The sequence below is a fragment of the Dipodomys merriami genome, unplaced genomic scaffold, assembly GCF_024711535.1.
Source record: "Dipodomys merriami isolate MVZ:Mamm:240054 unplaced genomic scaffold, mDipMer1.0.p SCAF_24, whole genome shotgun sequence".
In the NCBI taxonomy this organism is placed as follows: domain Eukaryota; kingdom Metazoa; phylum Chordata; class Mammalia; order Rodentia; family Heteromyidae; genus Dipodomys; species Dipodomys merriami.
In genome coordinates, this window is record NW_027203826.1 from 15,697,922 (window position 1) to 15,759,302 (window position 61,381).

The following is a 61,381-nucleotide window of genomic DNA, read 5'->3' on the forward strand; positions in this document are numbered from 1 at the left end:
CTATAGTGTAGCAGGACTGGTGGAACATGGAAATCAGTGACTTCTCATTGAGCAGCACATAATGAGTTCTCCAGAAATTTGTCTCCTTTTTTACACTGTACCATAACAATCGAAACATCTCAAATGTAGAGAATTTCTGCATTCTAATTAGGAATACAATCTTTAATGATAGCGTGTTGTATAATTTATAAGTTCAGTTTTAAGTTTTTCAATTTGTTTCCAAATTGTATTTTCTATGTTAACATAATAAGATCCTTCATGACAGGAAAATTAAACCCCTCAAATATTTACCTTAGTTCAACCTACCCAATAACCAACTTAGGTCAACAATCTGATTTAAACTCACCTGACCCAACATTCTTGAGTTTACACTGTCAGTAAACAAGTAGCTTTATAAGCATGGCATTTTCTACTGCCATTTCACTGAATTCTTTAAAAGGCTTTAACACCCAGCTGCGCTCCCATCATCTGCCAGGGATGTCACTGAGGTATATAAACCTCCTCACATTCCTTTAATACAAGAATTCCTTCTTTACCTAGCAAAATCCCTAGAGAGAAATTGGTGTCATGCAATGCCCATTTTCTCCACCAAGTAAATTCAATCTTCATCTTCCTGAATTATTTGCACTTGGATTGTTTAGTTAAAATAGTCTTGGAATTCTTTTGTCCAGTTGAAAATGAAATCTCTCTCACACTGTATCCCCTTGGATTCTACTAGCCAAAGAGATAAATTTCTCTATTTTATATGAAAAACATTTTATCATAAAGTCTTTGGCATTCATACTTTCACATTAATTGACCCCACATGTCCAAATCAACAGACATAAGAACTTCAACTATTTCAGTTCAGTTTCCTGATCTGATGATTTATTCAGTTCTTTTATTTTTTATTTATTTATTTTTATTGTGAAAATACCATACAGAGGGGTTACAATTACATGAGCAAGATAATGAGTACATTTCTTATCAAGCATTGTTGCCTCCTCCTTTATTTCCCCTTCCCATCCCTTCCCATCTCCTCCCCCCTACTCCCTCCCCATCTCCCCCACCCCAAGGTTGTAAAGTTTATTTTTCAACATAGCATCTTGTACATCTCCTTGTTGCAATGGGTCCACCTGTATCCCTATTTAAACAATTTGTTTTTTCCCTCCCCTCCACAAATTATACCAACATCAAATACAGTGAAAGCAGGGGTTATACCATGGGGGAGGGACATACAAAGCAACAAAGAAATCATCTTATAAATATGTTAGAACAATTGCAGGAAAGAAAAAACATTTGAATACTTATCTTGGGGTTCATTTCACCTAGCATTAACTTATCTGACCTTTTCTGCTTTTCTCAGACATATACTAGTTGCTGCAAATAAGGGAAACCATGGTGGGCCCAGAAAATTTTTCTGAGAAGACTTTTTCCTACAGGAAAATTCATTATGACAGTACATTTAATGGACTATAGTGATAATTTTCAGAAATCTAGTAAAAAAAAAAAGGAGAAAGAAACAAGTCAAATAGGATGCAGATATGTGTAAGATTTTATTTAGGAGAGATACTACATGGCTATTAATGAATTTGAAAACTTCAAGATTAATAACAGTGAATCTTTGCAAAGGGCTTTTATAAATGGACACATTTCAGAAATAAGGATACAGGTTGACCCATTGTAACAATGAGATGTAAAAGATAATATGTTGAAAACGAACTTTACAACTTTGAGGGGGGGAGGAGTTGGGAAGATGGGGAGGGAAGAGATGGGAAGGGAAAAACAAAGGAAGAGGTAACAATGCTCAATAGAAAATGTACTCATTACCTTACCCATGTAACTGTAATCTCTCTGTACAATATTTTTACTATATATATAAATATATATATATATATATATATATATATATAATATTATGCTATACAAAGCAGTTCTTGTTTTGCCTAATATGATGTGAGGAACACTAATACTGTATGAAGAACTTCTATTTGTTCTGAACAAATGTACTTCTGCTTTAAATAACAGACATCAGTCTTGCCTATAAATTATAATAAAAGACCTGGCATATGTGAAAAAGATTTCTGATGACTTTTAGTTTGGGAAAACTAGGCAAATATGCATCTTCAACTTCAATCTATCTTTCTAAGCTGTGTAGGCCATAGTATAGTGAAAATCTCAATATCATTATTGACTTCATCCTTGATGTCATAAACAGCCATTCCTGTTTTCCTTTGTGACGATGTCAATGACATGTTCCTGGTATTAGAAAGGAGAATTGGAAAGGACATGATAGGAAAGTGTTACCATTGATATCTTATGAATTTGCCCAGGTTGGACTTGTATCTTTGTTCACAGATCCAAGAAATTTGAGTAGCTTGATTGACAGGCATGATCTTTTTTATTCCCATTTTGGTTTTCTATTTTTCCTTTCAAATATCCAGTATGCTCCCTGGGCCATAGCATTATGGTAAAAACCAATTCATAAACAGGTAAAAAATACAGTTACTAAATATCTACTCTCTTTCCCATCCTCAATATTATTTTTCCTAATCTGTAATTTGAAAATATTCACATAGACGAATGTTTCAATAACATTTGTTATAAGTTTGTGATAATATTTGTGAAAGTTGTGATGTAAGAACATGGAATGGAAATTGTGCAAAATATGTTCATAAGTAAGAGAATAAGAGAAAGACACCAGAAGTTTCTAGAACTAGGAAATGGCTCCTGGTCTTTCAGATGATGAAAGAATGAAAAGTATAGAGGTTAAAAATCTCTAGAGATATCTTGACATTTAAGTATTGGCCTGAGTAGAATATTGAATGAATATTTTCATGCCAAGCTGTAGATGGTATTGTGAATCCAACAAGAATCATAGATTATGGAATAAGATGATCAAGCCTCTGTTATAGCAAATATTTTGTTAAGCACTTTAAATATAAGGCAATGGAACTTCATTACAGCTAAGGTCAAGTTTATGTTTAACCTTTGAGATGATACTTAAAAAACCCTTGAATATATTGTGTAATATTTTTAACATTACACACTTGTATAAATGAATGAGTTCTTCTTATAGTACCAAAATTTAATTTCACTCTTGGTATTCAAAGCAGAAAAGCCCTGTTAATCTTTCTTAACATAGTCTTACACAAGGCTGGATATCACTTGTCAATTGCAATGAAGATTCCAGTGCAGAAAAGAACAGTGTAGTGAATTTCTTAATACCATTCAGAATGTCCATTTTGCTCAGTGCTTCCCTTTCTACTATCCATATATTCTATATCACAAATGTATATATTTTATGTCATTTGTATGTACATTTTAATTAATATATAACAAATGTCCATGTGACATTTAAATCTGATATTTTAATATATGGATATGATATCATGATGAAATCAAATCTATCACATCAGAATTTTTAGAGTTCTTTTACTTAAGTATGTTCAAAATCCTATTTTTTTCTATTGAGAGAAACATAGTGTGTTAGTGTTAACTATGCTCATTCTACTGAGCCACACTACATCAGAATTAATTCCTTCTATCTCCATATAGCATGGTACATTGACTTCTCTCCTGTCATACATCAGCCTACTATAAACTGACTCTGGTTATCTCTATTCTATTATTAATTCTGTAAGATCAGCTCATTTTATATTTCACATACCAGCAATATCTTGCAATGCTTATGGGAAGGAGGTAGTTACTGTTAACAAAATTCTATGTTCATTCATGAAAACATGTAGTCAGGAATTTTGTTCTTTCTAGTGATATAATAGCATTCCATGGAGTATATGCCCTAATATTATTCATGATTCTTCTATTGATGGTTATTTAAGTTAGCATTATGTCCTGGCAACTGTATAGCAGCATGTTTCAATAAACATGGGAAGCATGTCTTGTAAACATTTGGATTTCACTACTTAACAGTGTACAAAAACCTTATAGGTTTGTCTTAAGGACAAATAAGGGGATTGCCAGATTCATAATTCTGAATTTTTGTGCGAACACATACTGTCTCCTATAAGGTATTCATTTATTTCTATACCAAGCAACAATGTGTAAATGTTTCCATTTTCTTCAAATCCATATCTGGGTTTTTTTTGAAATTAATATCTTCTTGTGGACACTCATTGTAACTCTGGGGAAAGTGTCATCTGTTAATGTGATGCAATGTGATGTGTGTGTGTGTGTGTGTGTGTGTGTGTGTGTGCTTCTTAAAAGGGGTTGGGGGGTGGGGTTGGGGATGTAGCTGAGGAGGTGGGAGGGAAGGGATGGTAGGGGAAAAACAAAGGAGGAGGCAACAATGTTGGATAAGAAATGTACTCATTACCTTGTTCATGTAACTGTAACCCCTTTGTACAGTATGTTCACAATAAAAAACTTAATTTAAAAAATCTTATAGTTTCCTATTCCTTAAATTCCAGAAAATGAAACCATATGGACACTGATTATACATGAATATAACAGAAAATTAATTGTGCTCTAAATATATTTAAAGATTTTAAACACAAAACAAAAACCAAGATTTTAAGCACAATACTGCTAATTTTATATCAATTATATAGAAATTATATGTTAGTATTAAAAAATATTACGCTGCAAAAATAAATATTACATTGCAATTAACAAGCACACAAATACATATTAGTTTGCACAAAATACTAAGTATAACATTATATGATAGGTTAATTATATACTATGAATTGTACTGTTGTGTATATTATTAGTTTTTATGATTTGCATTAATAATTGTAATTTTATTAATACTTAGTAATTCAATCTATTACTTAATTGTACTTTTAAATATGTCGTTAGAAAATTTTTAGTTACTTGTGTGTTTTAGTACCTTTCAATTGGAGGCTGTGCTCTGTGGAGGCCAATGAATAAAAAAGAACAAAAAAAAGAGAGCAGTTGGGACAGAACCATCATTTATTTCATGCAAGGGAACATCCCAAGAACCTTGGCATGTCCCCCAGGACTTCCTTATTCCTCAGGCTGTAGATAAGGGGGTTGAACACGGGGGTGAGGATGGTGTAGAACACAGCCAGAATCTTATCTCCCGAAGAAGATCGGAGATTCTTGGGCCCAAGGTAAGTGTAGACAAAAGGCACATAGTAAAAGGTCACCACAGTTAAATGTGTTGAACATGTGGTGAAGGCTTTCTTCCTTCCCTCTTTTGAGCGCATACGAGAGACAGCGAAAAGGACCCGACCATAGGAAGCAGTGATCCCGAGGAAAGGAAAGAGGAGAAACAGGCTTATGCTCACAAACACCATGTATTCGTAGACCCAGGTGTCCACACAGGCCAGAGTCAACATGGCTGGAACATCACAGAAGAAATGCTTAATGGCCCTAGATCTGCAGTAAGGAATGTGAAGAGCATAGACTGTGTGTGCCAAGGAGTTGACGGAGCCCAGTAACCAAGATCCTATGATCATTTTGACACATTTCGTTTTACTCATGCGGATGGGGTAATGGAGCGGGTGGCAGACGGCCACACAATGGTCATAGGACCTGGAGGATAGTAGTAAGCCTTCAGAACCTGCTAAGGTCACAAAGATTTACACTCCACATCCCGCAAAGGAGATGACTTCTGTCCAGAGAGGAAATTGAACGCCATCTTGGGGACAGTGGTACAGGTGTACATCAGGTCCATGAAAGAAAGCTGGTTGAGGAGAAAATACGTGGGGATGTGGAGCCAGTTATCAATATGGATGAGGCAAATCATCTTCGAGTTCCCCAAAACAGCGACAAAGAGCATGAAGAGGAAAAGGATCATGAGAAGGAGGTCGGTTTGATTTGGGGCAACAGCCCCATCAGGATGAAATCGCTGGATGTTTGATTCCGTTTCTCCATGAAAATATATGTCTGTAGTACCCTTAAACATTAAAGCATGAAATAAGAATAGAATAGAGAATGTCAAAGAGAATTAACTTTTTGATACTTAATATGAATGAATTTTATTGATACGTCCTGTAGTTTTGACGTTTTTTTAACGATGAAAATGAATGTTCATTTCCTCTTATCTCAAGTGCCATCTAAGCAAGTCAGAGAGATTAGTTTGGCTTTTTACTATAAAGTCATAATTAGCAAATGTAAATAAGACCGGCAAAGCAGTCCATGCTTTGTAAACTCTTGACCAATCTCATGATTCCAGATTATAGGATGAATTTATGTTGAAGAAAGCCAAGATCATTCTATTTTTATTGTCTCCAACTGAATCCTCAGATCTGCAATATAAAATTAGAAGTCTGATTTGATAATAAATATTCTGTGCTTCTAAGATCAAATTTTCCTCTATTTTTCACTCTTCTAGTTCTGAACTTTGGTGTTCTCTCATCTGAAACTACTTTATACAGATAAACTGGATCCTTGACCTGATGTTCTATCTCTTGTATTTTTAAAGTATTTTCTGTGTCTTTGCTTAAAATATATCCATCATCCTAAATCACTGTCCTGGAAATGAAAAGGCATTGTATGTTCTATAAACCATCTTTATAATAATTCTATTTGAATATATGATTTAACTGATTTTCACTCCCAAGTTCAAAATCTGATTCCTAGATTGTCATCACATTTTTCTGTCTTCAATTAGGCAAAGCACATATGATAATAGTCACAGATGACTTTACATATCTGCAAACTACTATGTGAAATTTCATGGGGTTATGGTGTTTGTAAGGAACACAAATAAATGTATGCATATGCAATCTACTTATGTACAATCTGGAGTCTTTGAGACATTATAACTTACATGACCTCTTCTTCACATTACTTACTTTAATACTTCTGCAGGACATTTACACATTAATATTTTCCTTTTCCAAATAATATTTTGTTGATATGAAGAAATGTTTCTCAATTATTGTGTGAAGGCTAGGATCAGATTTTGAGTTCTTGAAAGCTTCTTTAATTTCTACTTATTCCATTATGCCACTTGGTGTAATGGTTTTGTTGTGCTTGCTTTATGGGAGGCCATTCTTGAGTTCAAACTGAGCCACTCTCCACAGGCTATGACTCTGTTTGCATTATGTACAACACAGTGTACATGCACACAGGAGGGGATGCTGTTTCTCTTGCTCTGCAGTTCAAGTTTCTTAATGCTCAGGCTGGAGTATGAATCATGTGCAAAGCTAATCAACCAGAACATGTATAATCAATAGTACATTCGTTGATTTCTAAATCCATTTTTTGCCTTCATATAGTATTCATAGTAAAACAGGTGCGTATAATAACAAAAACAAATGGCAACCGTTTTCAGTTTAAAAAAAGAAAAAGAAAAAGAATATATTTAAATTCCTGAAAATTTTTTCAGCTTTTTCTTGTCCAGCATTTTCTTTTCTAGCATTTTCTTGGCCTGGCAATTATATCTGAAACATGACACGTTATAGCTGTTTTGCTTCAGAATTCTCTGAATTGTGTACTATATTATTTTTCTCAGTGTTTTAATCCTGCATAACTATGGTTTTGTATATTTCTAATATATGTTTTCTATCTTCTATTGCCATAAGTGTGAAGGGTATGTTTTTATCTCTATTTATATATGTGTGTGTGCATATAAAACATATGATGTATAATACATTATATATAATATATAACATATAATAAAAATTGTGCATAATTTCCACTTTAGAAAAAGTACATATATTAAAACTGGCTGTAGTGATACCACTTTATTCACTTTTCTTCAATAAAAAATATTTATTATTTCATTATTATTATTCACATATAGTAACTTAAGTCTCCCAGCATTTTCTATTCCTGTTAAGTGCTAATACAATGAAAGTGAGTGCAATAGATAAGGTAAATATGAATGAATTATAACATATATGCATGTGAATGGCCATGGTGAACACAAAAAGTTAATAGGAAATTAGAATTGTCGATATGAGGATTGAGTATCAGATGGAAGGGAGTGAGTCAATAGTGAGGATAATGAGAGTACTAGGAGGTTATTATGAGACTAATAATGAGAGTATGGTTGAAGTATATTGTAGTATAGACTGTAGAACTGTTAAACTTGGTGAAATTAATTTAATAAATAAGAAAAATTGAAAGTAAGATGGTAAGGCATAATTTGATATGGGTACTATATATACTATATATAGAAACAAATGGCACTGGATATACTATAAAGCACATATAGTACAATATATAGAGTATGTCATATATATCATACTATATACAGTACACATAATATATACATTTTGTAGTACATATATTACATACTGTATATATACTATGTCCACTGTATGCTATGTATGTTTACTATGTATATGCTATATACATAGTATATATAGTAAATAGTATATATATATTTAATATGTACACTATACAGATGTATACTATATATAGTATAATATACTGCATATATTATATATACTGTATATACTATGAATATTATATAAGTATGAGTATACTATATATATTTTGTATACTATCTACAGCATATGTACTGTATGTATATGGTATACTATACACTGTAGATAGTATACATATGAATAGAGTATATACTATATAATATATATACATGTGCAATATATATATAAAGTATTGTGCCTATATATGCATATATGTATGTATAACATTTCACAAAACATCCCTCCTTGTATAACTAATATATGCTAATAAAATGTCTTAAAAATGAAAATCAGATGTTCACTTTTATAGCTTCTAATGAACACATACTAACAATAAGGCATTCACTGTGGTAAAGTGGCAGATGCCTTCCTAGAGTGAGATAACTGAAACTCTCAAAAGAACACAGATACACAGAAATATGAAAATGAAACTATGATCACCATCATTATGATTTTATTCATGCAAAATACATTGAATATGGTTTATAGATCTATTCCCATATACTGTAAATAATCAGTCATTAAAATATATAAGAAGTCTGTGGTAATTATTAAGGGGGTGATTCAGATATCAGAATTAAAACCTCAAACATGTAATATGATAATGTGTAGTGATCCACAGTATAAGGGAAAATGTAATGGTAATGGTCATAGTGATAACCCACTCACTGAATAGAGTTTCCATGCCATAAGTTCTATTAAGGTGTTTTCCAGTCACAGTGGTAAATCAGGTCAAATCCTTCCTTTATGTAAAGCCTCTTCATTTCATGAAGACATTACCATGAAATGTGATTGAAGGACAAGTTGTAGTGACATTTCTGTAAGATAGAACTTATATTGTGTTTTGCGGAGATATGTCAAGGACTTCAACTTGCTCTCAAGTGCAAGTGTAAAGCTCTTAGAGATGTTTAAGTAAGAAGAGAGTTGTGAGGAGGAGCACATGGCAGACCCTAGCTAGTAAGATTAAGAAGAGGTATGGACTACGTTAGTATTACAACTAGAAAACTCTTCCTTGAGGAACCACTAAGGCATAGGTAAAGCAGAAATGCAAAGAACTATTTAGCAATAGGTATTGCAATATGACTCATTCCTCCTATATTTCTGGGTGAAATAAACATTCAACATATCTACCTGTAGAAACAAATGTTAATCAAAGACTGAGTATTATTCATATATAAAAATGTGGATATCTTTTGAAAAATAAATCTTGGTCCTACATGTCATGTCTCTTTTGTGCTGGTACTGAGGGATGAAATCATGGCTTTGGACTGTTGCTTGTTAGTTTTCACTCAAGCTGGCACTCTGCCATTTAAGCACATCTTCACTTCAGGCTTTTTGCTACTTATTGGAGAAAAGAGTTTCTCAGATTTGTCTGCCTGGGATGGCTTAGATCTTAGCCCAGCTTCAAGTAATATTATTTTGTTAAGTTTAGATTTAAGTTGAGAGGAAGCAACATACCAATAGTCCTGACACCAGGTCCGTTTCCAATAGAAAACATTGGACATGCAGATTCTGCTCTAGGTTTACATATTTGGTGGCTTAGGTGTGCCACTGAACCATGGACTGGAACGTGTGTATATTTAGGTGATCTTCTGCTAAGATGGGAACCCAGAAAATAATCACTGCCATATTCATTTGAGTTGCTAAGTTGAAAATTTTCATGTTTATATGAAAATCCTCATGTCGGTATGAAATGGATAAAAATGGAAACTTTTAGGATACTTGATGATTTTAGGATCTGAAATTGCAATTAATCCTGAGATTCTATTTGCATGGCTGCCTAGAAGATTTCTTTACAGAGCATGGATCTTGTTCTTCCTACAATTATATATTTACTGTCTTTAACTGTACACGGGTGTTGCCATTCAACAAATCAGTTACCATTCAACAAAACATCTTGATGGCTGTCATTCATTTCATCCTTCTCCACCAAAGCTCCCAGTCCAACTCCTCCCTGTACTATATTATAGGATAAACATCAAATATCATGACTACATTCTACCTGCACCATCCTCTCGTTCTTCAACTCTCTCTCACTTTACCCTCCCCCTCAACTTTCAGACGCCACTTTTCTGATATTCATTTTGTTGGACTGTGAATTAATTTTGCTAAATTCTCTTTTACAAATGCCATACTTGACTTGATTGTGTACCTTTGTATATGGTGGCATATAAACTCGTGTGTTTATTTTTACAGTTATAAATTAGTTTGCACTCTCGCACACATGAGGAAACATGTCTTTTGTCTTTTCTGAACCTGATAATACAGCAGTTATAAATGCATCACTCTGTAGGGTACATCATTATTTGAGATTATACCAATAACTTAAATCTAGAATATAATAATCACTCTCATTTATTTCTAAGGGGTATATTGATGAAATAAATGGAAGTTAAACTTAAAAAAAGATTATTTGTCTGGAGTCTGTGTATATGTACAAATTGTAAGCTCCTGAATTTATTTTGAAAAAAAAAACAGCATATAAAGCACACTTAAAGAAAATCTAATAGTCAACAGGATAAATATGCAAGTTGTGCATCAGCTAATTCAGTACCAACCAAGTCATAGGTTTCCTGGGAACATGGAGCATTCTGAGGCTAGCACATAATACATCCTAAGAAGTATCAATCATCTTTGAAGACATGAGAAATCACAAATAGAGCTCAGAAAACATTTTCCCAGCAATTTTTTCATTATTATGAAATTTGGTTAACCAATCAGAGTTACATAAAACAAAACACACAATTCATATTATTTTGAGGTCAGTATTGCTCTAACATATATTGTTCATATGAGTAATCTCTCTCTGGATATTTCTAAAAGGCCTTTAGCTAAAATTCAAAAGGATTAAAACAAAGATCTCATTTGGTCTGACCAATATATGCTTGAGTGTAGGATTGATTTTATTATTCTGCAGAAGTAGCACATAAAACACAAGAATCAAAAGTACTATAGACCATCAGTAGAGGACCAACAATTAAAACAGTTATCAAAGTCCAAGCTTATATAATCGCAACAACATTGTACGAAAGCTGGCAACACAGAATCCAGTGACTTCTCTGTGGCAAGCAAAGAGTAAATCCTCAAAAAATTTCAATCACCATTTTCAAGTCCATGTTTGGTAATAGGCCTCAAGGGCATATTGGTCAACTGAAATGTAGGCAGTCAGCACTTCATTGCTCTGTTTGTTCTGGTTCAAATAACAGAAGTCAGTATTCTCACTGACACATGTTAAAATGATTTATAAGCTGGGTGCAGGTGGCTCAGCCTTATAATCTTAACTACTCAGGAAGGTGAGATCTAGTTTGAAGCTTGCCCTGGTAGGAAAGCTTGTGAAACTCTTATCTCCAAATAACTACCAAAAATACAACTGTGGTTTAAGTGGTAGAATATTAACCGTGAGCACAAATGCTCAGGGACTGTGGCCAGGCCCTGAGTTTTTTTTTCTAACACTGAAAAAAAAGGTTTCTGATGTCACTGTTTGCTTACTTCATCTGTGATGTCATAAGCGTCCATGGTTGTCTTCCTTTGTGATGATGTTACTGACATGGTCCTGCTATTACAAAGGAGACTTGGAGAGCGAGTGAAAAGAAAGTGTCACCATATATGACTCATTGATTTTTCTCCCAAGGCTGGCCTTTCATCCTTGTTCTCAGATCTCAGCCTCCTGAGTAATATCACAAGCATCATCTTCTTTTTTTCCCCTTTTTCTTCTTTTCAAATCCCCAAAATGCTCCCTCAAGGTGGAAGAAATGCCTGTATCCTACTATTATGCTAAGAATGATTACTAAACAGGTGAAATTTATTAAATTTAATAAAATTACTTATTAAATATTTATATTACCATCCTAATTATTTACTTTCATAATATTTTTTAAAAGGCACAAACATAAGCATAGCTGTTTAATACCATTTGTTATCATAAGCTGTTTATCAGAAAATGTGTGAGGGTTAGTGACAGTTGTGATGTGGGAAGATGGGAAGGGAATTTTGTAAAATGTCTTACTAAGCAGGTTCAGTGCTAACAAGAAATCATAAGAGATGGACATTTAAAGTTTTTCATGTAGGAAATGGTTTCTGCTGTTTAGATAGTGAATGAAGGGACTGGAGATTAGAAATCTAGAATAACCTCAATACTTAAGTATTGGACTAGGTACCATATTGATACACATTTAAAACAATTTTTGTATGATCATATATATATAGTAAATATTGTGGATTAAACAAGGAGTAATAAATGGTGAAATAAAATCATTAAGTCTTTTTTACAGCAAGATTACGTTAAGTAGCTTTGCAACAAAAGCATTGAACTGCGACACAGGTAAGGTCAAATTTGTGTTTTACTTCCAGCTGACATTTCATATAAAACTTCCCAAATAAAAATATCTTGCATAAGATTAAATAGCATTAAGTTTTTTGTTTTTTTTAAATTTTTTTCTGTTTTCTTTTGTTGGTCTTGGGGGCTGAACTCTAGGCCTGGGGGCTGTCCCTCAGCTCTTCAGCTCAAGGCTAGCACCCTACCACTTGAGCCACAACTCCACTTCTGGCTTTTTCTGCTTATGTGGTACTGAGGAATCGACCCCAAGGCCTCATGCATGTAAGGCAAGCACTCTACCATGGAGCCACCTTCCCAGCCCCTAGCATTAAGATTTTTAATGTATACACAAATATGAATAATTCATATGGTGGCAAGATTTAATTTCACATGATCAAAATCAGAAATAATATCTGTCAGTAATCATTCAATGAAAATACCACTGCTGAAAAAGAGCAATGAACACTTTCATACAGGTTCAGAATATCCAATTTGCTTGCTGCTTCATATTCTACCATCCATATCTTCTATATCACAAACATATATTATGTGCAATTTTCATGCTTAATTTAAGTAACATATAATCACTGTCTCTACAACATTACATTCAGGTTTTAATACATACAAACATAGAGGAATGATTGAATTAAATCTATCACATCTTTCATTTGCATATGTTCAAAATCCTATTCTTATTATTGGGACATATATTATTTCTCACATATTATGCATTACTTTGACTATGTTCATCCTACTGTGCCATACAATATTGGAACTAATCTTCCTATCTACATGTGATGTTGTACATTGACTTCCTCTTCTTTCCCACATAACCCTACTCTCATCTGACTTTGGTGACCTCTATTCTATTATCAATTGTATGAGATCAGCTTATTTTATATTTCACATACAAGCAATTTCTTGCACTGCTTGTGTATGTGTGTGTCTAATTTATTTTAACATAATTTTCTTCAAATGCAAATGCAAGATTTTCATCCTTTCTAATGACATAATAACATTCCAGGTAATATAATCCCCAATCTCCCTCATGCATTCTTCTTTTAATGCACCTTTAAGTTGGTTTTACCTACTGGCCACTGCAGCATGTGAGAACACATACTGTCTACTGTAAGGACGATGTTTACTTCTAAACCAAACAATATTGTAGATGTCTTTCACTTTCTTCAAATCCATATCAGATTTTAGAAATTACCATCCTTTTGCAAATACCCTTTCTAACTGTGGAGAAAGTGTAATCTCTTAATATCATTTATTGTGTGGGTGTGGGTGTGTGATTGTTAAATAATTTTATGGCTTCGCTATTCCTTGGTGTTCCAATACTTCAGATAATTAATATATATGGACATGGAACATACATATATAACTAGCTAAAAGTAATTGTGCTCTAAATATGCTATACGTAAATTGAACACAAAATGAAAGACAAATACATAAGCACAGCACTGCTAATTTTGTATCAATTATGTAGAAGAATTTCAGTATTAAAAATAAATATTAACATATATAATAATATTTATTATATGTAACTTTGTAATATTCTGTTTCCATATCATAAATCAAAATGCTGTAAGTAGTATTAGTGGTTTTAAAGTTCTGAATTAATAATTTCAATGTTATCACTTTTATTCAATTATTACTTAGTAAGTCATTATATTACTTATTTGTACCTTTAAATATGTCATTAGAAAAAAACTGGTTACACAGGTGGCCTTAGTAACTTTTCATTGGATAGTGTGCTCTGTTTAGGTCAGGTAAGTTCTAAGAGGATAAAAGAAGAATAGGCACAGAACCCTCAATTTTTCATGCAAGGGATCATCCCAAGAACCCTTTTCATGGCCCCCAGGACTTCCTTATTCCTCAGGCTGTAGATAATGGGGTTGAGCATAGGGGTGAGGATGGTGTAGAACACAGCCAAAATCTTATCTCCCAAAGGGGATCTGAGATTCTTGGGCCGAAGGTAAGTGTAGACAAAAGGGGCATAGTAAAAGGTCACCACAGTTAAATGCGTTGAACATGTGGTGAAGGCTTTCTTTCTTCCCTCTTTTGAGCGCATACGAGAGACAGCAAAAAGGACCCGACCATAGGAAGCAGTGATCCCGAGGAAAGGAAAGAGGAGAAACAGGCTTGTGCTCACAAACACCATGTATTCGTAGACCCAGGTGTCCACACAGGCCAGAGTCAACATGGCTGGAACATCACAGAAGAAATGCTTAATGGCCCTAGATCTGCAGTAAGGAATGTGAAGGGCATAGACTGTGTGTGCCAAGGAGTTGACGGAGCCCAGTAACCAAGATCCTATGATCATTTTGACACATATCGTTTTACTCATGCGGATGGGATAGTGGAGCGGGTGGCAGATGGCCACATAGCGGTCATAGGCCATGGAGGCCAACAGTAAGCCTTCAGAACCTGCTAAGGTCACAAAGAAGAAGATTTGCACTCCACATCCCACAAACGATATTCTTTTCTCACTACAGAGAAAGTTGAATGCCATCTTGGGAACAATGTTTGATATGTACATCAAGTCCATGAGGGAAAGCTGGCTGAGGAGAAAGTACATGGGGATGTGGAGCCGGTTATCTATACGGATGAGGCAAATCATTGTCAAGTTCCCCAAAACAGCGACAAAGAACACGAAGAGGAAAAGGATCATGAGAAGGAGGCCAGTTTGGTTTGGGGGCAACAGCCCTAAAAGGATGAAATCGCTGGATGTTTGATTCCATTTCTCCATGAAAACATTTGCCGTGTAGTGCCCTTAAACATTAAAACATGAAATCAGGATAGAATAGAGTGAGAAAGTCAAAGAGAAATTTTTCAATATTTAATGTGAATAACTTACGTTGCACCATGCTGTAGTTTTATTGGTTTTATTTTTTGGGGGGGTCCTGAACTCTGGGTCTGGGCACTGTCCCTCAGCTCTTCAGCTCAAGGCGAGCGCTCTACCACTTGAGCCACAGCGCCACTTCCGGCTTTTTTTTTGTTTATGTTATGCTGAGGAATCGAACCCAGGGCCTCATGCATGCAAGGCAAGTGCTCTACCACTGAGCTACTTTCCCAGCCCTTATTGGGTTATTTTTAATTTGTGAAAACTAATGTTCTTTACCTCTTATCTCAAGTACTATTTCTGTAAGTCAGAGAGATTAGCCATAATAAGCATGTATCAATAAATAGCCAAAGCATCCATTCTTTAGAATTTCTGACCAATCCCATGATTATAGGTTATTATGAATTTATAAATTAAAGAAAGCCAAGATTACTTTATTTTTATTGTCTCCAACTGAATCCTCAGATTTGCAATAAGAAATCAAAAGTCTGATTTGGTAACAAATATTTTGTTGTTCAGATAAAATATACTTAGAACTCAAAAAACTAAATCCCCCAACAAATCCTCAAAGAAACAATCACCCATCAACAAGTGGGCTAAAGTCTCAAAGAGAAACTTCTCTGAAGAGGAAATAAGAATGGCCAATAGACACATGAAGAAATGCTCAACTTCTCTGGCCATAAAAGAATTACAAATCAAAACAACATTGATATTCCATCTCACCCCAGTTAGAATGGCTATAATCAAGAACTAATAACAACAGACACTGGAGGGGATGTGGCCAAAAAGGAACCCTACTGCATTGTTGGTGGAATTGTAAACTTGTTCAACCACTTAAGAAAGCAGTATGGAGTCTCAAAAGACTCCACATAGAGCTCCACTGTGACCCAAAATCCCACTTTTGGGCATTTACCCAAATGATCACAAACAAGGCTATACTAAAGCTACCAGCGCAACTATGTTTATTGCAGCATTATTTACCATAGCTAAGACATGGAACTAACCCAGATGACCCTCAGTAGATGAATAGATCAAGACTATGTGATATATATATATATATATATGTATATGTATATGTATATATATATATATATATATATATATGAATTCTATGTCTCCATCAAAAAAGAATGACACTGCCCCAGTTAGGAAATGGAAAGACCTGGAAAAAATTATATTGAGGTTAGCTAGGACCAAAGAAACATAAGTCCCATGGTTTCCCTTATTTGTAATAACTAGTATAAGTCTAGGACAAGCAGAAAAGCTCAAAAGCTATGCACATATGACCATATAAGCTGATGTTAAGTGAAATGAACCCCAGGATAGGGACACAACTTTTTTTTCTTGCTATTTTTAATGTATTTAAAATGTACTATGTGATTTTTTTTTGCTTCTTTTGTATGTGCTTCCCCCACAGTATAACCCCGGTTTTCATTGTATTTGATGTTGGTACCATGCATCTTGTATTACATTTTTCTAATTTGAGGAGGGGAAGGGAAATCACAAAATTCTGAAATAAGGATACATGTTTACCCATTGTAACAATGAGATGTACAAGACACTATGTTGAAAATTAACTTTACAACTTGAGGGGGAGGGCAGAGGGAGGAGTTAGGGAGGTAGGAAGGGAAGGGATGGTAAGGGATAAACAAAGGGAGGAGTTAATAAAGCTCAATAGGAAATGTACTATTTACCTTACTCATGTAACTGTAACCCTTCTGTACACTATTTATACAATAGAAAACATTCAAAAAAGAAAACATAAATAAAATTTGCCTCTATTTTTCACTCTTCTAGTTCTTAATTTTGGTTCTACCTCATCTGCTACTGCTTTATACAGATAAACTTGATCCTTAACCTGATGGTCTATCTCTTGTATGCTTTTATGTAATTTGTATCTTTGCTGAAAATATATCTACCATCCCAAATCACTGTCCTGGAAATGAAAAGGCATCATTAGCTAGATAAAGTCATTCTCCTCATAATTATATATGCATTTAGGATTTCCCTGTGATTTTTACTTTCCTGAAATCCTTACACACACAAAATCTGATTCCTAAATTGTCAACCCATTTTTCTGCCATCAAGTAATGCACATATGATAATGGTTATGATAAAATGATGTTTTTCTTCTACTTTACACATCTTTGCATTACTCATGTAAATTTCACAGGGCTATGATGTTTATAAAGAACACTAATATGCATATGCAATCTACTTATGTACAATCTGTAGTCTTTGAGACATTGTAACTTGCATAAACTCTTCCTCATGTTAGTTTAATTCTTCCTCGGGACCAATTACATATATCTACATATTAATATTTTCCTTCTCCAAACAAGATTTTGTTGATATGAAGAAATAAGTTTCTCAATTATTGTGAAGATTAGGATGAGATTTGAGCCCTTGAGGGCTTCTGTAATTTTGACTTATTCCAATATGCCACTTGGTGTAATGTTTTGGTTTGTTTGTTTTATATGGGGCTCTTCTTAGGTTCAAAGTCAACCACTCTCACTCCTCTCCACAAGCTGTGACTGTTTCTACCCTACGTTCCAACACACTGCACATAGACACAGGAGGGGTACTACTTCTCTTGGTTAGCAGTTCGAGTTTCTTGATGTACAGACTGGAGCATGAAGCAGGTGCAAAGGTAATCAACCAGAAAGAGTACAATCAGTAGTGCATTCATTGATTTCTACCTCCGTTATGTATGTCTTGATATTATTCATAGTAAAACAGTTGAGTATAGTAACAGAACGAGACATGATCATTTTGAGTAAAAAATAAGAAAAAAATGACAAGAAAATGAACATATTTAAATCCCTGAACATTTTTTTCTTGATTTTTCTTGTTCAGATCAATGACGGGGAATTATAGTTGAAACATGACACATTGTGGCTCTTTTTGCCACATAATAACTACCCTTCATAAATGTGAAGGGTTTTTTATCTCTCTCTACATATGCATATATATATATTACTAGAAAATTATAATATACATTATATTATATTTATATTGTCATGTTATATATAATATATAATAACTATATATAATTATAGTAGTGCATATTATTTTATGGTTTAACTAAGTACAGATCTCAAAACTTACTATAGACACTGAATTGTGTAGTGATACTATATTATTCATTTTTTCTTGAATAAAGAAAAACACTTATGGGCTGGGAAGGTGGCTCAGTGGTAGAGTGCTTGCCTTGCATTCATGAGGCCCTGGGTTCGATTCTTCAGCACCACATAAGCAGAAAAAATAAGCCAGAAGTGGCACTGTGGCTCAAGTGGTAGAGCGCTAGCCTTGAGCTGAAGAGCTGAGGGACAGCACCAAGGCCCAGGCCCAGAGTTCAGGCACTACGACCAGACCCCCCCCCCAAAAAGAAAAGTACTTATTAGTTCATTCACATAGAGTGACTTAAGACCCAGCACTTTCTATGACAAGTAAGTGCTAATACAAGGAAAGTGAATGCAATGTGATGAAAGTAAGATTCAGGGCATAATTTGACTTAGGCATTATATATATATATATATTTATATACACATTGGGCACTATATATAATTATATACTGTATACAGTATATAATTATATATTATGTAGCATGAATAATATATGCTATTATTATCAGTATATATTATACTTTATATGTTATATACAGTATGTCACACAGTATATACTATATACAATATATACATATAGAGTATATTATATAATATATACAGTATACAATATATAGCATATATCATACATGTTATATAATATGTAATTTATAGAATAGTATATGATAGCATATATTATTAATTTATATATTACACTCTAGATAGTAAATTGTATATATACTCTATGCAGTATACATAGTATAATATATATTACACATGATATATACTATATAAAGCACATAAAGTATATACTGTATGTATACTATATATAATGCATGCAGTGTACACAGTATATACTATATAGTATATCGTATGTACAGTAAGTACTCTATATAGTATATATATACTATATAGAATGTATAGTATGCAATACATATATGAATATAAAGTATATATATTATATGTTCCTATATATGTATATACGTCACAATAAACCCCTCATTGTATACGTCACAATAAACCCCTCATTGTATAACTAATATATGCTAATAAAAGGTTTTAATAAATGAAAATCAGATGTATCCTTTTATAGCTGTCTGATTGATACATAGTAATAAGAAGACATGCAACTGTGGTAAAGTAGCAGATGACTTTCCAGTGTGATATAAGAGAGCATGTGGTCACAGACATTCCATCCTTCTGAAACTCAAAAAAAGACAGATTTGCAGAGATATAAAAATAAAACTATGATCACATCATTATTTTATTCTTGCAAAATACATTGAATATGTTTTATACAGATATTTCCATATAATGTAATGCATCAGTTGTTAAAATACATGAGTAAATATTAAGGTGATGTTTCAGAGATCAGAATTTAAGCTCAAACATGTAATATGATATTGTATAATGATCCACAATATAAAGGGAAAACATAGGGGCAATAGTCATAATGATAGCCCAATGTTCAGTGCATGGTGCTTCTATCTGAAAACGTCTCTTAAAATATTTTCCCGTCACAGTGAGGTGTCAGGTAAAATCTTTCCTTTATGTAAAGCCTTTTCATTATCATGAAGACATTACAATGAAATATGATTGAAGGACAGGTTGCAGTGACACATGTGTAAGACAGAACTTACATTGTGTTTTATTGGAGATAAGATATCAAGGACTTCAACATGTTCTCAAGTGCAGGTGCAAAATTACTACAAATGTTTAAGTAAGAAGAGAGTTACAAGGAGGAGCACATGGCAGAGCCTAGCTAGTAAGATTAAGAAGAGCGGAGGATAACATTAATATTAAAATTAAAAATGTCTTGTCTTGAGTCAGTAAGGCATAGGCAAAGCAGAAATATAAATATATACATATTTAGAAATACAGTAGTGAAATGATCTTGTTCTTCCTAAAATTATATATTTACTCTCTTTAAGTAGCTATACAAAGGTGTTACCATTCAAAAACTCAGTTTACAGTTTACATCTTGATTGATGTCACTCATTCAATCATTTTCCTCCATGGCTCCTAACCCAACTCCAAAATGTATTTCCTTAATTTTATAGGATATGCATGAATATCATAACCAGATTTCCCCTGCACAACCTCTCTTTCTCTTCAACTCACATTCCTCACTTTACCCTCCCCCTCAACTTTCAAGTGACACTTTCTGATATTCATTTTGTTAGACTGTGAGTTCATTTTTCTACATTCTCTCTATCAAATGCAATATCCCACTTAATTGTGCACATTTGTGTATACTTGCATATATCCTCATATGTATTTACTTTTACACTTATTAATTTGTTTCTACTTCCCCATATGAGAGAAAATATGTGTCCTTCGTCTCTTCTGAACCTGACTTTATGCAAGAGCTATAGATTTACCACTCTGTTGGTTACATCATTATTTTAGGAGATTATTCCTGTAACTTAAAGTTAGTCTATGGGTAATCACTCTTTTTTACTTCTAAGGGCTCTATTGATGAAATAACTGAAAGCTAGAACTTGTGTACACAAAAGAACTTCAAGCTTTGGAATTATTTTGCAAAATAGCACATCAAGCAACTGAGAGAAAGTACAGGGCAAATAAGCAAGTTGTTCCTCACCTGATTCAGCATCAACCAAATCACAAGTTTCCTGGGAGCATGGAGCACTCTGACAACATCATATCTAACTTGTGAATATTCTCAGGTACAGATAAATTTAGTGCCTTTAGGAATAGCATGTTATACAAGTCTAGGTTTAAATGATCATTTTTTATACTTTAACTTCACTTTTGCTTTCCAATTCAATTTGCAATGGCAGACTCAGAGAGAGATTCTTCCATAATAGGAAACCAACCACCATAATACATTTTCTAAATCAATGCTAACCAAACCAACTCACCTCAACATTTCATTTAGACTCACCTTGCCAAAAGTTCTGTAAGCTTGTGTTTAAATGAGGAGTTTTAAAATGAAAGAGTTCTTTCCTGTCAGTCTGTTGAATTCTTTAAGAGTATTAGACACCACACTGGGCTCACAGTCAGCCAAGGATGCAACAACATAATGTCACCAATCAGCACGAAGCATTTAAAATTAAACTCCCCTCTCACATGAGAAACATTACTTTCTATATCATAATCCCAAGAAAGAAATGATCATAAAGAAACAAAATTGTGCATTGCCCCCACAGCTAGTCATTCTTCTGAAGTTGAGACAAAAAGTAAAAAATGGGAAAATAACATCTTTACCTTCCCTCCTAAAATATCTGCATATTACTTGTTTAGTGAAAATACTTTTATTTATCACTCTGTTGGTGACTGAAAACAGAATATGACCTTTCTCACTTAATTCTCCTCATGGATGACAGAAAGACAAGTTTCTCTGTTTTATATTCTGAATATCCATGACAATGCCTTAGATCTTTCGCTTTTCTTCTAGCAGATCCCTCATGTACATGTCCACAGAGACCAAACCCTCTGTTATTTCAACTAACCTTGATACTCTGTAAATAAACATATTTCTGAACTGTTAATACACTCTTACGAACTAGCTTTGTACCCAGTTTGACCCAGTACCTGTATCTTGCCCCCTGAATCAAGATTTGAGATTTGTCAGAGACATTAAGCAACATTTATTAAATTCCTTCATAGGGAAGTAGGAGAAAATTGAGGGAAGGTATAATAAGGTTGAAAAGACATGCATTCATTTACTTATGCAACTGAAGTTTCTCTGTACATCACCTTGACAAAAAAAAGAGAAAAATAAAAGAAAGTTGACGACCTAAGTTTAAGGTTATGTACAAAATATGTCTCTGTGTTAAGACAAATCATGGCAGACTTGATATCAAGAACAAATTCCTCTGTACTCCCTAGTGAATTTCCAGAGGAAGTTCTTTGTGATTCATGTTCTGAGTCTTCTATGTATAAATTCTGTCTCCTTCAGTGCAGAGTTGTACATGTTACACTAACCTATACCACTTTATGCACATGGACATGACTAGGCTTCTACCTGATCTGGCTTCTTACCATTCTTACCATATCTCATCCATAATAGAACACAGGATTATGGCTGGAGAAACTCAAAACCATCATCATGGCCCTTGATCCAAATTTAGTAATATAGAATCTATATTACTTTTCTCTCATGACACAATCCTCTCTAAACCATGACACAATCTCCTCTCTAAACCAAGCGTTCCTACTTTCTCAACAAAGGGCTTTAGTTTTGTTGTTGTTGTTGTTGCTTTCTCAGAGTACTTTCTGCTTCCCTTTCTAAGCAGAGTGCTTGCTTAGGTTTTCAAAAATCAAAGTGCCTTTCCTTTCTTAGTAACTCAAAGACCTATCTTAAGTAAATGTTTTTCCTCTTAAATGAATCCCTTTCTCTTCCTGTCTTTCATAGAGTACTCCCCCTCAACCAAAAGTTGTCTTTCTTTTCAAAGAGCTTTTAAAGTTTTTTTTCCCTTTTTCTTGTTTTCTTCTTTCCTTCTTTCTTTCTTCTTTCTCAGTAGAGTGTTTTCTCAATTAATTGTTCTCTGTCTTTCTTGTTTCTTTCATAATGTACTTTGTTTTTGTTCCAAATAAATCAACCACTTTCCAAGCAAAGCACTTTCATTTTCTTTTCCAAAGTACTGCATTTTCTGAACATAAAGCTTTCTTTCCTCCTTCCTTTTGTTCTTTCTTTCTTCCTACTTAAAAAGTGTTTTTCTTTTTACTTATAAGTAAGCCGTCCTTCCAATAAAGAACACTTTCTTTCAAGAAAAATATTAACACCAAAAAAACACAAATCATTTAAATAGGGGTACAGGTGGACCCATCGCAACAATCAGATGTACAAGTCATTATGTTGAAAACGAAGTTTACAACTTTGGTGGGGGGGGGAGGAAGATGGGGGGGAGAAGGAGGATGGGAAGGGATGGGAAGGGGAAACAAAGGAGAAGGCTACACTGCTTGATAAGAAATGTACTCATTATCTTGCCTATATAATTGTAACCCCTCTGTACAGTATTTTCACAATAAAAAATATTAACACCATATTCTTTCTTTCCCTTCTGATAAAGTATTTTATAAACCAATACATTTCCTTCTTTTTGAAAAGTGCTTCTTTTTACTATGGGATAGAAAGTACTCCCAACAGTTTTTTAATCAAATAAACTAAAAAATATAGACAGCTCATACTGAATCTGAAGGCTGACTCTGAGGGTGTAAGCAGAGCAACCCAACCTCAGAAAGACACATGCTATATGTTTCCCTCATATGTAGAACCTAGAAGACAAACAAAAAACATGAATGTGCAGTTCGTGGTGGGGTCTAGAGAGGGTATATGGTGAATAAAATCAAAGTATGTTGTGAACATATATAAAAATAATAATTTAACATATTTTGTAAGAAGAAAAATTGTAAACAAAAATCAAACAATATACTTTTGAGAGCTACTTTAATTCTGGATCACACAAATATTCTAAAATATCCTACAAATTCATTTAATTTTTGCCTTCTCATCAGAACCATAAATTTTTTCTTCCTTTCAATTTTGTTTTAATTTTTTGTATTAATTGCATCAAGGCTCCTCCATAATTAACTTTGATAAGTTTCCAGATAGCACTTATATCAGATACATACAGTCCTGACCATGAGCTTGACTCACTAGGTAGTACAAGTCAATTTTTTCTGGCTCTGGGCCCTGAAATCTGGGATTTGGAGCTGTCCCTAAGCAGCTTTTGCTCAAGGCCTTCTATCACTTGAGCTACAGCACCACTTCTACAATGACACAGATATGACTTAAAAAGAAATCATGTAGTATGTAGCCATTAAAATTGCCATTTTCACGCAGTATTATGTATTTAAGCTTTCTCTCCAAAATGTAAATTTTTTTTGTTTACAATTCTCATAAATTTCAATCCTTTTACATACTTATTCATTAAAAAAATGTTGCTGAGCCGGGTGCCAGTGGATCACACCAATAATCCTAGCTCTTCAGGAGGCTCAGATCTGAGGATCAATGTTCAAAACCTGACTGGACAGGAAAGTCCATGAGAGACTGAATCCATTTAACCACAAGCAAACCAGAAGTGGTGCTGTGGCTCAAGAGGTAGAACACTTAGAAGAGTGCAGGGATAACACCCAGGACCAAAGTCAAGCCTCACCACAACCACCACTAACAAAAAAATGTGGTTGAAAGAGTGCGTTATTTTTCTCCTTTTAGCTTGGAGTTGGAAGTGTTGGGTTGTTGTTTTGTTTTGTTTCATTTTTTTAAGGAAGTGCTGAGACTCTCATTTCTATTTAACCACCAAAAAGCCTCTTGTGGAGCTGTGGCTCTAGTGGTAGAGCGCAACCCTCCCACTCCCCTGCCCCCCCCCCAAAACGGAAGCTCATGTACAGCATACAGGCCATAAATTCAAGCTCTAGGACCCGCCCCCCACCACACACCCCATACAAGCACACATAGAAACACACATAGAAAGCAGTACAACAGAAATAGTAAAATAAATGAATAAATAGAACTAATGAGTCCTGTAGGTGTTCATGCCACACTAAGCATGACATCTTGTTTCTCTTAGAAGATTATAGAATCTATTCTAAAATTATTCATGCAAGATACTAATTCCAAGAAAATATTCAAACAAATAAAATGTATACTCAACAAAGACAGATGTTATCAGAATCACATAATTCTTTTAGAAAACATGAAAACAGACTTGAACAGAAGCTCCAAATTGTAACATCCACCCTAATAATACAAATTATTTATAATATTGGCTTTAAATTTGTCATAAACAGCTTTTATTATGTGAATTGTTCCATTTAGTCCTAGATTATCCAGAGTTTTTATTATAAAAGGATGTTACATCAATATTACAGGTCAGCCTTGCAAGAGATAATCACAAGTATGACTTAAAAATATTTTATGTGCTTAAATTCCAAAACCTCATCCCCTCATCTTCATCTTCTTTCTAGCTGATCATGGGCAAACTGTTTCCCGTTCCATGGGCTGCAGTGGGAGACTGACTCACAATTTCTCACTTGGAAAACATGCATAAGCCATAATACACTCCTGATCTCCAGCTCAACTATGGTTGTACTTGTGCTGTTCAGACGCATTCAATGTTTAATGTTTTTTAATGAAAATACTGTACAGAAGGTACAATTACATGAGCAAGTGAGCAAGGTAATGAGCACATTTCTTATCCAGCATTGTTGCCTCCCCTACTATCCCTCCCTCCCATCTCCACAACTACACTCCCCTCTCCTACCCCTAACTAAATTGTAAGAAAAAATTTTAAAAAGTAGGTAGTGGCCAACTAAAAACAAATCAAAATAATAAGAAGAGAAATTTCCTTCCTGTATCTTTCCTGCTGTATTTCCATAGACGGTTGTTTATTGTTTGATCTGTTACCATGATATTTTTTATTGTGAAAATACTGTAGAGAGGGGTTACAATAACATGGGCAAGATAATGAGTACATTTCTTATCAAGCATTGTAGCCTTCTCCTTTGTTTCCCTTCCCGTCCCTTCCCATCCTCCCCCCACCAATCCTCTTCCCCGCCCCCAGCAAATTTGTAAAGTTCGTTTTAGACATAACAACTCGTACATCTCATTGTTGAAATGGGTCCACCTGTATCCCTATTTAAACGATTTGTTTTTTCCCTTCCTCTCCACAAATTATACTGACATCACATACAGCAGGGGTTATACTGTGGGGGAGGGGCATACAATGCAACAAACTTTTGAATACATATCTTAGGGTTCATTTGTGTGTCTACATTATTTAATGTGGAAGGGAGACAAAGTATGTATTTACAGTCTGCTAGTAAGCTTAGATTGCAAGGAACCATGATGATATTTTGATGATAAAAACTGATTCGTATTTTGATAGATTTTATGTTCATTTGAAATGAATGAGAGTGAAAAATACTTGAACATTTGAAGGCTGAGAAAACATTTGCCCAACAAATTTTTTTATCACTAACTGTGAACTTTTGTTAAACTTTTGTATTGCTCTAACTTATGTTGTTCATATGTCATCGCTCCGCATCTTTCTAAAAGGCATTTAGCTAAATTCAACAAGTTTAAAACAAAGATCTCATTTGGTCTAAGCAATATATGCAAGTGTATTTGAGTGTAGGATTTTATTTTATTTATTTTTCACACACTTTTTTATTGTGAAAATACCATACAGAGGGGTTACAATTACATGAGCAAGATAGTGAGTACATTTCTTATCAAGCATTGTTGCCTCCTTCTTTGTTTCCCCTTACCATCCCTTCAAAGTTGTACATAAAACACAAGTATTATAGATCATTAGTACAGGACCAAGAATTAAATCAATTGTCAAAGTATAACCCTATACAATCTCAACAAATTTGGAGGAAAACTGGCAACACAGAATTCAGTGACTTCTCTGTGGCCAGCAGATAGTAAATCCTCAAAAATTTGAATTATCATTGTCAAGCCCATTGATCAACCATTGAGAGGACACAGATACAAAGAAATTTAGTATCTCAACTAAGGATGTACTATTAAAGAGTAGCATAGTGACGAATTCAAAAATTTTACAGCTCTCTCAAGAATGTTACTGTAATTTTCTTAGACATGGATGTACCTGAAAATGTTGTATTTAGTGAAATAAGTCAGACTCAGACAAAGGAAATATTTTTTCACATGTGGATGTTAGATCTAAATTATACATATATGTGTATTATATATTATATATGTAAGAATATTCAGTAATATAGATAGATAGATAGAGAGACAAGCATATTTACTAAAATGTGGTACATGCAGGGGATGTATCAATGGTGTAACTCTTTGAACAATAAGGTACAATTTAATGATTTTAATAAAATGAACATCAGGAAGGCTGAAGATTTATTGTCATGCCTGTGCATATAGATTATCAAATCCTATGACACGTTTAGTTTTAAATTTCAAAACCATAAACCCTTTTGTATATGGGATATACTAGTATCTAATTCACCCAACAGTATATAAGGCTTTCCTTTCTTCCTATCTGTACTAGTATTATCAATCACTTTTTATTGCATCCATTCTAACTGGGGAAAAGTAGTCTCTTAGTATGGATTAATTGGGAGGGTCTGAGTGGGGCCTGAACTCTGGGCCTGGGCGCTGTCCCTCAGCTCTTCAGCTCAGGGCTAGCACTCTACCACTTGAGCCACAGCGCCACTTCTGGCTTTGTTCTTTTTGCTTAGGTGGTGCTGAGGAATTGAACCCAGGGCCTCATGCATGCAAGGCAAGCGCTCTACCACTGAGCCACCTTCCCAGTCCTCTTAGTATGGTTTTTATGGGATGCATATCATTTTTATTATATGCATTTTATGTTTCTCTTCTTTAGTATGTTTGGTAACAGGCCTCAAATATATATTGGACAACTGAAATATATGCAGTCAGCACTTCATTGTCCTCTTTGTTTTGACTTCTGGTTTAAATAACAGAGGCTAGTTAGGCTTACAAACTGTTCTCACTGACACATGTTAAAATGATTTCTAAGCTGGGTGCAGGTGGCTCAGCCCTATAATCTTAACTACTCAGGAGGCTGAGATCTGAAGATTGTGTTTTTAAGCTAACTCTGGTAGGAAAGCCCGTGAGATACTTATCTCCAAATAATTACCAAAAAAGCCAAAAATACAACTGTGGTTCAGGTGGTAAAAGACTAGCCTTGAGCACAAAAGCTCAAGGACAGCGCCCAGGCCCTGAGGTTTTTGCCTAAAATTGAAAAAAAAAATGATTTCTGATGTTATTGTTTACTTCATCCATGATGTCATAAGTGCCCATCACTATCTTCCTTTGTGTTGATATTACTGATATGGTCCTGCTATTCCACAGTAGACTTGGAAAGGTAATGATAAAGTGTCACCACATATGTCTCATAGATTTGTCTGCCAAGGCTGGCCGTCTATCATTGTTCTCAGATCTCACCCTCTTGAGTAGTATCACAGACATGATCCATTTTTTTTTCTTCTTTCCAAAACCCCAATATGCTCCTTCAAATTGAAAGAAATTTCTGTATCCTAGTATAGGTAAGAACAATTCTTAAACAGGTGAAAAGTTTTATTTTATTATATTAATTATTAATTACATCCTAATGATTATCTTATATAATCTTTAATTTAAAAAGAGGCACAGAAATAAGCATAGCTGTTTCAATACCATTGGTTATCATAAGCTGTTTAGCAGCAAAAGTGTGAGGGAGAGTTATAGTTGTGATGTGGGAACATGGGGTGGGAATTTTGTAAAATGTCTTAAGAAGCAGGTTCAGTGCTAACAAGAAGTCAAAAGAAATGGACGCCAATAGATTCTTGGACTAGGAAATGTCCTCAGCTGTTTAGATAGTGAGCAAATGAAGAGTCTAGAGGTTAAAAATCTAGAACAACCTTAATACTTAAGTATTGGTCTGGGCAGCATGTTGAATGAACATTTAAAACAAGTTTTGTATGAACATATGTATGGTAAATATTGTGAATCCAAAAAAGAGTAATATATTATAGAATAAAATGATTATGTCTCTGTTACAGCAACGATTATGGTAAGTACCTTCAGAATAAAAGCATTGAACTTTGACACAGGTGAGGTCAAATTTGTGTTTTACCTCCCACCTGACAGTTATATAAAAGTCCCTAAATATAAACACCTTGTATAAGATTAAGTAGCATTAAAATTTTAAATGTATAAATAAATATCAATAACTCATATAGTAGAAAAATTTAATTTCACTATTATCAAAATCAGAAATATTATGTCATGTAATCTCTCAGTGTATTCTTAGCAAGAATGAATGTCACCTGTCAATTACATTGAAAATCCAACTGCTGAAAAAAGAGAAGTGGACATCTTAATGCCAGTTCTGAATGTCCAATTTGCTTGCTGCTTCATATGCTACCAACCAAGTCTATACCACAAATACATATTATGTGCAATTTGCATATTTAAATTTAGTTAATATATAACCACTGCCCCTACAACATTGTAATCAGGTTTTAATACATATAGACAGAGAGGAACGGTTGATTCAAATCCATCACATCAGAATTTTACAGTTCTTTTATTTGCATATGTTTAAAATCCTATTTTCTTATTGAGAGATATATTATTTTTCACTTATTATACATTATTAACTATGTTCATCCTCCTGTACCATACAATATCAGAACTAATTCCTCCTGCCTACATGTAATGCTGTACATTGACTTCCTCTATTGTCCCATATAATCCCGCTCTGGTATGGCTCTGATTACCTCTATTCTGTTATCAATTCTATGAGATCAGCTCATTTTATATTTCATACCAGCAATTTCCTGCAGTGCTTGTGTGTGTGTATGTGTGTCTAATTTATTTTAACATAATGTTCTCCATGTTCATGATAACACAAATGCAAGAATTTCATTCTTTCTAGTGGCATAATAGCATTCCAGATAATATATGCCCCAATATCTGTATGCATTCTTCTGTTGGTGGACATTTAAGTTGGCATTATATCTTAGTCACTGTTGCAATAAACAAGGTAAATGTGTCCTTAAATATCCTGATTTCACTCCTTACATGTGTGAAACCACCTTATAATTTTCTCTTAGGGACCTAATTGGGGGATGACCAGATCCACAGTTCAGGCATTTAATTTATGAGTACACATACTGTCTTCTCTTATAATGACTGTGCTTGCTTCAAAGAATAATGGAGACACGTTTTACTTTCCTTCAATCCATATCACCATATCAGTTTCTAGAAATTACCATCTTTGTGAGGATCACCGTTCTAATGTTGGAGAAAGTGTTATCTTTTAAAGTCATCTGTGTGTGTATAATTCTTAAAAAAATATTTTATAATTTCTTTATTCCTTAGTGTTTCAATACTTCAGATAATTAAACCATATGGACACTGAATATACATATATAAAAATTAATTGTGCTCTATGTATGTTAAGTTTAAAAGTTTTGAACACAAAATAAAAGACAAGTATTTAAGCACAGCACCACTAATTTCATATTGATTGTATAGAAATGATATTAGTGTCAAAAATAAATATTAATATATACAATAATATTTATTATATACAACTGTAATATGTTGTTTACGTATCATTAATCACAATGCTGTTAATAGTATTATTGATTTTAAAGATTTGAGTTAAAAATTTCAAAGACATTATTTTAGTCAATTATTACCACTTAGTAATTATATATTTTGTACCTTTAAATATGTCATTAGAAAAAAATTGGATGCATATGTGACCTTAGTACATTTTTATTAGGTAATGTGCTCTGTTTAGGTCAGTTGAGTTTGAAAGGGATAAAAGAAGGATAATAGGTACTGAATCATTTTTTCATGAGAGAGAGCATCCCAAGTACCCTTGTCATGGCCCCCAGGACTTCCTTATTCCTCAGGCTGTAGATAATGGGGTTGAGCATAGGGGTGAGGATGGTGTAGAACACAGCCAGAATCTTATCTCCTGAAGGGGATCGGAGATTCTTAGGTCGAAGGTAAGTGTAGACAAAAGGTGCATAGTAAAAGGTCACCACAGTTAAATGCGTTGAACATGTGGTGAAGGCTTTCTTTCTTCCCTCTTTTGAGTGCATACGAGAGACAGCAAAAAGGACCCGACCATAGGAAGCAGTGATCCCGAGGAAAGGAAAGAGGAGAAACAGGCTTGTGCTCACAAACACCATGTATTCGTAGACCCAGGTGTCCACACAGGCCAGAGGCAACATGGCTGGAACATCACAGAAGAAATGCTTAATGGCCCTAGATCTGCAGTAAGGAATGTGAAGGGCATAGACTGTGTGTGCCAAGGAGTTGATGGAGCCCAGTAACCAAGACCCTATGATCATTTTGACACACATCATTTTACTCATGCGGATGGGGTAGTGGAGTGGGTGGCAGATGGCCACATAGCGGTCATAGGCCATGGAGGCCAGCAGTAAGCCTTCGGCTCCTGCCATAGTCAGGAAAAAGAAGCTTTGAATCCCACAGCTCAGGAATGTGATGCTTTTCTGCCCTGAAAGGAAGTTGAACGCCATTTTGGGCACAGTCGTGGAGATATACATCAGATCCGACAGCGAGAGCTGGCTGAGGAGAAAGTACATGGGAGTGTGGAGCCGAGCATCCACACCTATGAGGTATATCATTGCTGAGTTACCAATCAAGGCGAGAAAGAAGAGGATGAGGATGAGGAATAAGAGAAGAAGCCCAGTTTGATTTGGAGGCAATAATCCCAGAAGAATGAAATCACTTGAGGTCTGATTCCATTTCTCCATGAAAATTGGTGTCTAGCACTAGCTTGAAGAAATAAGAATGAAACAGAACCAGATACTTTTTGACAATGAGTGTGAATGAATATTTTTCCCTCCATGGTGCAAATCTGTTGAGCTGAATTTAATAATTAAATTTAAAATTCCTTTCCTCTTAAGTACTATCTCAGCAAATCAGAGAAATTTTGCCTTTATGTATAAAGTTATGGTTAGCAAATATAAGTAAGACAGCTAAAGTATCCCATGCTGATCAATCCCATGATTCAAGATTATTAACTATTTATTAGCTGAAGAAAGAATTATTGAATTTTGTCTCCAACTGGCACCTCAAATTTGTAATAGAAAATCAAATGTTTGCTTTAGTAATACATATTCTGTGGATATAGGATCAATAGTCCCTCTCATTTTGCTCCCTTCTGTCACTTTAAATTTGGTCATACTTCCCTATCTGAAATTTACTCTATACAGGTAAACTAGATCCTCACCTTGATGGTCAACCACTTGCATTCTCTTGAGTCATTTATCTGCCTTTCTGAAAATAATCTCACCATCCCAAATCACTGTCCTCACATTGTTAAACCATGTGCAAACTATAATATATATATATAATATATATTTGAATATATATAATATATAATATTTGAATATTTGCTAGGGTTTTCAAACTCAAAATTCATAGATTCCAAACTCAAAATTCATGGATTGTCAATTAAACAAAGTACCTATAATAATGATCTCAGATAAAATGATGTTTTCCCTAATACATTACACATCTGTGAATTACTATGTGTAACAAATTATCATTGTTAAAGTGATTATAAGGAATACAAATATACACATATACATACTACCTATCTACAATCTTGAGTCTTTCAGATGTTATAACTTACATGAACTCTTCTTCACATTACTTCACTTACTTTAATTCTTCCTTGGCACAGATCAAGTGCATTTACACATCAATATTTTCCAGTTTCAAGCAACCAACATTTCATTGATATGAAGAAATAAGTTTCTCAATCATTGTGAAGGCTAGGATGAGAGTTTGAGCCTGTGAGGGCTTTTGTAATTTCTACTTATTTCATTATGCCACTTGGTGCAATGGTTTGGTTCTGTTTGGTATATGTGGGACCCTCTTTGATTTCAAGCTGAGCCACTCTCCCCTCTATCCACAGGCTGTGACTGTTTCCACACTATATGCCAACACACTGCACATGGACACAGGAGGGGATGCTGTTTTTCTTGTTTGCAGTTCAAGTTTCTTAATACACAGGCTGGAGCATGAAGCAGGTGCAAAGCTAACCAATCAGAAAAAGTATAAACAGTAGTGTATTTATTCATTTCCATCTCCATTATATTTGTCCTTATCCCATTAAGATTGAATCCATTGAGAATAATAAAAATAAATGCTGATCATTTATAGTAAGGAAATGGAAAGTGAGAAGCAAATAAATTTCCATTGCTGAATTTCCACTTCTCTGTGCCAAGCCTTGGTGATTTTATTGAAACGTAGGACACTTTATATCTGCTCTTTGTCCCCAGTGCCCTGAATTGTTTAATTTGTTATTCCTTTCCTCAGTTTTCCATTTCTGCATAAGTGAGTTTTCTTATATTTCTAATACAAGTTTACTGTCCTCCCTTATCATAACTTTGTATGAGACTTTTTTCAATATATGTATGCTTTTCTGATTTAAATAAATACAGATGCCATAGCCTAATTGTGATACTGATTTAAGTAGTGATACTGTATTATTCAGTTCTCTACAATAAAGAAGAGTTGATAGTAATTCATTGCTATTTCTTAAATCATGGAATTTTCTAAATGTTAAGCACTACTACAAAGGAAATGAGAGTCAATATGACTGAATTTTAATATATGCATATATGAGTATATAATCTAAGTAATGAAAGAAAGCAAATAAATCACAGGAAAATAGAATAGTCTATGTGAGGATTAAGTGTTAGAGGTAAGGAAGAGAGCCAATGGAGAGGATGAGTGTGAATAAAGATGGTTGAAGTAAATTATACCATATATGACAGTGGAACAATTAAACCCTTGGAAATTATTTTAAGAAATGATAAAAGGGGATAAAGAAAAGAGATGGAGAGCAGAATTTGATTTGGATACATAATATGTATATATGAAAATATCACTATGAAATTCCCCTTTATATAAATCATATATGCTAATAAAAATAGGGGGAGTGAAGGGGGGAGGATGGGAAGGGATGGGAAGGGATGAGAAGGGGTAACAAAGGAGGAGGCAACAATGCTTGACAAGAAATGTACTCTTTTTTATTTTTGGCCTGTTGTAGTTCTTAAACTCTGGGCCTTGGTGCTGTCCCTGAGCTCTTCAGCTCAAAGCTACTGCTCTACCACTTGATAACTAGTATATTCTGAGACAAGCAGAAATGGTCAGATAAAGTGATGTTAAGCGAAATGAACACCAAGTTAAGGTCTCAAATGCTTTTTCTTTCTTGGTATTGTGTATAACATATTTATAAGATATTTCTTTGTTGCTTTGTATGTCCCTTCCCCACAGTATAACCCCTGTTTTCACTGTATTTGATGTTGGTATAATTGGGGGAGGGGAAGGGAAAAAACAAATTGTTTAAATAAGGATACAGGTGGACCCATTGCAACAATGAGATGTACAAGACATTATGTCGAAAAACGAACTTTACAACTTTGGCGCGGGGTGGGGGTAGATGGGAAGGGATAGGAAGGGAAAACAAAGGAGGAGGCAACAATGCTTGACAAGAAATGTACTGATCATCTTGCTCATGTAATTGTAACCCCTCTGAATGGTATTTTCACAATAAAAATACAAAATATAAGACAATGATTACCATCATTATTATGCATTCTTCACAGTACAGTCTATCTGTTTTAAGGAGTTGTTCCTATAAGAATGCATTGGTCATTAAATATATGAGAAATCTGTAATAAGTTTTAAGCAAATGATACAGATATCAGAATATTACTTCAAACACATAGTATGAGATTGTGTAGTGACCCATTACACAAGGAAGAATGTAGGGTAATTGTTAGAGTGACACCCCAGTGATTTCTCTATGGAGATTCTCTCTAAGAAGGCCTTTTAAAGAATACTCCATTAACAGTGAGGAGTAAGGTAAAATCTCTTTATGAAGCCTCTTCATTTCATGAGGACATCACCATTAAATGTGCTTGAAGGACAAGTGCTAGTGACTTTTGTGTAGCTATGGACTTGAATTTTATTCTGTGTAACATGAGACCTTTTGCAGTCAGGCACAGATAGAAAGATCTCACTGATGTTTTAGTGCAGAGACTTGTGAAGCCTTGTATCTCAAGAAGCCACAGCATATCAGGAAAGAATATTCCTAAATAGTGAAGTGATTAAAGACTCATTTCTCTTCTATCTCTGTATGACACCTATTTCACCATAGGCTTTGAACAGATCTACCTGTTAAAAGAATCATTAGTGTTAGACTGAATGAGTATTTTCTTCATATTGAAGACAACATGGATATCTTTTGGAAAGTCAATGTTTGACATACATGTCATGAAAATGAGGAGAGAAGATCATCTCTGGTAACATGTTTTTTTCTCTTTCCTATTCTGGTACTGGAGCTTGAATTTGGGGCTTTGGTCTATCACTTGTTCAATTCAAAGCTGACACTAGAACACTTGATCCATTCCTTCCTGTTTGGCTTTTTGCTGTTGATTGGAGATCAGAGTTTCTCAAAATTGTCTGACTGGTCTGGCATTGTACCTTGATCCTCAGATCTTAGCCTCCTTAGTACTTAGGATTACAAAGATGATGCTCTGGTACCAAGCTACAAGTAACATTATTAATCCCATTGTTGAGTTTAGGTAAATTGAGAATAAGACACTTACCAGTAGTCCTGCCAACAGGTGTGTTTCCAATAGAAAGCACTGGGTGCACTAAGTCTGCTCTAGGTTGTGCTGAAAGGAGGTAAAGCCATGTGTGTATTTAGATTATCTGCCACTTAGATGGCAATCTAGAAAATACTTCAATACTTACTTGAATTCCTAAATTGAAAATTCTCATATTAATAGGAAATGCATGAAAATACCTTCACAATATTGAAGATTTTTGTACCTAAGACTCAGTAATTAGTGCTGAAGGTCCATTTTCATGGGTGCCTAACAGCTCTCCTTTTAAAGCAGATATTAGTATTTAAAATTTGCATTTATGCTATTAAGTAGTTTTACAGAAAGAGTTACCTTTCAACAAATCAGTTTATAACTTCAAGGCATCTTGATGAATGTCACTGGATTGAGCATTCTACATCCCTTCCAAGCCAACTGTCCCCTCAAGTTTCCTTAATTTAGGAGGATATGCATCAAATATCGTGACTGCACCCTCTCTAAACCTTCCTTTCTTCAATTATCATTGCGCCTTGACCAACCTCACATGCCCTTCAAGTGCTACTTTTCTGGTATACATTTTGTTTGACTGTGAGTTTTTCTAGGGAGTTGCAGTTTAAATTTTCCCTTACAAATACCATACTTTGCTTAATTGGGTACATTAATGTACGCTTGCATACCACCTCATATGTGTTTACATGAATATTGTTAAATTAATTTGCACTTCCACATATGGAAGAAAATGAGCAACCTTTGTCTTTCCTGAGCCTGACAATGCAGCAGTTTATGGATGCACAGCATTGTTGGTTATATTGTTATTTGAGGATATTACTCATGTTACTTAAAGTGAGTCCTCAAGTAATCAAATACATATTGTTGAAGTTCATGGAAGTCAAATTAAAACAAGCTCATAATTTAGCTATAAATTGTAAATGAAACTAGTATAGGTTCCTGAGTTTATTTTGTAAAAGCAAAATACCAAGCACATTTAGAGAAAATAAGTACAGGACCAATAAGCAAGTGATTCATCACCTAATTCAGTATCAACCATAACAATAAGTTACCTGGGAATGTGAAATTCAATGACTCTCTGAGAGTAGCACATAATAAATCCTAGAGAAGTGTCAATCATTTTTGTCAATGTCATAGCTAGCCTTAACTACAGATAAATTTAGTATCTTTATTAAGGTCATCTTCAAGAAATAGCCTAAAATAGAATTCTAATGAGATCAAAATATAAGTTTTTCTAATTTAAGTTCATTTTTTTACTTTCTGATTTAATATATACTACATATTTCCTATTTCAGCAGGAAGAAGTCTTCCATAATAGGAAGCCAAACCACCATAATACTTCTCCTTAATTAATGCCAACCTAAGTGACCTCACCTCAATCATTTCATTTGGACTCACCTGACTGGTTTTTAAGCTCTTGTTTTTAAGTGAAAATGTCATTTTATGATGACACCATTTCTTCTGTTGAATTCTTTACTTTTAAACAACATGCTGGCCTCACCAGCACTGTCCTGTCAGAAAATGACGCGGATCAGAAAAAGCATGCGAAACTAAACAAATTAGCCTCTGACATGAGAAACATTTCTTTATATATTAGAATCCCTAGAAAGAAATAATCAAAAGAGGTTGCATTTTTCATTGCTCCCAAAACTAGTTATTCCCCTGAAGTTGACAACAGCGACAATAATAATAATAATATCTTTACCTTTCCTCCTGAAAATCTACATATTGAAGTTGTTTAGTTAATACCTTTATTATCACTGTCAATTGAAAGCAGAATACACATTTCTCATTTAATTCTCTAAATTCTATTAACGGATATCTGACAATTTTCTCCATTTTATTTTCTGAACTTTACACAATAAAGTCAGAACTCCCTCTTTTCCTCTAATTGATCCCTCATGAACAAATCCACAGAGACTAAAACTTCAGTCATTTCAACCAACCTTGATAACCTGGAAACAAACTAAAGTCCGAACTTTGATCAAGTAAATCAAAAAAGCCAATGCACTCTCCTAACTCTTGGTTAGGCCCAGGAGGTATGACTTACCTCATGAAACAGTATTTAAAAGGTTCAGGGATATTAAATTCATTACCTAACTAAGGTTATGCGTGCAACATTTCTGTGTGTTCAGATAAATCACTCCAGAATGAAAATTAGGTGAAAGAGGTAAAAAAGTTGAGGGAGGGGGTAACAAATTCTCCAGAAAATATACTCACTACCTTACTTATATAATTGTTACACCAGTGAGTTTCCAACAGCAGTTGTGGGTGATTCTTATTCTAAATCCTTTATGCATAAAAATCTTTCACTTTCAACATTGGTAGCAGGTGCAATAAATTTAAGCAACTTCATGCCATGAATCCAGTACCGTATCTCATCAATATAGAACACAGTGTCATGGCTGGAGTTGTGAATTTTGTAACATAAGATTCCAGCCCATCTCTTTCCCATGTAGCATTCCACCGTCTCCTCTCAAATCTCTTTCAACCTGGTAACTCCTACCTTCTCAACCCACTGCTTTCTTTTGCTTTGAAGCACAATTTGGTCTCCTTTCTAAGAAGAGAGCTTCTTTACATTTTCAAAGTTCAAAATACCTTTCATTTCTTAGTAAGTCAAAGCCCCAATCAAATGAAGTGTTTTTCCTCCTATACAAAGCCTTTCTCTTCCTGTCTTTAAGAGAGTCCTTGTCTCAACCAAAGGCTTTCTTTCCTTTCAAAGAACAATTTTGTCTTTCCTTTCTTTCCTTTTCCTTGCATTCAGCTTTCCTTCTTTGTTCTTTTTCTTTCTTTCTAAGCAAAGCCCTTCAAATGAAGTGTTTTCTTTCATTCTTCTGTCTTTCACAAAACGCTTTGTTTTCTTGCCCAAGAAATCAAGCCACTTTCTCAACAAAGAGTTTTTATTTTCATTTTCCAAAGTTATATTTCATATAACTCAAATCACTTTCTGAACGTAGGGCTTTGTATCTTTTTATATGGTTTTATTGTAAAAATACTGTACAGAGGAGTTACAGTTATATGAGTAAAGTAATGAGTACATTTCCTATTGAGCATTGTTACCTTCTCCTTTGTTTTTCCCCTACCATCCCTTCCCTCCCTACCTCCACAACTCTTCCCTCTGCGCTCAAGTTGTAAAGTTTGTTTTCAACATAGTGTGTTGTACATCTCATTGTCAACCAGTATCCTTATTTCAGCATTTTGTTATTTCCCTTCCCCTCCCCAAATTATAAAAATGAATATAGAAGATGCAGGGCATTGACAACAAATACAGTAAAAATAGGGTTTATAACGTAGGGGAAGAACATAGGAAAGAAACAAAAGAGTCACATAGTACATTTTAAATACATTAAAAACAATAGCAAGAAAGAAAAAATTATTTGTGTCCCTATCTTGGGGTTCATTTCACTTAACATCACCTTATATGGTCATATGGGCATAGATTTTGACCTTTCCTTCTAGCATAAATCTAGGGCTTATTTCTTTCTCCATATTTAAAATGTGCTATACTTTCTTTACTAAAAGTCAGTGTTCTTTCCAAATAAGGGAAAAAATAAGTGTTTTCTTTCTCCCCTGATAAATCACTATCTAGCCACCAATTTTCTTGTTTTTCTTTTTTTGCAAAGTGCTTTATTTATGTGAGTAGAAGCATGTCTTAAAGATCTTGGACTCATTGCAACAATGAGATGTACAAGATTCTATGTCGAAAAATGAACTTTACAACTTTGGCGGGGTGGGGTGATTGGGGGGTCGGGAGTGTAGTCATGGAGATGGGAGGGCAGGGATGGTAGGGGAAAAACAAAGAAAGAGGCAACAATGCTTGATAAGAAATGTACTCATTACCTTGATCATGTAACCCCTCTGTATGGTATTTTCACCATATAAAATTTATTAAATAAAAAAAGAAAGTGTACATAGGTGTGTATGGTACCTTTGTTCATAGTTGACCAAGTTTGGAAGGTCAAGATGTCATTCAGTGAGTGATTATATTGTAGTGCATTCAGACAGTATAATATTCTTTATTGCCTAAAAGGTATTATTCATTTATTAATGGTGTAGTAAAGTGCTGTATTAACATACGTTTAAGCTATTAATAGTGGCAGTTTTATTTTATTGGTGCCAATCCTGGGGTTTGAACTCAGGGCCTGTATGCTATACTTGAACTTCTTTGCTCAAGGACAATCCTCTACCACTTGAGCCCTAGCTTCATTTTCAGATTTTTGGTGGTTATTTGGAGGCAAATGTTTCACAAACTTTTCCTGCCTTAGCAGGCTTTGAACCACAGTCCTCAGATCTCAGCCTCTTGTGAAGCTAGGATTACAGACGTGAGCCATTAGTATCTGGCTTAATAGTATATGTAATATATTATTAAAAATTATACTTTGGAGCCAGGTGCTAATGGCTCACACCTGTAATCCTAGCTACTCAGATCTGAGGATTGTGGTTCAAAGCCAGCCTGGGCACGAATGTCCGGGAGACTCTTATCTCCAATGAACCACTCAGAAAACCAGAAGTGGTGCTGTGGCTCAAGTGATAGAGTGCTCACCTTGAACTGAAGAGCTGAGGGATGGTGGCCAGGCCTAGATTTCATGCTCCACGACCAACAAAAACAAACAAACACACACACACACACACACACACACACACACACACACACACACACACATGTATATATACAAACTTTTGAAAAAAAAACCTTAAAATGTCTAATATGGTGTGAAAATGCCAATCTGAAGTCTCCATATTCTGTGTTTCCAACTATTACATTCAGGAAAAGATAAAGGTATGATGATAGTAAGCTGATTGGTTGCTAGGGGTAGTAAGGAGGGAGAAATTAATAGGTGGAGCACAGAGTTTTCATAGGGTAATGAAACTGTTTTTTATAACAGCACAATAGTGAATATATGCCATTATATATCTGCCTAAATTCACAGAATGCACAATAAAATTGAATATTAACACCTATTAAGGATTATCAGTGATGGGATTTTCATCTGTTCCAAAAGTGCACCACTCTGTGAGCTATGCTTAGAGTAAAAACAGTTGTACAACTGTTTCCTGGGATTGGGGGTTACATGGAAACTTCAAGTGTTTTGTTCATTATCACTCTACTTCACCCTCTCACTAAATATTTAATAGAAGTGTCCATAATGATTCAGTACGTTCCACCCAATTCAGGGTAAATAAGAGGCCAAGAGAACAAATTATGTTCTGAAAGGTTTTGATATAGTAGAGAATACTTTGATTAAGTAAGGTAAACTCTTCAATACAACTGGGCATAACTGCTTTCCCAAAGTAGAAATGGGTGTTTTTCCCTTTATCTTGAATGTTTGTTGAACTTTAAAAATGAGGGGGTTAACCCTGCTATGAAGCTAGAGCTGAACATGAGTAAAGTTTGGATAGCATCATGACATGATTATTGAGAATTCTAAAGAACATAGAGACTAGGTTTGGACTTTTTAGACTCTAAAGGGGAAGTAACTGGCTGGAGCCTCTCAGAGAATAAGGAAAGAAGAGAGCACTGGCCAAGATGTGTGTTTCCAGGTTTGTAGAGAGCAAGGATACATAACTTCCTGACTTACACACCATACTGGTATGTTGCAACATCTTGCACAGATTCTGCCATGCTGTCTGACTTTCAGATCTAAGGACTCTACTGGAAAGAATGGAGGCATAGTCGTACATGGACGAAGATGAAGATGACATTTTGGAGAAGAATGGTACATTACAAACCTCTACAGGAAAAGTCTTTAAAATTTATGAAAGCACTTCATGTGTTGGACATTTAAATATTCATAAAATACTCTCTATAAACTATGTTAAATCAACCCTACAGAATAAATATTTAATCCATTCTTGCCAATGTAATCTCTTCTGTTCCCTAAGCATGAAGAAGCCAGAGGAACAAGTCCTGTCTTGGATTAGTAGAATCTGAGTAAATTAAGTAAAATATCTAATTCTGTTTTTACTTAAATAAGAGAGTTGTGAGAAAAACATTTTATTAAAGCAATAAATATTTGTTTAAGAAAGAATAATGAAGTTAATTTCTTATTTCAACATTTGTACAATGGTGGAAACAAAGAAAAATAAATGTCACAAGAAGTTCTGTGACGGTCTCTCTAGGAATTTTAGTAGAGACTTTAAACAAATTATATCTATAGTGAGAAATTAAACTTATATTGATATATCTTCTAAATTATACAATTCATATTATGTAATTATAATTATATATTAATAATTGGACATTAATGAAACATGCATTACATTAACTCTATGTTATATCATGCATTACATTAACCTTATGTTATATAAATTATATAGTTATTTATAAGAAATTATATTCATTATTAAAATATAATATATTGGAAATTATTATTAAAGGAAAATTTGGACATTAATATTATTCGCTATATTGGGGTTTATTTAGATTTTCTTCCAATGAGCTTATGCTAAATTTAACCACATGCTAAACAGATGTGACACCCTAAATATCTATTCAATGTCCTTGACAGAAACTAAATCAATACATTGACTGGCAATTTGCAAAACACAGCATGAACCCAGAAAATGGGAGGGCTTCAAGCCAGGAAGCAGGGATAAGCAATAAGATAGGAATTTCAAATTCAAGAAGAAACTCAGAGTACTACTTAATTTAATCAAGATTTAGAATTCATACTGTGGTTAATATCTTAAATATTTTTAGTGATTTAACCTTGTTTTCTTAGAAATTATCTTTACAATATGCATTTTTCCTCAAATCTAAGTTTCATCTCATAGCAGAATTTTGTATATCATTGATTAAACATCTTATTACCCCCCCCTTATACAATAATGATTCAAAAATACAGTTGTGCCATGGGTAAATATAAATCTAAGGAGTTTCAAATGTCTGCCTCTTAAGTATTGAGTATCAGTCTTTCTAGATTATATCACATTTTGTTTAGAAAACAACAGACCTTTTTGAAAATGTAGTGGAATATGAGAGAGGGGGAGGGAGGGAGAGAAATTGAGATATCTATCATGGCTTTAAAGAAATTGTTTCCCTTTTAAAAGGAATTTATTAGTGTGAGTCAACTCCAGGGCTTTGCATTTACTCAGTTTGCATTTAAGTGCTTATTTAATTGTATGCACTTACTTAATTGAATGTCCTACATTCATTTTTGTTCGACTATAGTTGTGACATGTATTTTCTTTCTTTTAAGCTGAAACTGAAGTTTTAATAAATTAAAAAAATAAAAGAATGTGTGGAGCACATGGGCAGCAAAGATGGCGCTGGGAGGGGGTTGAGTGGGCAGAGCCTAATTTACTGTAGAGCACATGGCCAGCCAAGATGGCTCTGGGAGAGAGTAGAGTGGGCACACCCCAATTGATCTTCTGATCAGTACCTAACCAGCCCGTGAAGGCTCAGGTGAATGATAGGGTGTGACCTTGACAGTGATTGGTTCCTCTTCCTCCCTTACCATACCACCCACCCTCTTTGTCTTTAAAAAGGGGCTGCTCTCTGTTAATAAAGGAGTTTTTCTGCCTGCTGGATTTGGCTCCCCGCTGTGTCTGATTGTCTCCTGGGCTGAGGGAGGCTAGGGAACGGGCAAGCACCGCACTTACCTTTCCTCGGACCCTGTCCGTCTTTTGTGGGACGGACGAAGACCCAACATCTGGCGCCCAACGTGGGGCACGAAAGGAAAAGATACCGGCCGAGGCTAAGTGGTCTCTCGGGGTAAGTGAAACCCTAAATATGGGTAATGCTATATCACAGAAGGAGGAGGAAGAGGCAACATCAGGCCTAGAAGGGGTACAGGAGGATGTGGGAAGTGAGAAGGAAAAGGAAAGGGTCAAATCCAATCGAGAACGCACTGAGACGTGCACAGTAGAAGTCAAAACGAGGGTAAAAATTACCTCCTCTGACCCAGCTGATATTACTCCCTCTGACCCAGCTGATACTGACGGTCCTAGGACCCCTCCCTATTCTCCTGATTGGAGGGGAGGTACGGTGCCCTACGAGACCTGCGAGAGGGACTTGCAAGACCCAGACCCCTACCAGCCTTCTATGGAGGGGCCGAGGGCCGGGGAAGTAACCTCCTCGGAGACCTCCTCTGGAAAGGAAGGGCCACCAAAGAGCCCTGGAAAGGAAGGGCCACCCAAGAGCCCAGACTCTCGGTCACAAGATTGGCTTCCCCAAGTGTATCCAGTCAGTCTGGCACCAGGAGCTAACAGGCCCTTGGAATGGTATCCATGGGAAGCTAAGGATCTTAAAGAGCTCCGCAAGGCGGTGGCTGAGGATGGCCCAAACTCTCCCTGGGCCCAGACCCTATTACAAGACATTGCCTATCACCCTTGTGTCCCTAAGGACTGGATGGATGTGGCCAAAGCCATTCTTACTAGTTCTCAGTTTATTAAATGGTGTGCTTTCTTTAAGGAGGAATGCAGAGTGCGGGCAGAGAGTAACCGGCAGGCTCAACCAGTGATATCTATTACTAAGCTGCTGGTCTGGGAAGGGATGAATGCAGACCACCGCATAGCCTGCGTGGGATTGAGAGAGAGTTCCCTGAGCAGATGGGTGGTGGCCTCACAGGATGTGGGAATGCAACATCACCAGTCCCAATCACTAGCTTTAGCTTTACAGGCTCAGGCGTTTACAATGACTGAGGCTATTACTCAGGCGCTGGCAGCCCAGGGCCAAGAAACCCCAAGACTATCGGGAAGAGGGACTTGTTTTAAATGCAGGCAGGAGGGGCACTTTAAGAGGGACTGTTTACAACAAACCCCCCACCCCCACCCCCCCCACCCCCCCAACCCCCCCCCCCCCCCCCCGCCAACTGGCCTGAGGGCAAACCGCCCCCTACATCCTGCCCCAGGGGCATGGAGGGATACAAGTTTGATTTAGAGGGGAAGTCTTTAAACTTGGGGAGGGGCATCCTCTAGCCCCGTTAACTCAAGGAGGAACCCCCTCTGCTGTGAGGCCCAGGCAGCCTCATGGCAGGGCAGCCCAGGTCCATTGGACCATCCCCCTGGTGGATGGACTCCGCCCTAAAATGAGTATTCTCATAGGCGGAAAGAGGTTTCACTGCTTAATTGACACTGGGGCAGACCGAACCATACTCAGGGAGGAGGAAGTGCCCTGGGACTGGAAGCTTGCACCTGGGCCCCCGATATTGGGGGTAGGGGGCAACTCCCAGACCAAAGAAACGGTTTCCCTTATGACATGGACTAGCTCAGATGGAGAACAAGGAAAGATACGCCCTTTAGTGGTGAAGAACCTCACTGCCAATTTACTAGGGCAAGATATGCTAAGACAAATGGATGCCGTGGTCACTACAGACCATCGAGCATCATATGATGATATCCTGGATGGGGAAGAAGCACAAAGGCTTAAACAGGATGGAGAGGGATTTAAGGAAAGGGATTTTTTTTAACTTTCATAATTACAGAGAAGAACATAGGGGGCCCGCTCGGGTGCACCCCCAATCCTAAAGGCCACTGCCCCCCGGGTACCTCCCATTAGGTGGAAGCCGGGAAGCCCAATCTGGGTGGAGCAGTGGCCATTGACCAAACCTAAACCTGAAGCCCTCCACCTTCTGGTGGAGGAACAGATAAGCCTTGGGCATATCCGTCCTTCTATAAGTCCTTGGAACACACCCGTATTTGTTATTCAAAAAGCCTCCGGGGCTTGGCGGATGCTCCAAGACCAGGGAAATGAAAGGATGGAGCTAGTAGGAACACCCCTAAGAGGCATGCCCTGGACTCCTGCTATACCTTCAGAATATACCTTGGTTGTGATTGATATTAAAGATTGTTTTTTCTCTATCCCTCTGCATCCAGATGACTGCGAGAAGTTTGCTTTCTCTATACCTTCTCTTAATTTTTCCCAGCCTCATCAGAGGTTTGAATGGACAGTGCTGCCACAGGGTATAGCCAATAGCCTGGCCTTCTGCCAACAATACTTGGCTACACTGTTTGAGCCTGTGCTGGGTTCAGATACCTCCCTTGCCTATGCCTACATGGACTATATAATTCTGGGGCACCAAGACCCAAGCTGCTTGGAGGGCCTTCTGGCCCAGGTTCTGGACATATTTAAAAAAGAGGGGTTTTACCATAGCCCTTAATAAAAGTCAAAAGGTGGCTCCTTTTAAGGTGCTCGGGACCCACCTTACCTTGACTCAGGCCAGCCCCCTTAAGCCTTTGCTGGATATTCCAGCCTCTCTAACCTTAACCCAACTTCAGAGTCTTTTAGGGGAAATCAATTGGCTGTTGCCATGGGTTTCTGTCCCTAAAGATAGTCTTGTGCCCTTATTTGCCCTGCTAAAAGATAGGATGCCACAAGAAGTTATTATAATTACAGACAGCCATAGGGCAATATTTTTGCAGTTCCAAAAAGCCCTGGATAAAGTTTCTCTAAAGAGGTATTCTATCAGTAAGCCCATTTCCCTTTGGTTGTTTGCAGGGGTTACATTAATATCTGCAGTTTTAACTCAAAATGGGGAGCCATTAGAGTGGGTTCACACTCCCATGGGGGGCACGCCTCGGGTGTACTCTCAAGCAGACCAACTTGCAGATGCTATTGTGAAGGGAAGGACGCAAGGCATTATGGCCTTGACCCTCACTCCATTGTTTTTCTTTTTCGGATGACAGACGTTGAGTGGCTCACTCGAGCCAATGCCTGTCTTGCTCTCTCCTTGGAGGGGTTTCTAGGCCAAACTGACTACCATTATGGGCCATCCAAATGGACTGTCATGTTATGGCGACTTCCCCTCAAAATACCATCTCTATTTTCTCCTATGCCTATTCCTGGCGCCCTTCATGTTTTTACTGACGGAGGTACAGCGGGCTCTGCATATGCAGCCTTTGAGGAGCAACAAAAGACCCCAAGCCAACAAAGATTTCAACCTTGTCAAGGGTCAACACAATATAAGGAAATGCTGGCCGTAATTATGGCTCTTCAGGACATTCAAAAACCCTTTAATTTGTATTCTGATAGCCTGTATATGATTAACTTGCTCCCTCATATTCCCCAGGCACATCTTAAGCTGGATGAAAACCCTATTTCCCCCCTTATGGTTACCCGTAAGGGCCTATTAGAAGGGCGGGGAGCCTCTATTCATATTCAACATTTGAGAGGGCATTCAAAACTTCCTGGGTTTTTTTCCCTAGGCAATAAGTGGGCGGACCAGTTAGCTACTGGCCCACAAGCATTAACATTACAAGAGGCTACCTGTTTGCATGATTTAACCCATATTAATTGGAGAGGTCTTCAACATAGATTTCCTCAGATTCCTGTGAAGGACCTTAAAAGGATAGTACATACCTGTAAAACATGCCAGCCTTTCTTAAAAGTACCCCTGTTACAACCCCCGGGGGTAAATCCCAGAGGCCTTAAACCTAATGTCCTCTGGCAAACGGATGTCACTCATTTCCTGGCCTTTGGTAAGTTTAAATATATCTTTGTCTCTATAGATACCTACTCAGGAGCATGCTGGGCCACAGCACATACAGGAGAAAGAACTAAACATTCACAAGCACATTTTCTTCAATGCTTTGCCACCTTGGGTCTACCAGCACAAGTTAAAACCGATAATGGACCCTGTTTTGTTAGCAAAGCAATGTCAGAGTTTTTTGACAAATGGCATATTAATCATACTACAGGAATTCCCTATAATCCCCAAGGCCAAGCAATTATAGAAAGAAATCATCAATGTCTTAAAGAGCAATTATTAAAACAAAAAATGGGAGTTAGCCCCCATGTACAGTTACAGATAGCTTTGTTTACTATTAACATCTTAAATTTTTCAAAAGGGGCAACTGAATCCAGATTTCAGAAGCACTGGGGACAACTAAACCCTAAGCCCCAAGTGAAAGTCAGGTGGAAGGACCCCCTGACACAACAATGGAGAGGACCTGACCCCCTAGTTACTATGGGCAGGGGATTTGGATACGTTTTCCCCATAGGAGAGTCCGCTCCCATTTGGATCCCTGCCAGGAACCTTAAGTTTTTACCCATTTCCTCTATACAGGAGGATGCCCAAAAATAAGCTAAAGACAAAAGCCAGAAAGACAATCATTAACCATCCCCAAGGGCAACCAGCCCTTGAGAAGCTCTTGTGTTCTCTAACAATTGCAGATGGCGATACTCCAGTTGTTGGCTGTCCTGACTCTCCCGATCCTGTGAACGGCCCTATGGAATCTGCATCAACCTCAACGAGTGACCTGGGCAGTGATCAACGCTGGCAATGCAGAAATCATCAGGAGCACCACAAGAGAAGCTGTCCCTTCGACCTGGTTGCCTGACCTTCATTTTTGATCACCACCCTATGGACTATTTAATATTTTTTTAGGAGTTAATTATTTTAATGTTACCTGCTTTAATTGTTCTTGTACTAATTGCTTGTATAACAGCATTGAATTCATACTTAATTGTTAAACAACCACCTTTTGTTATGCTTCCAGCTTAGATTTTGTCCAACCCCACAGGCAAATAGCTGGATTAGAACAATCCCCACCTCTGGACTCTGAAGTGGCAAAGACTGCTATCCCATCCTTCACTAAGGTTAAAGAACTAGTAGTGACATTTCCTGGCCTGGGAATGCTTTAGCTGATGGTTTTTCTATGCCTTCCTTGCGTTATACGTGCACTGCAAAACTCTTATGAGCTTAGCCAGCCAGTTATCAAGCTCCAGATGAATGAATTTCCCCCGAGAGGAATCGCAGCCAGAGACGGGTAAGAAGGGGTGTCAGTCTGACCAACCTAAGACAGGGCCTTCAGCTTCGCTCTGAAGAAGTTCCCGATGACGGTAAGGCAGACAAGGCGATCCACCCAACCTAAGACAGGCGGGTTCGCTTCTTTAAGCAAAGATGGGGGAGATGATGTTGGGAGCAATTGGGAGCTGATAGTAAAGCTCAAAGGTCATCTTGACTCCTGTGCTAGCTTAAAGGCACGTACAAGGAACTGGCTTACTTAAAAGACACCAGGTGCCCAGGAATTAATTGAACTGCTTCAGACATTTCTAACTGTGGTGGGACAGATGTTTATTACTATGTTAGATGGGTCTGTCATTAAAACAAAAAAGGGGGAATCTGTGGAGCACATGGGCAGCAAAGATGGCTCTGGGAGAGAGTAGAGTGGGCAGACCCCAATTGATCTTCTGATCAGTACCTAACCAGCCTGTGAAGGCTCAGGTGAATGATAGGGTGTGACCTTGACAGTGATTGGTTCCTCTTCCTCCCTTACCATACCACCCACCCTCTTTGTCTTTAAAAAGGGGCTGCTCTCTGTTAATAAATGAGTTTTTCTGCCTGCTGGATTTGGCTCCCCGCTGTGTCTGATTGTCTCCTGGGCTGAGGGAGGCTAGGGATCGGGCGAGCGCCGCACTTACCTTTCCTGGCACCCCGTCCGTCTTTTGTGGGATGGACGAAGACCCAACAAGAATGTGGACTTAGAGGCATGCTCATAAAATTTTATAAGTATAAAGGCTTAGCCCAGAACTCCAAATTTTCAGATTTAGTGTAATGGAGATGGACCTTTGTCTATGTCTATGTTTTAGTCAACTTGTAATCAATAATTTAGGATAACATAAAACATTTTAACCTAAGGAGAATTTGAGCTAATTTTCATTCCAATAGTCATTCTCCAAAAATACACTTTCACTTTGACTCTGGTGTTAAAAAGCATTTTCAAAAAAAATAAAATAAAATAAAAAGCATTTTCAGTTTATTGTGAGAATTTTCTAAATAGCTTCTGCACAGATAGCCATATATTATCTTTCTTAATTATCATCCTATTTTTAACTTGAAAAAATGTTAATATGGTAAAATGAAAAACAAACAACAATACAAATGCTAAAACAATGTAATCATGATACAAACCCAATTCAAAATAATAAATGGACAGTACCAAAACTAAACAATATGTAATATTAGATTTCATGGCAATGTCTTCTTTTTCTTAATAAATGGAACAGAATAAAAAATAATACCAAATCAGAATGCTTACTTGGTTCATTTCCTTCTATCTTACAACCCATTACTTATACACCACAAATTCATTTTATGTACCATATACATGGATATTCAGTATGCTACATTGATACATAATAATTTAGCTGAATTGTAAAACATAATCATAATGTTACAAATATCAAAAATCCATTATTTCTAGAGATACATAGCATTTCATTCATAGTATATATTCACTACATTTGATTATGCTGATGGACATTAAAGATAACTCCATATTTTTGGCGTCTGTGAATAATGTGTTAAGGAACATGGGAATTCAGTTGTTTCTGTTACATTCTGATGCCTTTTTAAGTATAAGGAAGATATCAGATCCCACAGAATATTCATTTTCAAAATTTGAGGACACATACCCTTTTCTATATTGGATATACTAAATTATATTAAACCAAGAGTACATAAGGGTTTCCATTTCTTCCTTTCTATACTAGTATTTGATCATTATATTTTTATAATAGCCATTCTAAGGTATGGGGAGGTAATATCAGGTTTTAGTGGGATACATTTACTTCTTAAAACATTCTATGATTTCTCTGACTCAGTACAATAGACAATAGCCCCCCTGTGTATATTGGAAACTTGAAATGTAGGCAGTCCGCACTTCAATGCTCTCTAAGAAAGATGCAAACACATATTTGAAAACAGAATGAAAAATAAGATTTATGATCACATAGATCACAAATAAATAAGTCATCTATTTCATGTGCTATTTAATTATACTATTATGTACACCATTGAAAATTTGATTAGGCAGAATATTTCAAGTTTTCCTCAGCTTGAAGAAGGACAATAGAGAGATTAACAGGGACAATCATTTTTTCGTAGAGAAGAAGATCCCAAACACCCTTGTCATAGCCCCCAGGACTTCCTTATTCCTCAGGCTGTAGATGATGGGGTTGAGCATGGGAGTGAGGATGGTGTAGAACACAGCCAGAATCTTATCCTCTGCAGGTGAAAGAAGACTCCTAGGCCGAAGATAAGTATAGACAAAAGGGGCATAGTAAAATGTCACCACTGTTAAATGTGTTGAACAGGTGGTGAAAGCTTTCTTTCTTCCTTCTTTTGAGCGCATACGAGAGACAGCAAAAAGGACCCGACCATAGGAAGCAGTGATCCCGAGGAAAGGAAACAGGAGAAATAGGCTTGTGCTCACAAACACCATGTACTCGTAGACCCAGGTGTCCATACAGGCTAAAGGTAACATGGCTGGGACATCACAGAAGAAATGGTTGATGGCCCTAGACTTGCAGTAAGGAATGTGAAGGGCATAGACTGTGTGTGACAAGGAATTGATGGAGCCTAGTATCCAAGATCCTATGATCATCTTCACACACATCATTTTACTCATGCGAATGGGGTAGTGGAGTGGGTGGCAGATGGCCACATAGCGGTCATAGGCCATGGAGGCCAGCAGTAAGCCTTCAGAGCATGCCATAGTCAGGAAGAAAAAGCTTTGTACTCCACACCCCAGGAAAGAGATACTCTTTTGACCTGAGAGATAGTTGAATGTCATTTTAGGGACAGTGGTAGAGATATACATCAAGTCCATGAGGGAAAGTTGGCTGAGGAGAAAGTACATCGGAGTGTGGAGCCTGGAATCCACCCTGATGAGGTGTATCATTGCTGAGTTACCAAACAAGGCTAGAAAGAACACGAAGACGAAAAGGAGCAAGAGAAGCAGTCCAGTTCGATTTGGAGGCAACAACCCCAACAGAATGAAATCACTTGAAGTTTGATTCCATTTCTCCATGAAATTTTCCTTAATCTTCCTTGAAAAATATACTAAAATGAAAAGAAATCATGTAGGAAATGTAACAAGTCAATTAAAACAAGCTGACATTGTTAGTACCTGGCCTCTTATACTGTAGTGTAGCTTTCTCAAAATTTATTTGAATATTTGAACTCAATGTTCTCTTATCCCTTGTATGTGGTACCACCACAGCAAGTAAAAGAAGTCATTAAATATAAAAATTTGCTTGTTGCTTATAAAATACAATTTAAAAACAACTAAGATATACATTCTATGCCTAGATAAATTCCTGGCCAAGCCCTTTTACTCATGATTGCCAAGTTTTATAATCTGAGTAAAACTGGGATATCCTTAATCCCCAAAGTAACCCTTTAACAGAAACTTAAAAGTGTGACCCTGTAACTTCTGTCTGCTTTATTTCTAAGTCTCCTGCAGCTTTTCCTGTTTCTACATTTTAATATTCTGGTTATCTCTTCATAAATAACCCTATTTTAGATAGAGAAACTAGACCTTCATTTTGATTCTTTAACTTTTATGTTCATAAAGACACTTCTTTGCCATTTCACATTTTTACAAATGTTCAATTAAAATTACTACCATTGAGCTAAAGAGTTATTGTATATCCTATAATATATATTATTATAATATATAATAACATTTGAATACCATTGTTATTTGAATACTTTCTCTTCTCCATTGACACATATTTGAAACAGAAATCAAAATTTATTATATACTCACATAGGTTATCATACACATTTTTGTCTTCTTTGTGGAAGTAAATTACACATATAAATGTTACTGAATAGTAATGAATTTTCCTTTGTGTTTCTCACATTGGTACAATTGTATGGCAATTGTATATTAACATGATAAAGTATGATTAAAACATAAGAATTAACAATACCTATACTTATTCATATATATGCATATATATCCCCCAATTCCATACTTATAACACACATACACACACTGGAATCTTAGAGTGACTTCTGTCGAGTCTTCTTCAAACAATTAAAATTCATATAATTTTTCCAGAACATAAAGTGTGTTCATATTTTCATTGTCAAATAGTCTACTCTTGAGAATAACTAATTTCTCATACAAAATTAGAAACGATTAAGTTTTAAGCCCATGAAGCAGCTACAAATTTCTACTCATTATTTTACATAATTGTTTAGTAATGCTATATGTGTGTCTGTGTACCTATTACCTTTCTTCGGTTTCCCACTTCTCAGCAGGTCAGAAGCTGTAGGCATATGGTAATGGGAACAGGCGTATGTTGCTTCTTTTTGGCTTGGCAGATCAATTTCCTACTCATAGGCTGCAGCATGAAACAGTTGTACAGCTGTCTAAGTAGTATGTGCAGTAGTGTACATGCTCACCTGTTTACAAACTTCTATAGATTTTACCATTTAAAATACACAAAACAAAAGATAGGGATCATGCAAAGTAAAACCTCCAATATGAGAAGAAAAGGAATAAGTTGAAGTCCCTGTTAAATATTTTTCTGTATTTCCATTGTCTTTGTCTTGAAAATTTTATCTGTAATATGAAAATTTTGTTACCATTATATTCATCTGTGTCACCTGGATTCTGCAATTTATTTGTTCTTTTACTCATTGTTTCAAATCTGCATTACATTTCCACTTCATGTTTTCCATCACTCCCTCTCTTATTTTTGTATGAGTTTTCAAACTTTGTAAGTGTGAACTCTTCTGTAAGAAGCAAGTTCTGATGATATAGCCTGCCTAAGACTCTCATTTGGGTGATGATATTGTATTCTTGATTTTCTAATAACATATAACAACACAAGTTTGTTGCTATTATTCACAACTAGTAATGTAAATCATGTGGTACTTTAAAAAGTTTACTAACCTCTGTGCAGTCCCAAAAAGAGTTTATCACACATGATTAGGAATAAAGTTTTATAGTTAGTTGTGTAATTAACACATACTAACCTGAATAGTGCAATCAGTATTACTTTTGAATATGGAATGAATATACAATAAACATTCTTGGGTCCTTAAATTTTGAAAATAATCTCATGATAAATATAAATATTTAGGTAAATATAAAACAAAGCAATGATTAAATTTGTATGATATCATTACTTCAAAAGATATTTCAGGTTTTTTTATTTAGTAGTGTCCTGCTGTACATGCTGACATGCACCAATCACGACAATAGACATAATTCTGAAATGTCTAATACAAATTAAGCATGTGATATGGACATTAGAATTATAATGGTAAATATTCATTTTTTTGTTGCTTAGGGATTTGTATGACATAGTAATATGATATAGAGGGAAGGATGGAAGTTGGATTAGAGCCCTCCACCAGCCATGTTATGGAGATTTTTTTTTTCCAAAAAAGGTCTGTTAATGAACACTCAGTGAAAAGTAAGGGAAAAGCATTGCATGAGAACTGTTATATTGGTAGACACACTTGTGTAAGAAGAAACATAGATTGGAACTTCATTCTGTGTGAGATGAGATATTAGAGAGCAAGACTCTCCAGGCAAGTATCTCAAACTCTTACAGATGTTCTGAGTGAGAAGAGAGTTGTAATTGAGGGTATGTGTAAAATTCTAGTTAGTAGGAATAGCAACAGCTGGGACTGGACTGTGTTTAAAGTCAAAGTCCAGAAATCCTGGGAAGTATGGCACATCAGGAGAGTTTATTACCTATCAGCAACAGGGAAGTAACTGACAACTCATTTGTTCTCTACTCCAGGACACAGTACCTATTATAAAGAAAATATTGGGTGGGGAGGGTGCGGGGGGAGGATGGGAAGGGATGGGAAGGGGAAACAAAGGAGGAGACTACAATGCTTGATAAGAAATGTACTCATTATCGTGCCCATGTAATTGTAAGCCCTCTGTACAGTATTTTCACAATAAAAAATAAAAAAAATAATAAAAAAGAAAATTCTCAACCAATCTAACTATCAAAATCACTCCAATATTAGCCAAGGTATAAAATGAGTGTTTTATTCATATTGACAAAAATGACAGAATGGTTCCCCAAATCAATCTTTGGCATATATCTGGGAAATAAAGAGACAAGTCTCTGAGGGTACCTACTTCATCCCTTTGTTAATGTAGGTTTAAATTATAAGGAAGAAGCTTGGTTTTAAACATGACAGGAAGTCTGATACTTATTAAGTCCTGGCCAGACTGAGTTTGTTCTATATTGAGATATTATATAGCCTCGTCATGTTGAGACCATATATTCATTTAGACTTGCTGATGCTCAAATTAGAACTTATAACTTCAGAAAGATGATGTGAGAATAGTTACTGAAATGATTATTTTGATTCCTAAATCAAAAACTCACATATTTTCAGGCAGTGGAGTAATAGTGCTCCTTTCAAGATGCTATAGGTCTGAGACTTAGAGCCTTTAGAATCTGAGACATTGTTTTAACGCTTAAATACGGATACAGGTTGACCCATTGTAACAATGAGATGTACACGCATTATGTTGAAAAACAAACCTTACCATTTAGGCGGGGGGGGGGGGTGTAGTTGAGGTGGGAGGGAAGGGATGGTAGGGGAAAAACAAAGGAGGAGGAACAATGTTTGATAAGAAATGTACTCCTTACCTTGCTCATATAACTGTAACCCCTCTGTACAGTATTTTTACAATAAAAAATGTATTAAATTAAAAAAATTGAAAAAAAGACAGGATGACCCAATTGCAACAGTCATACTTACAAGACACTGTTGGAAATGAACTTTACAACTTGGAGGGGGCATCTGGGGAAAGGGATTAGGGGAAGTAGGGGAGAGAAAGGATAGTAGAAGAAAAACAAAGTAGGGGATAATAATCTTGGACAAGAAATGTATTCAGTATCTTCCTCATGTAACTGTCACCCTTCTGCACAGCATCTTTACAATAAAAAAAACTGAGGGTCAATTTCTTCATTGCCCAGAAATTTTCTTCATTGGGTAGAGGAAGCTCATACCCAGTTTTACATGGAAAAGCATGGCATTGGTTTCAATACTGGTTACATTATATTTTTTGGAGACATCATTTCTGTAAATTCGAAGTAGGTCTGAAGTGAACCTTTTTCTTGACCCTCTGAGAGTCATGCTTCTAAACTGGTAGTTAACAAAACTTCATTTCTAAGGACCTGATTTATGTAAGTCCAGTAAGTAGTGTATTCTGAATTGATTTTTTCAATGATAATAAGTGTTACACATTTAAAGAAGGAGTATAGATAATTTTCACAACACTAATAAGCAAATTGTTATTCTGAACAGGTAAGGCAACCTCAGAACCGTAGCATGACTGGTAACACAAATCTCCATCAGCTTTCTCTATCCTGCACAAAGTAAATCCTAAGAAACATCAGTTGGTTTTTCATTGTTGGGTTTTAATTTTTTACATATGGTCTATATCTTAACCATTGAGAAACTTCTGTGCAGAGATATCCAGTAGAGAGTAACACGTTGTAGAATTCTGAAAGTTTCACCTTATCTCTCTTCATTTTAAGTTTACCCTTAGCTTTAACAACTAATCATTGAACTGCACTTTTTTCTTTTCAGACCTCCAGAATAATTACTCTTAGGAAAAAGTCCAAATGTATCAGCTCATTCATTTCATTTGAACTCACCTGGGATGAAGTTCTCAAATTTGTATTTGTCAAGGATTAGTTTTATAATCACAAAATTCTTGGCTTACAATATGAGGAAGCCTTTAAAGGGTTTAAATATCAGAGTGTTGTCTTCCCTTGCAAGAGATGCAATAAGATCATGTCAATGATCAACACTAACTACATCAAAATTAAACTCTCATCTGCTATGATAAAACACTGAAGAAAATTTCTCAAGGACAGGTTGTGATTTCATTGCTCACTGCTCTTGCTGCTAGTCATTCTGTTTCTGTTGAATAAAAAACAACATTATCATTCTCCTAGATAACTGCAATATCGCTAAGTTAAAACATCTTCAGGTAGTATTTCTTATTTGAATAAAACATAAGACATTTCATAGTTTGAACAATCAAGTTCTCCTGATGGAGGACAAAGAGAAGTTTCTCTATTTGAAATGTAGGACCTTATATTATGAAGCCTTAGATATTCCTTCTTTCCTCTAATTGATCTCCCATGTCCAAGTCCACAGAGACTAAAACCTTGGACATGTTGACTGATTGAGAGATGAAGTCAATTTTGAATTTACAGAAAATTAACTAATCAATCTACCTTCTGTATCCACTTGTTGCCCAGAATTACACTCAGCTGGAGTACACTTCCATGTTCCATGATCTAAGAGCTGTAAGGAATGTTAGATGAAATTTGTAGGCTTCCAAATCTCTTTTACCTTCTGCAATGCACAATTGTATTCAAAGAGATGAATAACATTCAAAATATTATTGGAATGATAGTCAAAAATGATATTTGGATAGTTATATATGTCCTGTGGTGTTTTATCAAGCAAAGAAATGAGCAAAAATTATTAAATGATATTTTCAGTAAACTAATGATTAATTTGAAATATATGTGATAACATAAAAACTTGGCAAATGTGTTTCAAAGCTCTTTTGTGTTGTTGGTTTGTGGGGCTTGAACTCAGGACCTGGATGAAGTCCCTGAGTTTTTTGCTCAGGGCTAGAGCTCTACCACCTTGAGCCACAGCACCATTTCTGGTTTAGTGGTGGTTAATCAGAGATGAAGTCTCCTGGACTCTCCTGCCTGGGGTGGCATTAAACTGTGATCCTCAGATCTCATTCTCCTGAGTAGCTAGGATTACAAGTCTGAACCACTACTTCCCAGCTCCCAAAATTTTGAAGTTAAGATTGAAAACATATATACATACATACATACATATATATATATATATATATATATATATATATATGTCTTACTGCTCTTATCTTCTGAGGATTATTTCTATATCTTCTTTATTAAAACTGTTACCCATTGCACTTAATTGCAAAAATCTACACAAGTAATCTCCATTCTTCTTACTGTGTTTGTCCAATAAATGTTACACTGAGAAAACAACAAACAATTATGATGAACTTCACTTCAAATTTATTCACACAGATCTCATATTGGCCGCCTTGCAATGTCCTTAGTCTATAAAGCTTTCTAAAACTTAAGTCCTGGCTCCTCCAAAATCATGACATGTCTACAATCCTTTGATTCATTTGAGAAAAGAAAAATCTGGCAAGAAAGGATAGGCAGAATCTCCATTCTCCTAGTCTACTAATATCAGCCGTCCTCATTCTGAACCACCTATTCAGTCTCAGTGCCTGTGATAAGCCATGATAAGGCTCTGCACTTCCCTGAATGCATACTCTTTACTCTGTATGGACTGAACTCCTTTTACCTCAGAGTCTTTCCACATTTTCTTTATCGTGTAATCCTCACAACATATTGACATAATGTTGAGAAAAAGATAGGAAGATATAAAAAAAATAGAGCTTTTCACTGGAGATTCCGGAGTCTAAGAGTCTATAGATTTTGATATAGTTAGTTGTTAAGGTAACAGGATGGTAACTATGAACAAGATAATTTAAGAGCGTTGATAAAGAAAAAGCTTACAGAATGAAACACTTTACTCTGAGATGCTGTCTGTATGGCCCCTAAGACCTTAGATTCAAGAGATTCTTGATACTTTTTTTTCATTTGTTTTTATTTTTATATACATTACTATTTTTATTTTATTTTATTATTGTGAAAATACCATACAGAGGGGTTACAATTACATGGGCAAGATAATCAGTACATTTCTTATCAAGCATTGTTGCCTCCTCCTTTCTTTCCCCTTAACATCCATGCCCTCTCCCCGCCCGGCTCCCCCCCCCCCACACCACTACCACCACCCTTGGCCGAAGTTGTAAGTTGTTTTTCGACGTAACGTCTTGTACATCTCATTGATGTAGTGGGTTCACCTGTATCCCTATTTAAACAATTTGTTTTTCTTTCCTTTATACCAACATCAAATACAGTGAAAACAGGAGTTATGCCATGGGGGAGGACATACAAAGCAACAAAGAAATCATCCTATAAATATGTTAGAAACACTCGCAAGAAAAAAAAACATTTGAAACTTATCTTGGGGTTCCTTTCACCTAACATCAACTTATCTGACTGTTTCTGCTTGTCTCAGACATATACTAGTTATTGCAAATAAGGGAAACCATGGGACCTATGTTTCTTTGGGCCTGGCTTACTTCACTTAATATAATTTTTTCCAAGTCTTTCCATTTCCTAACAAATGGGGCAATGTCATTGTTTCTGATGGAGGAAAAGAATTCCATTGTGTATATATACCACATTTTCTTGATCCATTCATCTACCAAGGGGCATCTGGGTTGGAATCAAAGAAAGGTTAGACAAATGGGATTGCATGAAATTGCTGAGTTTCTGCATGGCAAAGGACATAGCTAGCAAGATCAATAGAAAGCCCACAGATTGGGAGAAGATCTTCACTAGCCATACAACAGACAAGGGTCTCATATCTAAAATATACCTGGAACTCAAAAAATTAAATCCCCTAAAAACAATTCCTCAAAGAAATAACTGTCCAATAAATAAGTGGACTAAAGACTTAAAGAGAAGCTTCTCTGAAGAGGAAAGAAGGATGGCCAATAGACACAAAAAGAAATGATCAACCTCCCTAGCCATAAAAGAAATGCAAATCAAAACAACATTGAGATACCACCTCATCCCATTTAGAATGGCTATAATCAAGAACTCTAATAATAACAGATGATGGAGGGGATGTGAACAGAAGGGAACCCTACTGTATTGTTGGTGGGAGTGTAAAATTGTTCAACCACTTTGGAAAGTAGTATGGTTTCCTCAAAAGACTCCACATAGAGCTCCCCTAAAACCCAGCAATCCCACTTTTGGGCATTTACCCAAATGATCACAAACAAGACAATACTAAAGCTACCAGCACAACTATGTTTATTGCAGCATTATTTACCATAGCTAAGATGTGGGTTCTTGATACTTTTATAAGGGACAATTTACTTTTGGAGCGAGCTATCCCTTTGAAAAGGTCTCCTGGTAGAAGGAATACCAGTGTGATAGATACTACTTAAGAAAATATAATATTTTTCTTTGCCTGTCCAGGAGTTTTAAGGGCCTGGTAGCTATCCCTGAGCTTTCAGTGTTTAAGGCTAGCACTATAACACTTGAGGAACAGCTACACTCTGGCTTTGTGGTGATTAACCGGAGATAAGTATCTCACAGACTTTCCTACCTGGCTGTGTGAACCCTGATCCTCAGATTTCAGCCTCCTCAATAGCCAGGATTATAGGCATCAGTCTGTAATCAGGGCCTCAGTCTGAAACAGGGCATAAGAATGTATAAAATCTTTATTTATAATAGTGCCTAGATGGTTAAGAAGAGATTTATGAAAAGAAAGATTAGAATTTAGACTTTTCTGGGGGTTGAGGAGGAGGGATAGTGGGAGAAAAACTAATGAATGTGTAACCATGTTTGGCAAGAATGTACTCATTATCTTATTTATATAAATGTGACCCTCTGTACACACCTTTACAACCAAATAAAATTAACTTTAAAAAGAATGTAGACTTTTTGAAAACATCACATATAAATGAGCACAGTTTAGAATGTACTCTTCAGGAACTTACTGTTGTTGTGGTGGTAATGTTGATAATGGCTTTGAACTCATTGCCTCATGCTTGCCCAGAGGGCATTCAACAACGTGAGTCACACTCCCAGCCTGGAATATGCTCCAAACATTGAACTCATTCTAGAATAAATCTGTAGATTTTAAATTTTATCAATTTTTGTAGACAATATAATTTTATATCTCTATCATATATATATATATATATATATCAAAAGAGAAATACAGAATTATAAATTAATATGTATATATTTTTTGTAAGAAATTTCCAGATTTTTTCCCAAAGTGGGTGTCTGATTTTTGGCTCCTACTCAAAGCATATGAGAAATCCAGATTCTTAATATATTGATCAAAATTCAGTGTTCTAAGTTTTTTTAATTATTCCGGAAGATGTGTGCTTTAATTCACTATTGTTTTAATTTTGTATCTTCAGGCGCTTAATTCATTCTTTTTCATATGATTGTTTTGTTATTGTTCTTGTTCTAATGCTGAGGGTAAAACTCGGAGCCTGAACACTGTCCCTTGAGCTTTTGTGCTCAAGGCTAGTGCCCTATCATTTGAACCACAGTTTCACTTCGACTTTTTGGATGGTTAGTTGGAGATAGGTGTCCCATAAACTTTTCTCACCAGGCTCACTTTGAACCATGAACCTCACATCTCAGTCTCTAGCTAGGATTACAGGAATGAGCTACTGATGTCCAGTATCATTTTGATAATTAATATTAAGTATATATTTTATCTAAATTTTTTGACTAGATAAGCATTCTACAACTTAAGTTACACACCAGCCCAACATTTTTTCTCTCATTGCTTGGGATTGAACCCAGAGTCTCAGCTAGGTGAAACCCTTCAGTGAGTCATACCCCTAATTCGTATCCGATTTTCTTAATTCGATTGGAGAGGATGTACTATGGACCACAAATCTCAATATATAACTCTGAAAGCATAAACTTTTCAAATAATCCTGAGTAAACTTGTCTCTGCCTGCCTAATTCTGGGATGAATGCACCATACCTTGTTTGTAATGATTCCATGACAGTTGGCAATATACTGGAATAAAGATGTGTTCACCCAGGCACCTGCTCTCTTTCCTCTGCTGCGATCTGGGTGTCACATCCTGTGCCTTGCACACCAGTCTGTGGTATCTTATATAATAGTCATCAACATGGACATGTTCACAAAGAGGATATTTTATTATTACTTTTGTGCATTATGTTAATTCCTATCTTAGTGTCATTTGTGATAATCAGATACATGCTTACAAATAATAATTATCAAAT

General features: G+C 35.8%; 3 protein-coding genes and 1 pseudogene across 3 annotated transcripts; all 4 read right to left on the reverse strand.

Moving 5' to 3' along the window:
* Positions 1–4,919: 4,919 nt before the first annotated feature.
* LOC138835512 (olfactory receptor 2L13-like) lies at positions 4,920–5,841 on the reverse strand (annotated as a pseudogene).
* Positions 5,842–14,473: 8,632 nt separating this feature from the next.
* On the reverse strand, positions 14,474–15,412 carry LOC138835514 (olfactory receptor 2L13-like). Its single transcript, XM_070034006.1, has one exon. The coding sequence runs from the start codon at positions 15,410–15,412 to the stop codon at positions 14,474–14,476; it is 939 nt and encodes a 312-aa protein (XP_069890107.1).
* Positions 15,413–30,915: 15,503 nt separating this feature from the next.
* On the reverse strand, positions 30,916–31,854 carry LOC138835622 (olfactory receptor 2L13-like). The gene has a single exon (XM_070034090.1). The coding sequence runs from the start codon at positions 31,852–31,854 to the stop codon at positions 30,916–30,918; it is 939 nt and encodes a 312-aa protein (XP_069890191.1).
* Positions 31,855–50,547: 18,693 nt separating this feature from the next.
* Positions 50,548–51,486, reverse strand: LOC138835623 (olfactory receptor 2L13). The gene has a single exon (XM_070034091.1). It carries the CDS (start codon positions 51,484–51,486, stop codon positions 50,548–50,550), a length of 939 nt encoding a protein of 312 aa, XP_069890192.1.
* Between the last annotated feature and the right edge of the window lie 9,895 nt (positions 51,487–61,381).

Excerpts from the sequence above, each read along its gene's own strand:
- LOC138835623 (XM_070034091.1), bottom strand. The coding sequence starts at position 51,486 with ATGGAGAAATGGAATCAAACTTCAAGTGATTTCATTCTGTTGGGGTTG.
- LOC138835514 (XM_070034006.1), bottom strand. The coding sequence starts at position 15,412 with ATGGAGAAATGGAATCAAACATCCAGCGATTTCATCCTTTTAGGGCTG.
- LOC138835622 (XM_070034090.1), bottom strand. The coding sequence starts at position 31,854 with ATGGAGAAATGGAATCAGACCTCAAGTGATTTCATTCTTCTGGGATTA.